The 72,089-nt window shown below is 40.4% G+C and overlaps 1 protein-coding gene across 1 annotated transcript; it reads right to left on the minus strand.

The window, feature by feature from the left end:
• Nucleotides 1-3,788: 3,788 nt before the first annotated feature.
• On the minus strand, nucleotides 3,789-40,519 carry LOC126249746 (ras-related protein Rab-39B). The gene is made up of 3 exons (XM_049951426.1): nucleotides 40,223-40,519; nucleotides 33,068-33,177; nucleotides 3,789-5,515 (listed from the first exon to the last, which is right to left on the minus strand). Exons 1-3 carry the CDS (start codon nucleotides 40,334-40,336, stop codon nucleotides 5,077-5,079), a joined length of 663 nt encoding a protein of 220 aa, XP_049807383.1. The 5' UTR covers nucleotides 40,337-40,519; the 3' UTR covers nucleotides 3,789-5,076.
• Nucleotides 40,520-72,089: the final 31,570 nt, after the last annotated feature.

A 72,089-nucleotide genomic window follows, 5' to 3' on the forward strand; every position in this document is an offset into this window, starting at 1 on the left:
GCAAAATTATTCACAAATTGAAGTGGTGTTGGCCATTGTGTATGGTGTCAAAAATTTCAAGTTTTCATTCCAGGCCATAGCCCCCCAGTCTTTTTTGGATCACATCACATTCTAACCTTCAAGACAACACAGTGCAGCATTTGGAACATTGTGACATTCATTTTTGGTCACATGCAAACATTCATGCATTACCATGCCTCCCCATTGGCCTCAGTGTGGAATTTAGTCATACGAAAGCAGTGTGTTTTGCCCTAGATGAGAATATGTGACACATCTTGTTCTATCAGTGGGCAAAGTGGTTGGCAGGAGTCTCTCCTGAGAGGATCAGACCTGGAATTGCGAAATTATTTTGCCATAAAACATAGGCTAATGTTGTTTAAATGTTGTGTTGTCATGCCACCTCTGCTTCACAGTCACATCATTCAGTTGCTACATACATTAGGGGATGTCTGGGATGAAAGATTTAGCTCAGCGCCATGTTTACTGGCTACAGATAGAGAGCACACTCTAACATGCATTTGTGTGCATGTCAGAATTGTGATCGCAACCAAGCCTCCCCAGCCTGAGCAGCCTCGGGAGCATGTGCACGTCGACAGTGCTGCCCCTTTCCAGGGTGCAATGTAGTTACTGGTGGTGGATGCAATCTCTAATTTCCTTTGTGTGGCACACTACAGAATTTGAGGCTTCCTGCCAATGCAGTGGAATACAACACCTGATCACCACCTTATTTTCACCCCATCTTTAACTCTGGAGTGTAGCAGTTGGTCATCACCTTCAAGGCACAAATGATGAAGGCACTGGCATCAAGGTCCACTGACAAGGCTTTGATAGTGTTTCTAGCCACTTACTGATCCACCACAGTCAATGAATGAAGCCAGGCTGAGGTGCTACATGATTTCAGGCTGTGCACACTCTTTGATCTGCTGCATCCAGCCCTGTGGATTCTGAGCCCAAGTTCCACAGCTCGCTACCAGCAGGGTACTGCAGTGTGGGCTCGTGCATTCGGCTAGAAGCCATGTTGGGTACTGGGCATCTTTCTTGGCCAAAAAGACACCAAACATTCCTCTTCATGGCCAGGCAGGAGCATGTGATCTGTCACCAAAACCAGTTGTGGCTGTGGCATATATAGGAGCCCTCCCTTTGTCCTCAAGCCAGCGCATGGAATTTATGAGCCCCACCATTCTTGGCGCATATCCTTTCAAGGCGTTCCCGCCAACTCCCAGTGCCCCTAGTTTTGCACCCAGTACATAGCCACAGCACTGTTATGACCTGCAACCCTGCTATCATTACCAGTAGCAGCAGCAGCAGCAGCAGTGGGAGCGGGAACCGGGGGACCAAACCTGCACACAATTGACAACTCATGAAGGTTGAGTCACTTCCTCTAGTACTGCAATTGCTGATGGTCTCAATGCGTTAGCATAGCCTCAAGTAGACCAGACAGCAGATGAACACTATGCCACAGGGATGGAAAATGTGATGCTGTTGGAGCCACTGGCAGCACTACCTGCACAAAACTCCCCTTTGCAGCACCGGACAAAATACTAGTCTGGTCATTTTTGACCCTATGTGCTTGTTAAAGTGGCAGAAATTTAGTATTGTCATTGGATTCAGACAGCAATACCACAATGAATGAACCAGTGTTGGTCATCCAAAGTTGTTTGATATCACGGCTGCGCCCCAAATGACACGAATACTGCTTGAGGAGGTGAGACTCTCTGGTGGCATCAGCTAGAAAGAAGGAGTGCATGTTCCTCTGCCAGTTGTGTTAATGCATCTCCAGATTTCAGGTCACCCATGTGGCTATTGCAATCACAGTGACAAGCTTATTCTAGGTTATTCTCTTTGGTTTGTGACTCAGATTATATTCGTACTGTATTGATGACTCTTGACTTCACATTTGTTTTTCCCCTCTGTTTGCCTTTTCAGATCAGTATTCAGCTTGCCATCTTCCACTTTTTTTTTTTTTGTTTTCTCTAAAATGGTCTTTGGGCACTCCCGGCCTGGGTAGTGTGATATTAAATGGAACACCAAATGTGTGTGCACTAGTCACATGACCCCATAAACCTCAGGCCAGTGGTTTGCTGGTGCGGAGCTGGCATTTGATAGTGTCCCAGATGTTTTCATTGGGTTCAAATCTGACAAATTTTGATGGCCAAGACATCAATGTGTGTTCAGTGCCATGCACCTCAAGCCACTGGAGCATAATTTTGGCCTTGTGACAAGGACAGTTATCCTCCTCCAAATTGTCATCTCTGTCAGGGAAGACGTCAAAGCATGAAGAGATGCAGGTGGTCCACAATGTTCACGCAGTCCACAGCTGTCATGGTGTCTTCAGTTACTGCTACAGTTCCGGTGTGAGCCCAGGTGACTGTTCCCCATAGCATAATACCACTCTTAACAACCTGTGCCTGCAGCACAGCACTTGTTTATAGCAGCTGTTTGCCTTGTTAACCGTTTCCAGACACAGTTATTAACGTTGTGTAACTATAAATGTTCATCTGATAAGACAATATGTTTCCATTGATCACATGTCCAATCTCTATGATTGTATGTCCATTACAGAAGTAATTGATATCGCTGGGTCAACATGTGAAAATGTAGAAGTAGTCTGCTGTAGAGTCCCACATTCAACAATTTGCTCTGTAACACTTCTGCCAGCACACTATTGTACTCTGTTATCAGATCTGCCAAATATCATGCTTTACAGTGGCTCTGATCTTTATGTCCTGTGTGATGATCCATGGACACACAACATCCTAGTCACCTGCTCTTAGCTTCGCTGTCCAACCAATTTCTATTAACCCTCATGACAGTAGCACGCAATCAGCTGATCATCTTGGCCATTTCTGATATGGTTGTTCCAGGTGGTGAACTATAACAATTCTGTCCTTTTCCAAATTGCTACTCAGCTGATATATACTACAAATATCTTTGCTCAAAGATATAACATTTCTAACTTGGAACAAGTTCTTTGGTTTTTCAGTACATAATATCATTGTGCAGGCAAATTCATTCATCTCGACTGTTTTTAACATGAATATTGAGAAATACACATAAAAACAGCTGCAATTTTCAGAAGTTCAAATTAATGTATTGCTTCTTTTCAACACCCATGCTAACATTCATGATCAATGCATTTACCAGCACAGTGATGATATTTTGTACAAAAAAAAAAAAAAAAAAAAAAAAAAAAAAAAAAAAAAAAACCCTGTTTCTAAGTTAAGAATATTGTATCCTAGTTGCACATTCTGCCAAATTTATGGAGGCAATCAGTACTCACAGTGTAAAGTGTTTAATTTTGTGGTCAATAGGAAATTAAAATGGACACAATACCGCGCATACTGCAGTGGCGAGTAAAGAAATACTTGCTTCAACACAATTTGCCCTATCATCTCTCTCAGCGATACATTAAAGTGTTTTCTATCTACTTATTACAGAGCCAGTGCCCAATATTAAGCAATGTAAATAAATACTTTATGTTCACATACCCCATTTGAAGTTGAGCCTGGAAAGGAAAAACTAGTTTATGTGAATTAAACAACAGTCTCAAAAGTGAATGGCAGTAGTGATACATATGTATATTAATTTAATAATGTACATTTACATCACTGCACAGACACTACGTGCTTCAGCAGAATATTACTTTTAGTTCAACTACAGATCTCACATATGAAAAAGCAGTAGGTATTGGGGAAAGAAGCAGAATGATGTTATATTAACTTTTACTTACCAGTTCTGAGAAATGTAAGTGTCAATAGAATATAATCAAAATAATTACAGAGAAAAAATAAACACATAAATAAACACAATTTATTGCTTATTTATGATGCATCAGTTTTACACAGAATGCTATGTTAACTAAGATACCACATATGAAATGAGAGAAGTCTGTAATAGTCAAGATTCAACTCATATTTCAAATAACCATTGCATTTAGTATGTAATCCATTTCTTTGTTTCGTATCATATTGGTATATTTCACAATGCACATCATTTTCATATTCTCAAATTCTATAAAATGTTTGTAACTAAAGCTCAAACAAATAACTTGCTACGTATAGCTGAATTAGGGCGCCAGAAGCTGATAGTTCTGAGAAATCTTCCAATTCTTCTTTGCCATTGCTGGAAAATTCTCGAACATCTCTCATATTTATACACTAAATTCTACACATAAAAATTTAATCATAATTACTTTAATTGTCTTCAATCAATGACAAACTTTTGTTCTTGATCTAAGAAAGGAAACAACTGTGCACAAAACGAAGACTGTTAATGTGGAAATTCTTCCACAGCAGTAATGTTACACAAAGGAACAGAATGGGTTACAATTTCTCTACACTGACACATATTTACTAAAGGAAAAATTTTGGTATATTAATCAGTGGGAAAAGCAGTACCAAAATAGAAAATGACAGCACAAGACAATCAATAGTAGAGCAGCCTTTAAGTCCACAAGGCTGTGTTTTCCATTAATGTTGCTACACTTGCCTGCTGCCTATCCAAATTACTTTCAGGACGATAGGAAGCAATTTAGTCATAGTATTACAAATTTTTCATGTAATTTCAGTGTGTGTTTTTCATCAACAACTTAACGGACAAGTTGTGTGTTCTCTCTGAAAAACACGTAATGTGAATATTACTATCAGCCTATGACACACACTCCTTATAGTAAAACTTATTTCGAAAGCACCAATTTTTTCTGTCAGTTCCAGTTTTACCAATATCACAATGGTCTAAAAGGTGTTAGGACACTGCCCATTGCCATTGTTTCTGATTGAAGTTCGATAAATACACAATACCTCAATAAAGATCGAACATGGTTTACTGCTTAAACTTCTTGGCACATAATCATTACCATATGTACCAAATATGTAATATAGGCCTTTCCTTATGAGTATTTTTTCTGAGAAGTATACTGGTAGTCATCGCAGTTCTGCCTGTACAAAGGTAAGTCGTAAATTATGAAATACTGCAAGTATACAACATGCTATGTCAGGATTCAAAAATGCACAGAGAAACAACATTCCATAACAGTCCACACAGAATATGTACAATAGTTTATATCAGTACATCATCTCAGCAACAAGTTGATTTGGCAGGTTCTGCTTCAACTAAATTGAAGTCATACCCACTTGGGCGCTGAAATCCTGTTTTAATACCATCCCAACCATCCTCCACTTTGTATTCACCAGTTTGTATCCTGTTATAAACTTCCTGGGTTACTGCATGAAATGCCTCTTCTACATTTACACCAGTTCGCGCAGAAGTTTCAACATGATGTAAGCCGTGCTGCTCAGCAAAGGCATTTGCTTCTTCACGTGATACCTCACGTCTTCCACCAGCCAACACTAAATCCAGCTTGCAGCCAACCAGGGCAAATACAGGACGATGAGGTTCTATATGCCTACGGGCTTCCATCATCCATAGAGGAATATGTTCAAAACTTGCTCTGTTACAGATGTCGTATACAAGCAGAGCACCGACAGAATTTCTGTAATACGATTTGGTTATGGACCTGAAAACCAGGATATCCAATGTCAGAAATAACATAAAATCGCTCAGAAGTGTTCTACAAAACATAAGAAAATGTTTTAGTCACCTATGTTTTCACAGATATAAAAAATTTTTCCAAATTCATTCCTAAGATTCCAAATTTGATCACTATTAGATACAAGATGAACTTCCTTAATTTTGCTGGTCTTTCTGTAAACAGCAATTATCTTTTTCCCCACACAGTCTTTTCTAGTAACCCTACAGTAAGAGAGACAATTACAAAATTCCCTGACAAACATGCCGACTTAATCCCATTTCTGCTGATAAAGATCATGGTTTTAACAGTCCTAAGAACTAATCTTTACTTTAAGCACACAGGCAAATAATAATAGTTGTAAGTTTTAAGTATATGTCCATATTAATAATATCACTTTTTCTTGGCAGCAGTACCTTCAGTAAATTATATGATGTGAAATCTTAATACTAAACAAATAAAGATACAGACACACACTGTGTAGATTCTCTTGCAACTACGTACACTTAATACAGTAATATATAGAGAGCTAAAGAGAAATTGTGAAGAAAATGTCAGTCAGTATCAGTTTATGTAAAGACTAGTAAAAGACACTTTTATACTTAACATTATATTATGAAACAATCACTAAACAGATTAAACCTTTATGCAGTGAGACATGGCAGGGACACGCTGTTTCCCTATACAAGCTCATTTTTGAAATAATCTTATGTTATTACTCATTGCAGAATAGACCATAAGAGTGCACAGCAGTCATGTCTGGGCATTTTTACTCAAGGTAATGCGGAATGACCATGGAAGACAAGGCAGAGCACAGAAGACAGATCCTGAAGAGCAGCAAAAGAGACATGCCTTGAATGTCCTCTAAGGTTGGTTGGTGTAGGACAACTTCTGTCAAAACTAAGTAGTAAGATTCAGTTTGAGGGAGGAAAGGGGGGGGGGGGGCCTGGGGGAGACCGATGAAAAAAAAATAGAATGTACTCTTCCATGTCCTGCAGGATGGGGAAAAATAAACAGTCTGTCCATAAAAATGTGGTTTGAATAAGACAGATCAAGCCTAAAATTATTGCAAGAAGTGCTCCGATGAATGGGACAGATCAAGCCTAAAATTATTGCAAGAAGTGCTCAGAGTGAGCATGCACATAGGTCATCACTGATGATAGTGAAAGTAGTTAAATTATGAACATAACGGAAAGTGACATATCTGATGTCATAGACATAGAAAAGTTTAGAAATATGGGTAGAGCCCCATTGTTAGAGGCAGATAGTGCCAAGAGTTGGCTGAGACCAGGCCATGTGGGTGGAGGTGACCCAACCTCAGTGGAGCAATAAACTCTGTTGGTAGTTCATCTGATGATGTGAAGTAAAACCATGTACAACTGCGCAAGAAGTGACTTATTGGTGTTCAAAACTTTTCTTTAGAATGGTAACGATAACTACAGACTTAGACATGGTAAGATCAGATGAACAAAGCTTATATTTACAAACAATCAGCAAGCCACCATATGGTGCATGGCAGAAGATACTTTTACCACTAATAGTTATTTCCTTTCCAGTTACAATCACAGCTAGAGCGAGGGAAAGAGCGGCTGTCTATATGCCCCCGCACGAGGCCTAATTTCTGTTATCTTTAGGGTCCTTATGGGAAATATAGGCTGGCAGCAGTAGAATTGTTCTGCAGTCAGCTTCAAATGCCAGTTCTTTAAATTTTGACAGTGTTCCTTCCAGAGATTCCTGAACTATCTCCATAATATTTGCATGTTGCTCGAACCTACCAGTAACGTATCTAGCAGATTGCCTCTGAATTGCTTTGATGTCCTCTTTTAATCTGGTCTGGTGAGGATTTTGAACACTATCAGTACTCAAGAATGGGTTGCACTTATGTTCTATATGCAGTCTCCTCTACAGATAGACCACACTTTCTGAAACCTTTCCCAATAAATCGAAGGTAACTATCTGCCTTTCCCACAACAATCCTTACATCCTTATATCGTGCTACTATCTAGTGTCTCACACTGGTACTCATAAGAATAGGGCTGTGTTCACTATCCTGCTGCATATATTCTCAATGTTGGGGTGGATAACTGCAAAGGGTGGTCTGGTCATGAATGGGTCGGAAAATTTAATATTAGTAGGGAATCATGTAAGGCACAGTGTCAAGCCATATCTGAAATCCACAGGTATTTTGCCTATAAAGTCCTTTGTAACAGGATATTTTGTACAGGAGTCCCAAAATACGTGTGATAATCCTCACCTGTTCATTTATCTCCCACTAGAGTCACTAGTTTGCAAAGAGTACATTTGGGAGAGGATAACTCTGAATTACTGGCTTCCATAGAGGCTCCTTGAATTCTGGTGTGATGCACATCCATCTTTGATTTGAATATGATACTTATGTATACCAGCTAAACTGGAGGGCCCAGGGCCTCAACAATATAGTCTGTTTTTAAAAGACACATTGGGTACTTATTTTCTGGCTGATCAACCTCCTCCCAGGCCTATCATTTCATTCAAAGTTTGTGCATGTGCCACAAACAGGAGTTCACTGTCAAAACTTGTGCAGTGGAGGTAATGCAGGCAATTTTACAGGCTGTAGCATTGCTGATGCAGACTTACTGGCAGAAACAAACAGATGGGTTCACTTTAGCGTGAGATTGGTCTGCGCCTGGAATATACTCAGCCGCCATTGCTAAGAGTTCTTTTTCTTCGAGACACTGTGTGTGATGGGCGGATCCCCTACCCTGTTGATTTCTCTGCATAAAATCGACAGGTGAATAAGTTACAAGTACTTCTTGCATACACTGTCATTCTTCTTCTTATATGCTTGCTGCAGTAATTTTCCATATTACATTAAGGCAGTGACTGTTACAGATGTTTGATTTATGCATGATGTAATGTATCACTTATCTGTTTTCTTTAGACAAACTTCCCCGTATCCTTTTTCGCAATACTCTATTGTGTTTTAATTTGATTCTTGGAACTATTAATTTTGGACATATCATGGAAGATTTCTGATAATTTTTCTACATGTATGTCTTACAACCTGAGAGAAATTTTGTATCTGTACTTCTCCTACCATCTTATCCAAATCTATTGTATTTGTGGCACATTTCCCAATTTTCACGCACAAACACCAGTACTGTTATTCTGTAGATTCATTCTGAAGTTGCTTATTGTGAAGTCCTAAATTATTTTATTCGTTTTTGTTAGCAACAGGCTGAGTACCCATGTTGTCTATAACTAGTAATTAAACTTAACAGAGCACTTTATGTGAGGAAAAGTATCTGACAGGTACTCCATATCAGTGACCTCAGTAGTCACTGGACATTGTAAGAGCAAAATGAGGCGCTCCGTGGAACTCTCGGACTTTGAATGTGATCAGGTGATTGGGTGTCACTTGTGCCTTATATCTGCACTTGAGATTTAAACACTCCTAAACATCTCTAGGTCCACTGTTTCCTATGTGATAGTGAAGTGGAAATGTGAAGGGACACTTACAGCACAAAAGCATACAGGCCGACCTCGTATGCTGACTGGCGCAGACCACCGACTGTTGAAAAGCGTCATAATATGTAATAGGCAGACGTCTATCCAGACCATCACACAGGAGTTCCAAACTGCATCAGGATCCACTGCAAGTACTATGACAGTTAGGCGGGAAGTGAGAAAACTGATTTCATGGTCGAGCGGCTTCTCATAAACAGTACATTACACCGGTAAATGCCAAACGACAGCTCGCTTGGTGTAAAGAGCGTAAACATTGGATGATTGAACAGTGCAAAAATGTTGTGTGGAGTGACAAATCATGGTACACAATGTGGCAATCTGATGGCAGTGTGTGGGTATGGCGAATGCCTGGTGAACGTCATCTGCCAGCATGTGTAGTGCCTACAGTAAAATTTGGAGGCAGTGGTGTTATGGTGTGGTCGTGTTTTTCATGGAGGAGGCTTGCACCCCTTGTTGGTTTGTGTGACACTATCACAGCACAGGCCCACGTTGACGTTTTAAGAACCTTCTTGCTTTCAACTGTTGAAGAGCAATTCGGTGATGGTGATAGCATCTTTCAACACGATTGAGCACCTGTTCATAATACATGGCCTGTGGCGGAGTGGTTACATGACAATAACATCCCTTTAATGGACTGGCCTGCACAGAGTCTTGACCTGAATCCCGTAGAGCATCTTTGGGATGTTTTGGAACACCGACCTTGTGCCAGGCCTCACCAACTGTAATCGATATCTCTCCTCAGTACAGCACTGCCATTCCCCAAGAAACCTTTCAGCACCTGATTGAACGTATGCCTGTGAGAGTGGAAACTGTCATCAAGGCTAAGGGTGGGCCAACACCATATTGAATTCCAGCATTACTGACGGAGGAAGTCATTTTCATTTTCAACCAGGTGTCTGGATACTTTTGATTACATAGTGTATGCTCATATGCAATAGAATCCAAAAGATAATCACAGTCTACAAATGAGAGCATATTTCCTCGACATGGTTTCCAAAGGGTTAAAAAATTATATACAGCTACTAACACCACATTTGGCATATAAAGTGTCCAACACATGAAATTATGTTTCTGAATCTGAAGACACAAATTTAAGAATGTAAGAAAGATGAGAAGTGTCATTCACAACAGTTAATAGGTGATAGGGTTACCTAGCACCAACACACACTTGGCAGTGATGTGTATCTCCTCTACAAGTTGATTCAAGAGCTCTTGTCAGTTATTCCCATTCCTAAGAGCTGCAAGAGCTCCAGAAAAGTCTTTGGTACCAACTGACCACCAAAAATTCATCTTACAATGTATACAAATCATGTTCTATAGGATTCAAAAATGAAGACCTCATTATGGGTCAGTCCAACAGCACATACCTTAATAAGTACAAATTCATCCAAAATAGCACTTTGATGCAGAGGGACATTATAATCCATAATAATGAATCATGGAGCAGTTGGATTTCTCAAAATTTATACATGTAATGGCAATACATTATTTCCAATCATTATTTATATTCCTCTAACAACTAACAAATACACTAAACTTCATATGCTCCTCCAGTATACAAACTTTTAACCTCTACAATCTTAAAAATATTAAAGGAGAGTACATAACCTACAGATGACTTCTTCAAGATTATCATTCAGCAAACTGAAGCACAGTTCATCTGTGAAGAGCACACACCCTAATAGTTCATGGTCCAGAAAGTACTCTGTTGACAATAACTTGGCATACCTCTGCACTGCCCTTAGTTGAACACATTCAGCTGGACAACTGGCACGTAGACCAGTTGCTCTGATTTAATGTATACTTCATTGGGAAACAGCAACTCTGGAGGCAACTATAATCTCTGCAAACAATTATCTTGCAGACATCTATGGCTTTCATCGTACAGTCAATGTCAGAAGTTGCTCCTGTTGTGGAGTGGTCTCTTGGTCAACTTTATTGTGGCCTGCTGCAAACGTTTGCTGTGCTTCAAATTGTTGCCAAAGCCTTCACCAGACACTGGTCACAGCCTGCATCTGATCTGCTGTAAGATTTCAAGTACTTCATCTAGTGAAACAGGGCTGCAAATGACTACTGCAGTGTAATGCTGCCAATTTTACCAGAAAACTACACCATTAACAAAGTGCACGAGACTGAAATATGAGGTGCCTTATGAACTATGTGAGGTTATCTCTGAATCACATTCTTAGTGGAAGCAAAGAGAATGCCTTTTGTAACACGACAGCACAATGCCCATTTATGGGCAAATCACGGCAGTTGTATAGTTCTTTCTGATCTTTTCCCTTTCCATTCCCTCTCTATCCTTATTCTGTTTACCTTTTGGATAATAGTTTCAGTTAAAATTAACTTTACCAATAAAGTCACCATTAAAAAAAATTAAAGCACACACTATGTCCCATTATATTCTGCAATTCTGACGTGACACCCCATGTCAAACTGTGCAATATTTCTATCATTGAAATGAACTGCATTTTAATTGATCCTGTGGGATTACACGGTGTACAGCGAATGTATATGTAATATACACTGAAGCGCCAAAGAAACTGGTATAGGCATGCGTATTCAAATACAGAGATACGTAAACAGACAGAATACGGTGCTGTGGTCAGCAACGCCTATATAAGACACCAAGTGTGTGGCGCAGTCATTAGGTCAGTTACTGCTGCTACAATGGCAGGTTATCACGATTTAAGTGGGTCTGAACATGGTGTTATAGTCGGTGCACAAGCAATGGGACACAGCATTGCTGAGGTAGCAATGAAGAGCGGATTTTCCCATACGACTATTTCACGAGTGTACCATGAATATTAGGAATCCGGTAAAACATCGTGTCACCAACATCGCTGCAACCAGAAAAAGATTCTGCAAGAACGAGGCCAACGACGACTGAAGAGAATCTTTCAACGTGACAGAAGTGCAACGCTTTCGCAAATTGCTGCAGATTTCAATGCTGGTCCATCAGCAAGTGACACCATGTGAACCATTCAATGAAACATTATTGATGTGGGCTTTTGGAGCCGAAGGCCCAACCGTGTACCCTTGATGACTGCATGAGAAAGTTTTACGCCTCGCCTGGGCCTGTTAACACCAACATTGTATTCTTCATGACTGGAAACATGTTGCCTGGTTGAATGAGTCTCATTTCAAATTGTATTGAATGGGTGTTCACGTACAGGTATGGGGACAACCTCATTAATCCATGGAACATGCATGTCAGCAGGGGAGTATTCAAGCTGGTGGAGGCTCTGTAATGGTGTGGGGCATATGCAGAGTGGAGTGACATGGAACCCCTGATACGTCTAGATACAACTGACAGGAGACACGAATGTAAGCATCCCGTCTGATCATCTGCATCCATTCATTCATGTCCATTGTGCATTCATACAGACTTGGGCAATTTCAGCAGGACAATGCGACACCCCACACAACCAGAATTGCTACAGAGTGGCTCCAGGAACATTCCTCAGAGTTTAAACACCTCTGCTGGCCACCAGACTCCCCAGACAAGAGCATTATTGAGCATATCTGGGTTGCCTTGCAACATGCTGTTAAGTAGAGATCTCCACTCCCTTGTACTCTTATGGATTTATCGACAGCCCTGCAGGGTTCATGGTGTCAGGTCCCTCCAACACTACTTCAGACACTAATCGACTCCATGCCACATCCTGTTGTGGCACTCCAAAGTGCTCATGGGGGCCCTACATTATATTAGGCAGGTGTACCATCTCCTTTGGCTCTTCAGTGTAGAACGTCAAAAACAGGAAACATTCACAATCAAGTATTTCTTAACCATTCTGATTACATGATAACATCACTGATTATAAATTATAATACATAAAACTGAACGTGACAAGTACTATTCAACGGTGTAAAATACTTTTCCCACCAGACAGTCCAAGTTTCTTTGAAAAGTTGGTGTGATGTACACTGTCCTGCAGGTTTTTAGGAAAGCTTCTGAGTAATTTGGTACCTGGGCACTGAAGTGTTTTTTCAGGCATTTTCAGACAGTGGGGTATGTTTTGCCTGCCTTCCTTCTTCACTGTAGTGGGTGTGTACACTAGTGTTTGTAATCTCTATGCACTATCTTTTGTGATGTATATTATCATTTTATATATGAAAAAAATGTGTAAAAGTTAAGATGCACAGTTTGATTTTTTTGTAACGTGAACACACTGTTTCTTGAATGTTCGAGTTTCCCCACACTATCACTCCCTACTGCAGGTGTGGTTCAGAGTCCATGAAATAATGTCCACAGAAGCTGTTAGTCTGCATACTGTGATAGGTGCTTCATTATGAATGATGCCGAGTTTCTTACTGAGAAAATAAATTTTTTTCCACCTCAGCTCATTACTGACAGTATTACCTAAGAATCTAATGGATTTTGTTTCTTCCACCCTTGCTTCATCCACCTCTGAACTCGTGCACATACGGTTCTCTGTTTCTGGTCACAGCATACATAATCTCTCTTCGGTTTAGATTCAGGCCATTTCCCAAGAGCTGTGATAGAAGAGCATACATTTCTGCAAATATCAAACAGTTTCACATTTGTCACATCATCTGCATCATCATACAATATTCTCTCTCTCCCCCTCCCCCCCCCCACACACACTCTCCCCCTCCCCCCCCCCACACACACTCTCCCCCTCCCCCCCCACACACACTCTCCCCCTCCCCCCCCACACACACTCTCCCCCTCCCCCCACACACACTCTCCCCCTCCCCCCCCCACACACACACACACACTCTCCCCCTCCCCCCCCCACACACACACACTCTCCCCCTCCCCCCCCCCCCACACACACACACACTCTCCCCCACCCACACACACACACACACACACACACACACACACACACACACACTTCCTGCTTCCTGTTGCATAAGTATGATTGTATCCACTCCCCTTGCTTGCCTTTTAATACCGTAGTCAAATTTTTTTTATCAGCATTTCATGGTTAATGGTGTCTAATGCCTTTGAGAGATCTAGAAACATTGCAGATACTTTTAAAAATCTAAGGACTGTACAATGTATTCTGTCCAATTGGCAATTCTTTCCGAAACCATCTTGTGATGGAACAAGAGGTTGTCCATGTAATCAAATAATCTGTTAGATATTATCATTTCCAGGATTTGAGGAACCTGGTAACAGTGAAATCCATTTGCAGTCATTTTTATCCCCTTTCTTTTACACTGGTGCTACCCTGCTTATCTTCAGTTTTTCTGGAAACATTCAGTCTCTGAAAGAGCTCTTCATTTTGCCCAGCAATGGAACAAGTATTTGATCTCTACCTTTATTATGTAATTTGATTTTTCATCAACACCAGCTGATTTATTGGGCTTCACTTTCTGGACAATTTCCCTCAGTTAATTTTCTGTGACTGGTTTCAAGAATATGGTTCTGATCGATTTTTTTGATGCCTTAGTAACCTTTTTTTGGACTTCCTTCCCAATTTTAAGTTCTTTACCACATGTATATAGTTATCACTGAGTATGCCAGCTATTTCTCTGCCATCTTTAATCACTGTTTATTCTCATTTAATTTCTGTTTCTTTCTTTGAACCATCTTTTACCTTCCTTTTTGCATTAATTTCATTCCAAGCTGCCTTTATCTTGCTTTTCATGTTCAGTAGGTTGGTGTTAAGTGCTCTTACTTTCATGTTGTCTTATTTTTGTGCACTTCTTTTGTAATACTTCATAGTTTTCAGCTTCACACAACTGTCTCAGAACCTGTAGGTTCCTTCACTTATTTCATTGGTAATCCACTTGTTTGATCCTGAAGCTTTTCTTGTCTCTACATTGAGGAATGCTACATTGTAATAAATGAATCCTACTTTTGATTTCCATTCCACACCTGTAGGATTTCATTCCACGTTTCCTTATTTAATATTGTTTTAAGGATGTTAATGTTTTGCTCACTGATTATCTTCATTTCTTTGGTTGTTCATTTCTATTCTGATACTATTTCATTACTTCTGCACAAGCAGATTAACTGTCCATGATGGTCAGATATGTATGTCTGAATTACATGTGATCCATAGTTACACCTACTAGTATTATTAATGAAGTTGTCACAAATTGTCTGAAATTTATAAGTCCCTCTCGCTGGTGCAGATACTGTTGCCTTCGTGTTATACTGTATTAACAATTCTTTAAAACTGTGTCTTGTTTTTTTTATTCTTTTCCTATGTCAGTACTGTAATCTTCACATATAACTATTTTTTTCCTTCATACTTAGTAAGTTAGCAATCTTTCTCAGAAAGACGCCAATCTTGTCACCTACTGATCTGTACACACAAAACACACAAGTCCTCTGCCACTACACCCGTAATTTCTAAGTCTTTTTAGAGCTATGGGTCCCTGATACCTTCACTGTTTACAGTCTTTATGGGGTTTCCTGTTTTAATATATACAGAAACTTCACCACCTTTATGTTTAGATCTACAGAAGTAACTGGTTAAGATATGGTCCTTTACTGTCAGCTTTACTATCTGACTCTCAGTTAGCCCATGTTCACTAATGCGTATGTTTGTTTGTATTTCACTTAGGAATACTTCTGCTTCTAGTTTCTTGTTACCAATGTATTGCATATTCTGATGTTTTACTTTTATGTAATTTTTCTTTTGTTGACTTACATATGTGATGTATTCTGAAGGCACATTATGTAGTCCCTACTTTTTTATGTGGCAGATATATTTTGCTTTTTCAACTGGAGCATCCGATTCTTCACCCCTATCAGGCTATATTAGTTTCCCTTGCTTTTTAATGATTTTGCAGACATCTAAACATTCTGCTGAGCGTTACTGACACCACTATTTAACTGGAAACTGCCCCAAGATGATCACATTGTTCTTTGATGGCACACTTTATTTTGGAGATATATTTGTCACTCACTGACCACTTTTTTAGGATTCCACTAAGTATCAGCCAGAATCCTGCACAGACACTTCCTGCAAAACTAATCATGTTTCTTGTTTCATTAAGGATTTTTTCTTCATTGCTTATTCTTAACAAATTTGTTCCAACATGTATATTATTATTATTATTATTATTATTATTATGTGGGGTGCTCAACTGTGCAGTCATCAGCACCCATACAACGTCCCAATATTTACACAGTCCAATTTAGCCATTTTCCTGAATGATGATGATGATGATGATGATGATTATGATGATGATGACAACACAAACACCCAGTGCCCAGGCAGAGAAAATCCCCAACCCGGCCAGGAATCTAACCTGGGACCCCGTGATCCAGAGACAGCAACGTTAGCTACAAAGAAGGGCACCTCGTTTTGTATTATTGTGAAAGAGGGTAGATAATGTCACAGACGTAATACGTGAATTGGCATGGCAATCATTAAAACAAAGGCATTTTTCGTTGCGACGGGATCTTCTCATGAAATTTCAATCACCAGTTTTCTCCTCCGATTGTGAAAACATTGTGTTGGCACCCACCTACATATGGAGAAATGATCATCACAATAAAATAAGATAAATCAGGGCTCGCATGGAAAAATTTAAGTGCTCGTTTTTCCCACGTGCCGTTCGAGAGTGGAACGGTAGAGAGACAGCTTGAAGGTGGTTCATTGAACCCTCTGCCGGGCACTTTATTGTGCACAGCAGAGTAATCACGTATATGTAGACTGCGAGCTGCGGACTCCAACATGTATAAATACGTCTCTGTAGTAATTTTTTGTTTCGCTCTCCAGTTCTGTAGTCATTTGTTTTGTATTTAACATTTTGAAAATGTTTGTTGAGCTGTTGCCTTCTAATTCCTGGTTGCATGTTGATTTTGCAGTTGAAGACAGTGATGTTTTTCAGCAGCAAATTGCCAGTTACTGAACTTACTTTTCCCTTGCATAGCAGTGGTTTTGTCTGTTCTTTTACTGTATGTCCTACATTCCATTTACTGTATATTTAACACAGATTTTTGGCTCAATGAGTTTATCTTGAGATAAGACACACTGGATGTATTTTTTTTTTTAATTTCACACATGCATATTTATTTTTGCAGTCTTCTTGTTTTTTCCATTTCATGGATTTCTACACACACACACACACACACACACAGAGGACTGCTTTTCTCATATTACATATCATTTTCTTTCTTTATAGTCAATATTTCAGTTTTTAATGCCTGTTTTTTGTAGTGACTTAATAATTTTTGGGTTTCTTTTTGAGTTGACTATACTTAAAAGAGTGGTGGTTTTCTCATTAACAGCCATGGTTTATCCACGGAAAATCATCACTGATGTATTTTAGGTTTACTTTTGTGCACTTTTTGTACAACCAGTAGTTGCACTTGACACACAAATCATCTTTCATGACTCGCTTTTCACATTCTCTACACAAAGAATGGTTTTCTTTTTTTGTTTTTTAACAAGAGCTAAGTGCCACTATACTTCCCTGTCAGCCATCTTTTATTCTCAACTGGCTCCTTCACAAAATTATTACTGAAATCACTAAACATCACTGATGTCTAGCAATGTGCAGCATTTTATTTATGCAGTTTAATGGTGTCCATAAAGGAAAGAAATCAACTGGTTTTCCTCTTCCTGATTTACCTACAATAAGATGAGGGGGGGGGGGGGGGTGTTGGTTTTTTGACCCTAATACATTGATGAACCAGAACTATTATGACCATTGGCCTATCAATATAAACCTGTTGAAGCGATAGCAGCATCACCTAGCAAGGAACGGCTGCTAGTCGGACACATGCATGTTGCATGTAGTATCAGTAAGCCTGTTGTCCGTGTGTAGAATGCGGGAGCCTCGCGATCCGTGTTTCCCTGAGGGCAGACTATGATGGCCCAGAGGCTCAGCAGATGCGTTTTGGGAACTTCACAACTTTTCAAGTGTTTGACGAGTGCTGTGGTGTGGTGTGGTCTCTCTCTTCAACCCATTGTGAAACCAAGGTGAAATCGTGTGTAGATGTCATGGTGTTGGGTAGCCATCCCTTGCTACACATGTCAAACATTGTAGGCTAGGCAGTCTGGTTAAACAGGACAGGCAGTAAACTGTTGCAGAACTAACATCAGACTTTAATGCTGGGCAGAGTACAAGTTTGCAAGCACACAGTGCACTGAACACTCCTGACAATGAACCTCCACAGCTGACAACCGAAGAATGTGCCAATATTAACACCACAACACTGGCAACTACAACTTAAATGAGCATGTGACCATTGGCACTAGATGTTGGTGCAGTAGTGGAGTGTTGCATGGTCTGACGAATCCCAATACCTACATCATGCTGATGGGAGGGCACGAATCTGTCACCTTCCAGGGGAATTGCTGCTCAACACCTGTACTGCAGGATGGATACAAGCTGGCAGCGGCTCCATTATGCTCTGGAGAACATTCACGTGGGCATCCACGAGTCCAGTGGAACTCGTGCAAGTAACAATGATGGCCAAAGAGTATCATACACTGGTTGCAGATCACATACATCCCTTCTTGACGATCACGTTTTGTGACAGCATCGGCATTTTTCAGTAAGATAATGTGCCATGTCACGAGGTCAGTAGTGTGATGGATCGGTTCGAGGAACACAGTGGCAAGTTCCAATTTATGTGCTGGCTCATCCCCCCCCCCCCCCCCAAATTCACCAGATCTGAACCCGACTGAACACACCTGGGATGTGATTGAACATGGTGTCAGAGCTCACCACCGCCGCCTCTCCTTTTCCCTGTAATTTACTGGAATTAGGTGATGGGTGCATGTGTGTGCGCAGGAGCGTGCACATGCTCAGATGTGGTCCAAACTCCCTCCAGTGCCCTACCAGACCCTCATTGTTTCCATGCCGCAATGCATCGCTGTTGTTACCTGTGCCAAAAGTGGACATACAAGCTATGAGGTAGGTGGTCATAACGTTCTGGCTGATCTGTGTATTTTTGTACATTATACTTAATTGTTTCTCCTATTTTTGCTTCTTTAGTGTGTTTGCTATTTCGGTTATTTTATTTCCCTCATTACTGCTGGTCTGAATAATGTAAAAGACATAGCCCCAACATTAGGATCAACAGAAACTGTTTGCTACAATGGAGTTCTCTCTATAGTAATTCTCATGTTCCCAGGTCCTCATCAAAACATAACATCCTGCTGTAAGAAATACTTCTCTCTTACTCAAAATGAGCTGAAAGGACATCAATTCAATATATACAGTGTATCAGGAGGAAAGTTACATACTTTGAAGGGCAACAACATTAGTGATTCTGGGGGGGAATTGTCCTTTTCTTAAGCATATCAAACATACAGCCATTTGAAAACAACAGGGAACAGAGTCTTATGTTGTCCTTCACCAGCACTCACATGCTAGTACAGCCAATGCAACATTAGGCTACGCTGTCTTGTCTTTACCAATAATTTCAACGTGTGTGTCACATCTGTGGTACTATTGATGACCTACTAGTCAGTCCAGATGTTTTAGGTAACTGTCTTGATTGAGTACGGTATCTTATTTCCTTCAAAATATGTTACCGGAATACTTTGAGAATATCCTTTTGACAACACAATGACTTATGTACTTTCAGCATGACAGAATTCGTGCACATTCTGTAATGTTCAGTGACACAGTATTTAACAGGTACAGGTCCTGGGCACTGGATCAGCTGCAGTGGAGTCATTTCTTGGCCTCCGACGTCACCTGCTCTTACTCATATTACTCGTTGTGGGACGGGCATAAGAGCAAATTCTGTAAGTGCACAGTGGACACAAAGGAGGAACTTCTTGCTCTTATTTTACATGCATGTGCTAAAGTAAAGGACTGTACGAATGAGCTCAGACCAGCAACACAACAGTTACAAAATCTGCAAAATGCACTGCAGCTGACTGAGGACTTTTGAACATCTTTTGTGAGGCAATTAACACAAACTAAACATTAGATCACAATGTTTCATTTACTAACACCTAAATTTGTCATGTTCTCCATTGTTTCCATTACTTTCCTCAGAAACTTAGCAACAAGACATATGTTCACGTGGCTTTTCTTCAGAATTACTAATACTATCATTCCTCAAAGCACGCACCTTTCCTCTTGACCCAACCTTGATAAGAAAGGTGTAAGAAGAGAGAGGGCATTCCAAAAATTGCCCATGCATGGAATGCTGTCTGAAAATGCTATGCCTTGTTGTTGTATTTTAGGCCAGTTAAGGATGGATGAATACTCATTCAAGTTTATTCCCAACGGGCTATTGCTTGAAACAACAGTGAAATTTTAGTAACTGCCACAAAAGTTGCATACCACTTAAAAGACAACAGGTTATGGCCTATGTGACTGCATGGACTATCATGTCATTTTATCATTTATTTGCAGTTCTGAAAGTAAATGAACTTATTAAGTACAAATGGTTGCTGCCCCTCTGGATAATGTGTCCCCCCTTCATTCTATATTTAAAGTGGCTGCGGAACTGTGCGAGTTGTTAAAATCAGAGAAACACTCTTCTCTTGTAGGTGTGAGGTATGCAAACTGTAGCTATTTAATCATTGTAATATGACCAGTACTACCTACATATATTAGTGATACTGTAATGTTGAGGTGTGTGTGTGTGTGTGTTTGGCTTGTTGGATTCTGAACTTTGACACCAACTTTGCTGTTCTATTTTTTTCTGAATCAGATGACACCCACCACCGATTAAGCCAATAATCACAATTTTGAATAATTTGCCATTATGTAATATAATTTTTAATATGGTGTAGTACCTGGGACCTATTTTTTTTTTTAGTGTGGGTACATGAAGTGATTCCATTAACTTTTCTAAATGCCTAAATTACCTCATTTTTGGTAACCCAATATTTTCGCACAACAAAAATTTTCCTAGCCATTTTTCAAGTCATTCTATAACTTCTGAACTAACAACTTGTTCATACACTAGTCTTTAAATAGTCTCACATCACCAAAAATGAGTTTGCTATCAGTCTGTGCCCAATCCCAGCTGAGCCATCAAACATGTAACACCTACATTCCTGCTATTTGCTTACACTACTATTACGAGCAGTTTGTTCATGGAAATATTAGGTTGGTGCATAAGTTCATAGGCTTATTGTTTTGCATGTTGGTATTCCATTGCTAAGGGTTTGTTTGTCTTTTTTATTTGTAGTTCACTGTTGCTATTTGAGTTGACATTTTGTCATTTAGAGATAGCAAGTGAAGCTGTGGATGATAGAAAACAGAGTACCAAGTGGAGAAATCTTAACATTTCTGACACACCAGGTACGTCCACACAGTAAGTTCCATTTGGTTACATAAAAGAAACGAGTACAGATACAGAAAAATATATTTATTGTACAAAAAATCTACAACTGTTAAACAACTTTTCTACACAGCTTCCAAAATTTTGTAGGCACTTGTCATAGTGTGGCACAAGTTTTTGTATGCCTTCTTCATAGAAGGTTGCCGCCTGTGTATTCTTCTTTCAGCTAGTCATCATCATTGAAATGTTGACCAACAAGGACAGATTTTAGGTGAAAGAAGATATGAACATCACTAAGAGCGAGGTCCAGTCTGTACGGAGTATGATCAAATGTGTCCCAGTGAAATTCCCATAAGAGTTGTTTGGTCACATTAGCCGTGTGAGGTCGGCATTATCGTGGAGAAACAACACCACCTTTTGACAATAATCCTCAGCACTTTTTCTGTATTGCGCGGCACAATCTCTTAATGGTCTCGCAGTAACCATGTGCATTGATTGTTAGGCCTCGTGGTAAGAAATCAATCAGCAAAATGCTTTTTCTGTCCCAAAACACAGTCCACATGACTTTTCGAGGTGTCAAGATTTGCTTAGGCTTAACCTGCATTGGGGATAAAGTATGCCTCCATTCCATTGACTACAGTTTTGTTTCAGGGGTGTCGTACGATACCCAAGATTCATCCCGCATGACTATCTGAGAATGAAAACCATTGCCTTCTTCATTGTAGTGTGTCAAAAACTGAAGTGCACTGCCCATTTTTTTTCTTTTCTTCTGTTCAGTAAGAATTTTGGGTACCCAAGTGAGCAAAGTTGAAATTTCCTGGCAGATTAAAACTGTGTGCCAGACCGAGACTCAAACTTGAGACCTTTGCCTTTCGCGGGCAAATGCTCTACCAACTGAGCTACCCAAGCACGACTCACAACCTGTCCTCACAGCTTCAATTCCGCCAGTACCTCATCTCCTACCTTCCAAACTTCACAGAAGCTCTTCTGCATACCTTGCAGAACTAGCACTCCTGGAAGAAAGGATATTGCGGAGACATGGCTTAGCCACAGCCTCGAGGATGTTTCCAGAATGAGATTTTCACTCTGCAGCAGAGCCTTTCGCGGGCAAGTCTCTTTCTGGAAACATCCTCCAGGCTGTGGCTAAGCCATGTCTCCGCAATATCCTTTCTTCCAGGAGTGCTAGTTCAACAAGGTTTGCAGAAGAGCTTCTGTGAAGTTTGGAAGGTAGAAGACGAGGTACTGGCAGAACTGAAGCTGTGAGGACGGGTTGTGAGTCATGCTTGGGTAGTTCAGTTGGTAGAGCACTTGCATGAACGCAAAGGTCCCAAAGGTCCCGAGTTCGAGTCTCAGTCTAGCACAAAGTTTTGATCTGCCAGGAAGTTTCATATCAGTGCACATTCCACTGCAGAGTTAAAATCTCATTCTGTGAGCAAAGTTTTCAAAATTTTAGTTTATCAGTAACAATTTCACGAATTAGTGATCGTGAGATTTGCGGAACTTCCATAGCAAGGGCACTAAGTGTAAACTTACGGTTTTGCGTAATCTTCTATTCAATTGTGTGAACCAGTTCATCAGTAACCACAGACGGGTGTCCACTTCGTTGTTCTTCATGCACTTTATCACGTCCTCCATTGAACAGTCTGACCAATCTTTTAACCATTGAATCACTCATAGCATTTTGTCTGTAAACCTCACATATTTGCCAATTAATTTCTTTTGGTTTAACTTTCTTTGCATTTAGACAACGAATCACAGATCTGATTTCACACGCTGCGGCATTTTCAATTATGGCTAACCGCATAAAGAAGCACTACGAAGCACATGTTGGCAGCAGCGATTTGGAAATGGTGTACATGTCTTCTACTTGAGTCAGAGTAACTGTCGCACATGCTCTGAACTGCAATCTTAGTACTGCCGCAGATAGAAATAGAAATGAAACTAACTTTGTGGACGACCCTCATATTTTCCTGTTTGAGTTCAATAGAGGGAAGACAGCAGCAGAGGCAGCCAGAAACATTTGTGCTGTGTATGGGAAAAATGTCATTTGACAGAGCACAGTAAGAAAATGGGTTTTCCTCATTCACAAATGCCTTTGGGATTTGACGAAGATCGTTTAACTGTCTTAATCCACAATGAAGTACATCAGTGTACTCGAGAACTGGCACATGTGATGAACTGTGATCTTTCCACTACTGTGGGATAAAGAAGATCCCAAATGTAGGATGTGTGGTGTGGGTGAGGAAACTGTATCACACTTGATCTTCAAATGTGAGGCATTGGAAATTATAACACACAAAATATTCGGATCAACCAGACTTGAAGAAATTGTGTCTAGCAAAGCACTGGAAAAGGATCTCCTTGCACTGTTCAAGGGCATTGGTTGGCTTTAATAGAGAGACAGGGAATGGTACCGCACAATAAACTCTGTTTCGGTGTGGGCAGCAGTGGGTTTGACAAAGGTTGTTTTTGCTTCCCTGATAAAATCAAATCAAATCAAATCAAAATCATCAAATCAATCCTGAAATGGGCACAGTTCAAAAATCGGGTGTACGGGTACTGCATGCTCTAAACCACAATCATAAAAATCAGTGAGTGACCATATGTACATCTCTGCTTGCTCACCAACTGACTCGTGGAAACCAACGATTCCTATGCTTACTGTTACTGGGGATGAGAAATGGTGTCTTTATACTAACCCAAGGAAAAGAAAGGAATGGCTGAGCCCAAACAAAGTGGCAATGCCCTGTACAAAGCCCTGCACGCATCCAAAAATGATAATGCTATGCATCTGGTGGAACAGCGACAGGGTGAGATACTACAAATTGCTTCCCTGAAGTGTAACCATAAGCACAGACATTTACTGTCAATGAATGAGATGTTTGCAGATGCAGTCCAAAAACAGAGACCAGGAAGACAACATGAAGCAATGCTACTCCTCGATAATGCCTGCCTGCATTCAGCTAGACTGACGAAACACTATTCAGGAACTGGGTTGGAAAGTCAGTCCACACCCACCTTATTCACCTGATGATCCACCTCATATTTTCACCTTTTACACCCTCAAACTTCAAGGAACTTCCTTTCTGGATGAAACGCTCTCCAAACACGAGTTGATGAATTCTTCACCTCAAAACCATGCGATTTCTACAGTCGCAAAATTTTAAAGATACCTCAGCATTGGCAGACTGTTGTAAATAGTAAAGAAGAATATGTAATTGATGACTGAAGTCGCTGTCATGTGTATCTGTTGTGTTTATTAAAATTATGGAAAAATTGCTATGAACTTATGCACCAACCTAATACATGTTCCTACATCCGCAGAAACTAAGTAACATCAATGTCCAGTAACTTTCAAATGGGTTCATAATTCAAGTTATTGAATATCTGACAGAACTGAGTTGGAGTTGGTAGGAAGCACAGACACAGACATGCTAAAGAGCTATTGCTGAACATTGTGACTGCAGTTAATGAGTGAACTGTGCGAGCTCTTTTAGTGAACTTTCATCTGATATATTTCTGCAAACAAATACTGCATATAACTTACAATGTCTTGTATAAACGACAGTGTTTTGCGTCACATTTAATTGTTTTATTCTGTGACTCAGATGGACTATCTTTTATTATTGGAAAGTGTTTCATTAATAGGCGTTTCAACAACTTTGTAATTAGTATGAATATTTCTGCCACAGTACTCTTAGTTATTTCTGAGTGCCAACCTGATAGAGCACTACTTCTGAGAAGTGGGAAAACTTATCATTGACACAAGTCAAAAAGTGCAATGTACATTGTGGTGTTTAGCAGATTTCTTCTAAGCAACCAGCATGAACTATTTAATGAGGATTTTAGCTTCAAGATGACAAACAGATGAGCTACCGAGCTGGCAAATGACTACGAAAAATGAGGTGTGTGTATTACAAGTGTGTGAGCCTCATGAGGTTTGCACAATAGGAAGGAAGGTTATAGTGTCACTGATCATTGATGGTGAAATCAGATGAAAGGGAGAGAAAGGAAATAGCTGTGAGTTGTTTAGAGAACCGTGCCAGCATTTGCCTGCCACAATTAATGCAAGCCATGGGAACCTCAAATAGTGAAGGCTGGGTAGGGACTTACCGACCATTAATAGAAAACCACTGTCTAGCTGCATGCTATGTCACTTGGTCCTGGTGCATTTCTCTTTATTTATGATCATGCCATTTACATTACAAACTTTGAGTATGCTCATCTCTCCAAAAAATGCTGGACAGTCAACTCTAGACTGAGAGACTGGCAGAATAGCTGCAAAACGTGAACAGTATCTTTGCTTCATGCACTTCTTGTCTAGGCCCCTAATGACAAAGTTGCATATCCATAGTGTTGGTATGTGAACCAGTACATTGAATTATGCAAGAAAAACTACAGGTTAAGACAAAGTAAGCACTGTGACATTTAAGAGTTTCCCACCGCTTCCAAACTTGGTAAAAGACAACATAATGTTACACAAAGAAAGAGTTTATGAGTTTTCTTGTGGATGTGACACATCTTTCAGTTCCATTAGGGACAAAATCATGCCAAACAACTTGCATTATACAGGAGTGTGCTTTGGAACACCAATGACACACTTGCCACCTTTAAGCTAGCAAATCTATTGTTGTTGTGTATTTCACTTTTTACAGGTAATTCATTGTACTATAATAAAATTAAATTATGCTCGATACATTCAACATTTGGGACTTCACCACTTGAGTCTTAAGAAATTCAGCTGTTTGAAGACTTCACAAATTGTGATCACAGTTTCCGGTTAGATATCACCTGGAATCTTGTCATTACGGAACTCAGTTCTCTTTGTAAGTATCAGTTTTCTGTGACTTCATCAAACAAGAACAGTAGATCTGATCTTGAAAATGTGAGCCCCACTGTGGAAGACACTGATTAAGCAACCTAACAACACAGGCACTCAAGTGCTGCCTACCAGCAGGTGTTTCAATAAATGAGATCAGGATACTTTTGCAAGTTCATAGCTGAAGATAGCCAGTTGACTAGGCCAAAACAGTGTCTTATGGACATGTGGCAGTTTTCCCTAAATTTTATGGAATGAAATTAGGCACTGTCACTTTAATTACCAATGTAAATGTAATAACTTTCTCCAGAGCACCGGGGAACCTTCTCGTTATATTTTTTCAACTGCAAGCATTCACTTCACACAGTTCCTTTGCGTATCTATTATTGACATACAGGGTGTTCCAAAAAGATTCATCCAAATTTGCAAGACTATATCTTCTACAAAAATGAAGACAGAAACTTTGAGCAAATATTAATTAGAGGGTTACAGAGTTTTTATTTTCCACGAACCACCTGATTTCACTATGGTGCATCTTTTATACATTTGCACATACAAACTTATGATAAAAGTTTTCATTTACCTTTAACAAATGGTCAATTGTGCCCTCCATTAGATGTACAACAAATAACAAGATGAATGGTTGGTTGAAGTGACTGAAAAGTGAGGTTATCAGTCCCTTAGTCAAGAGATGCATTGCCTGAAGTTAGTGATATCACCTAGAAATATGATCAAATTGTGATAGCATATAGGAATGTTAAAATCGAGGCACTGAAATCAATATTGACGCCAGAGATAAGAAATAAATTGAAGATAGAGAAAGGTATATGGACCGGGAGGTATGCAGGTAGAGGAGACAGGGCTGCCCCAGGGCTCATCTGTGGCAAAAAACTTCAACCACATCTGACCCCCACAAAGATTATGAATGAGCTAAGACAGTAACAGAACAAATTATGCCTTCTGGGTGGCAAATCGTCAACATTAAAATTCATAAGGCTAAAAGCTTAATGAACATCAATTGGACTGACTAAAGTTATATCAGGTAAGAAAAATAATCACGTCAGCAGGTGGGTAGGGGGCAGGTGAGTTTCCCCAAGGCCTCAACACACACACACACACACACACACACACACACACACACACACACACACACACACACACACACACACACAGAGAGAGAGAGAGAGAGAGAGAGAGATATTAAGGCAACCTTTGATACTGATGTGAGATCCATACGCCCCTTATGGCCAACCCATCATTCAGGTGATACATTGTTTAAAAATGCTCTTACAAGGAAATGCCAGGGCAGCGGTGTCCATCCAATGGAAAAATCTAATGTTTGGAATGTTCTCACAATTGTGGAAAAAGGCAGGTCTTCAGCATATCCAGGTGCGTGATTTCTGCAAGTGTTTTTTTGTGAAAAGAAACAGGCTGTACGTCATATTGTGAAATGGGGGGAAAAGCGTGACGCTTTGGAGATCCTCACTCTTGCTCATTCTCAAATTGGTGTGGTTCACTTTACCACTTAAATGGAGCATAACATCATTATGCACTATGTGTGTAATGAAATTGCCATCTCCCTTATCCACATCCAGAAGGAATTCACATATTTCTACATAATGCTCTCTCCATGATAAAAGGCTTTTAGCAACTTAAGTCTGTATGGTTTGAAACACACCAGACATATGAGGAATGGCCAATTCTTGGCTGAACATGACTGTAGGTGTCTGGACAACAAGCACAACCCTGTTGAATATACTCTACATCTTGTCTGAGCACATGGTAGTAACCCATGGATTTCTCTTCCCATAAAGGTTTAACATTGCAAAGTAATATGAAATGGAACGAGCCCATAAGGTCAGTGGTACGGAAGGTAAATGGGTGACTTCTCTTTATTGAGAGAATTATGTAAGTGTAGCTCATCTATAAAGGAGACTGTATAGAACACTAGTGCAAACCATTATTGAGTTACGTTCAAATATTTGGGATCCCCATCAGGTCAGATTAAAGGAAGACATCAAAGCAATTCAGACATGTGCTGCTAGATTTGTAATTGGCACGTTCAGTCAACATCTGAGAATTATAGGGATGCTACATGAGAAATTGAAATCCCTGGAGGGAATATTACATTCTTTTTGCAAGACTACATTCTTTTCGCAAATTGGGACCCCCATCAGCCCAGATTAAAGGAAGACATCAAAGCTATTCAGAGACATGCTGCTAGATTTGTTATTGGCATGTTCAATAAACATATGAGTATTATGGGGATGCTACATGAGAAATTGGAATCCCTGGAGGAAAGACTACATTCTTTTTGTAAACCACTATTCAGAATATTTAGAGAACCAACATTTAAAGCTGACTTCAGGACAATACTGCCGCTGAAGTGCATTTTGCATTAAAACAAAGGCAAGATAAGGGAAATTAGAGCTTGTATGGAGCCATATAGACAATCCTTCCACCATGCCTGCAGATATCATTGTTTAATGCTTCAAACTGTAGGAGTGCATTGCCACAATCTCAATGTAAACTGCACCGAACAATTTTAACAGAACTGCACCTGTTGGTTGCTATGTTATCACCATCTATACATTACACACAATGTTCACTTTGTGTTCAAAACTTCAGGATGAAAGTAACTTTCATGTGACGTGTCACTGCCAAGTGACATAGCTCGATGAAACTTTGACCATACATAGAAAGAACTGCTACATTATAGTACAGAAGTTAACGGAAATGTACACAATGAGACTAAATGACACTTTTAGTGAAAGACAGTAATTATATTGAAGTCACTGTGATTCACGGTGGTACCTTGGGCATTACAAAAGGTGGGGTGTGGTTCTTTATAGTGTGTGCGATCCCAAGACAGCAATGCTTGCTCTGAAATGCTGGTTGTGGCCAGGAGTAGTTGGTCGCTGGTAAGGAGTTCTTGTGCTAGAGCATTCCATTCTTCCACCAACACAACTGACAACTTCTGGATGATCATTTGAGCATATGGATGTGGTGCAATGTGCCTCCCCAACCCATGGCACACACTTGACAGGTTTTAGGTCAAGGGAACAGGCAGGTCAGTCCATTTATCAAAAATCCTCTGATTCCAAGAGCTTTTCAATCCACTCAGTTGAATGCAGTTGTGCACTTCCATACATAAAAATTAACTGTGGAATTAATGCATCCCTGGAAATAGAGACATGGGGAAGGAGTAAACTGTCACAATAATATTGATGGATGAGTGTACTGTGTTCAAAGATTTGGAGGTCTGTATGCCCATGTAACACTGCCTTCTCACACCATAGCACACAGACGACTAAAATGATAATTTTCAATCATGTTTCAGGTGCATTGTGTGGTCCCACCTCTTGCCATATTTGAGTATGTCCAGCACTGCCTAACATGATCATTTTGGTGCTCCAGGTGTCATGATGTGGTAGGTATAATGTTGCATTGGCATAATGACCTCTAAATCTTTGAACATGGTACACTTCCTGGTCAGGGTTACTGGGACACTGTACTATTTCCCAATGTGTGTATTTTCAGGGGTGTGTTTGCCCCCGACTTCATTTTTATGAATGACAAAGTGTGACTGCATTTAACTGCCTAGCTGGAGCAGCTCTATGAATGAGAGGACATTTGGCCAATGGACTAGCTCCCCTCCCCTCAACCTGACTTGAATCCCACTGAGCACATGTGGGATGTGTTGGGCAGACGTACTGCAGGCACCAAATACCATCCAGCAGCTGTCAGTCACGCTGGTGGAGTGACAGAATGCCCTACTGCAAGAACTCCTTACCAAACTTGTGGCCAGCATAGGAGCATGTTGCAGAGCGTTAATTGCCATCCATGGCAATCGCACACCCTATTAAGAGCCATGTCCTATCTTTTGTATTGTTCAGGGTTCCACCATAAATCATGGTGCCTTCAGTGTAATTATTGTCTTTGAATGTAAGTGTTATTTTTGTTCATATCATTACATATTTATAAAAAGTAGCAGGTCTTTCTATGTTTGGTTCAGATTTCATCGAGGTATGTTACTTGGCTGAGACACATCATGCAAAAATTCCTTTTGTCATTTTGTTTTGCACACCAGCTTATAGTGAAATACAGACAAACCTTGCCAGCAACTATATGAATCATTAATTTACAACTGCCACCAAGGTAAAGTCTTAGTTTCGATGTGTGTTGAAAATCTACATCAAGTTTCTATCTTCATTCATATACAAGATATATCCTCATGAAATCAGATGGATGTTTTTGAAACACCCTCTATATCTAATCTGTGTATAAGACAATCACATTGATAAAAATGAACTGATTAACTTCTGTGACTAGTGATAAACTACTCAGCAATCTTACATCCTAAATTAGCATCTGGGAAGGTTCTGTCTTCACTACGCGTATCACTCTCTGAAAATCTATACAGCTAGGTAATTGTGCCCTTTTCACCTTCATATTCTTTCTACTGTTTTCACAATCACAGCGACTTTTTGGAAACAGTGATAGCGATATGCACACACATAGACGGCAGTAGTATCATGTACACAAGGTGTAAAAAAGCAGTGGATTGGAGTAGCTTTCATGTGTACTGAAGTGATTCTTATGAAAAGGTTTGTGATGTGATTATGGCTGCACCACAGGAATTAACAGACTTACTGTGAAATGGTGGTTGGGACTAGACATATGGGACATTGCATTTCCGAAATTGTTAGAGAATTCAAAATTCCATGATCCACAGGGTCAAGAGTGGGCTGAGAAAAACACATTTCAGGCATTACTTCTTACCACAGGCAAAGCAGTAGCTGACAGCTTTAACTTAATGACAGAGCAATGGTGTTTATGAACAGTTGTAAATGCTAACAGACAAGCAACACTGCATGAAATAACCACAGAAATCAATGTGGGATGTATGATGAACGTATCCATTAAGACAGTGTGGTGAAATTCAGGCTATGGCAGCAGATAAGTGACGCGAATGCCTTTACTAACAGCACGACATTGCCTGGAGTGACCCTCCTGGGCCCACGACTGTACTAGTTGGTCCCTACGCAATTGGAAAACCATGGCCTGGTCAGACGAGTCCTGATTTCAGTTGGTAAGAGCTGATGGTAGCATTCAAGTGTGGTGCAGACCCCATGAAGCCATGGACCGAGTTGTGAACAAGACACTGTGCAAGCTAGTGGTGACTCCATAATGGTGTGGGCTCTGTTTACATGGAATTAATGGCATCCTCTGTATGTTCGACTACTTGCAGTCATTCATGACTGTCTTGTTTGCAAACAATGAGGGAATTTTTATGGATGACAATGTGCCATGTAATCGGGCCGCAACTGTTCGAGTATGGTTTGAAGAACATTCTGGATAGTTCAAGCAAATGGTTTGGCCACCCAGAACAACAAAAATCACATAAAACATTTATGGGACATAATCGAGAGATCAGTTCATGCACAAAATCCTGCACCGCTAACATTTTCATTATTATGGGCAGATATAGAGGCAACATGGCTCAATATTTCTACAGGGGACTGAACGGCTAGTTGGGTCCATGCCACATCGAAGTGCAGCACTGTGCTGAGCAAAAGGAGGTCCATCACCATATTAGGAAGTATCCCATGACTTGTGGCCTTAGTGTCAAGCTTCCAGTAAAAGGAGGGGGGTTATGGTCATACAGCCTGTTGACAGAGTGAGTGCTGTGTATCTGAACACTGGTAATTATCAGTTTTTGGCTTAGGAACCACATATTTGCCATAAGGGGCAGGTGATTGTGCTTAAGCCACCATGCTGTAAGCTATTTTTGACAACAATAAATAGTCACAAAAATTTGTCTGAATATTCTAAATTGAAGTGGCAGTGTTAATTGTGCCTTTAGAATGCAGTACAATGGCATGATACCACTGGTGAAGAACACAGCTTATGCTAAAGTCAGTGATATCACATCACATGTTTCATCCCTGCCTCTGGAATCTGTTTCTAGGGCATTTATTCATATGCACAGCCACTGACTAACTGATATGGTAATCTGAAAATTGTAAGATTGTAGTATGGAAGTCTACACAGCACATCTGTGGATAAATTACTTGAGAGAAACAAGTGTAAGGCCTTCTACTGTCATGCTTAACATATTCAGTCACTATCAGAAATGGAGCTGAAATGGAGAAATTTCTGTATTATGATTTTTACAATTTCAGAAAGAGTTTGGATGAGAATCAGACAACTGAATATTTGTATTTGGTCATCTGTGTTGTTCTGCATTCATGGCCACAGACTCATGACAAAGGCACGTGCAAAGACTGGCAGTTAACCCTTGACATAATCAAATACAATGTCATGTAAATAAACAAGTAGAATGATTTGATGATGTTGCGTAACAACATTCCCTGTACAAACACTGGACTGAAATATAACTAACAAATAATTAAGTATTCAGTCGCAGTAATTTAATATGGTATGGCCCGTAAACCTAGTTGTGGAAAAAGTAGACAAATTTTCAGCAGCAAAATAATGAAATGTAATTCACCCACAAAGTCATTCTTGCCTGGAGTTATCAGGCATCAACCTGGAAACCTTAGCAAGTTGGCTTAACAATAGATGATGATTCAAAGAAGAGCTGCATGGTCTGTTTCATCAACAAGATGGTATCACAGAAATGCTCACTCTCTAATGAAAGATGCTAAGAAAATAGCCTTTGGATCATTAAAAAGCTTACACTTCAAATTCTCAGTATGCACAATGAAAGACCAGTCAAGAAATGGTATCTCCCACATACATCTTAACTTGTCACCCACAGGATATATTAAGTGCAGCTGATGATATGGTTGTCTGGCTGTATGCTGTGTGGTGCAGCTAAAGAGTCTGCTTACAAATATTGTAAATTTGCACTTTCATGGAATTAAAGGAAAAAAAATAAAGTTGTCCTCAACTCAAAGATCATTTGAACACATCAACACCTAACATTTTTCCACACACAAAAATCCAAGTGAATTGTAATAATACTGGTTATTTAGGCAAGGGGCATTTCAAATCATACCTGAATCTCTCCTGTCCAGCTGTGTCCCAGAGTTGAAGTTTTATTCTGGTGCCATCTTTCACTTCTATGAGACGAGCAAAAAAGTCAACACCCACAGTCGGATCTGAAAGCTGAAATGTCAATACAAACAAGTTAATTTCTGTAAGTGCATTAAGTAATGTTTCAAACAATTGAAAAATCACTATCTCCAGGTTAGCTGAAAATAATGGTAAATGGAAGAAAACAGGTACACTTCACAGCACAAAGTAATGGCAGAAGCTGAAATTTGAATTGCCTAGTAAGTTACACAAGAGCCTATCACATTCTACACAGTAACATTCATAAAGGTAAAGAATGTGTGTAACTGAATCTGAGGGAATTATGGTTTATTAACATTCATATGTGGATATTGCAGACTAATCCTGTTGGAAATAGATGACTGACTCAGGATAATGGTTTCAATGATGGAACAACATTACCTATAATATGAGCATTCTGGGCAGCATCCCAAATCAATGGGAAAGAATTCAGCTCCAAACTCTGATATATTTGGCATTAATACACACCACGGAAATTATACACTCTTATGGGACTGTTACTCTCTGCAGAAAAAAGATTGATTGGAAAATATTACAAAAGATATTTTCTGAAACAAACACTTAGTTGGTCATGTAAATGATAATCGCCTGAATTTCCACTAATTGGCTGCACATTTGCTTTGCAGACCAACCTGCCAAAGCCAATGCCAAACTGTATCAACTGATCTTGGAAGAGCAGTAGTATATTTCAACCAGACTGTGTTTAAAAACAATTTGCTGTTATGTGCACACAGTTTCAGGATAATGAACTGGTGGTGTTCACATCAAATTCTAGTTTCTACATATCTGCTGGATTTTTTTCCAGTATTGTGATATGGTTTTATCCATCATTCTACAGTGTGCTCAGCGATGCCATCAAATTCTCTTCCTCCACAAGAGCAGTTTTACAGACACTGACAGCCTCATGACATAGCTCATGAATAAAGCAGGTGGACTCAAAGCATGGTGGTTCAGGTATCTGACCTAGAATTGTGTACTGCCATTAGCTATTACAAAACAGAAAGTGTAATGACAGAAGTAAATTGCCATGTCTGGCCACATGTCAGTGCAGCAGAATACTGCACCACACATACAGAATGTTTAAGATGATAAATTACACAAAAATGGCATTCCCTATGGGTGAGCTGATCCTACAAGGAAGTTCAACAGTTTAATCTCTGCATGTCTCCCTACATGGTTTAGCCAACTAGGCCTTATAGGACTTAATTTTTTAAACAACTAAGGTCAACAGTCATCACACTGGACCACTTTACTACTTTCAATGAGGGAGTGGTTGCAGTCATCAGAGCAATTACTTACAAACCAGGACATCGTGGGTTCAAGTCGCTGCTCTTATGTCTTTTTTTTAAATTATTTTTCACGTCGGTACTTAGAAGTACATTTGTACCCCAGTTTTCCTATTGAGAAAGGGCACCTACAGTTTAACACAGAGTCTGAAACATGTCATTCCTAGTGTATCTTCACATCATTTAATGGATATTTAGAAGTCTCTGATAAAACTGAAGGCTAACTTTACTTTGTGCAATAATAAATAATATAGGTAAAAATAGTACAATACACGAGTCTAGATAACCATAATGCTTATTGTCCTGTATGATCATTAAAGTAGTCTCCAAGCATTAATAAATTAATTACACAGAGACTTGTTTTCATGAATATAATTAAGATTCATTTCCTGGCAACTATTAGCAAAAGTGAATGAGCCAAAGTGTTTTTATTCAATTTAAATGGTGCAGAAGATAGTGTTTTGAATGCTATGACTTTTAGGCCTATCACCCATTACACTGTTAAGATTAAATTCAGGAAGACACTCCATAAATGATAAAAAAGATAAGTAGTAGATGTATTATCTCTGGAACAGAAAGCCTAATGACTTAAGCATTTGTGCAAGCGTTTTGAGTGGCCCCTAACTGGTGGATTGTAAGGTGTAGCCTGCCCTAGTTAGAATTCAGTAATATAATCATAAAAAAGCCTTACTGGTGGTGGTGGCGGCAGTGCTGCGTAGACTGAATAAACAGCTTTTAATAATCCCCCCCCCCTTTCTGCTAGACTGCAACTGACTTAATTTCTGTATTACTCTTTTTCTTCTTCTTTTTGTAGAAGTCAGAGTCAACCCATACAAGTAGATTAACAACAAGTGTTGGCAATAGTTTTGTTATACTTGCCACAACAAGTGACCCTCACTGCTATTAATTTTCAACAGTAGTTGAGACCTTTTTTTTTAACTTTTTTATTTTAGACTGTAGAATGTCATGTTAAGTTTCAACGTTATCTTCTTTTCTACAAGAGACGCATAATACATGGGAAAAAAATTCCCTGTATTTCAATGGCATGCTGTTAATTTTAACAGTGTGTGTGAAAGCTTCTAGGCTGTGGTCCAAAACCTGTTGCAACTAATGTTGAAAATGAACAGCATATCATTGTAACACAGGGATTCCCCTCCCCCCCCCCCCACCCATATATATGGAATGTAAGAGAAAGGAGATACTTTTGAAACTTAACATGGACATTCTTGGCAAGGTTGTTAGGGTCCATATTAATGGTCTGGAAGGGTACCTATGGCTACTAACAGCTTATTGTATTTGCAGGAAAGCTTGTGTGGCTTCTTGGAATAGGTCTATAAAACAAATAGGCCACTTTTTTTAATAACATTTCAAGTAATGACTGCTCTCAAGTGTTTTAAAAATGGCATATTGCATTTAATTTGCACCATTGCTGTATTGGAGTGACTGTGTAATTTTCTGCCAGATTTTTGTGCTTTAAAGTGTACATTACAGTGGCAGTATTCCATGGAGTACAAGACACTCCCATCCATTCACAATCACAGAAATCCACCTACACAGTAGAAACCACTTAACACTAAAATCAAAGTCTTAGCCACTACCATCTGCACAGGACAACTGCATCTAACCATTCCATTAATTCTAACTGCTAAATTTCTTATACAAACCAGTTCATTAATAAAACATTCCTCATGTTAAAAGCACTGAAAATACGATTTTATTTCATATTTACCGACAGCATTAGGCAGGAAGGTTTTGTAGCAAACCAACTACTATCCAAAGGTAAAATAACACACTGTTCTCTGTAAATCTATGAGCACATTTGTGGGTCGTAAGACCTGCAACTGCCTTAAGCTCTTCACGGCCATTGCAGGTAAATTATATTTGACCGCTCTCATGTACTTAGCAGGGTGGTGGTGCAAGACCACGTGATATTTCACCAAGTTGACTTCTTGCCACTCAGAGTCCTGTGTAATGAGCAGATAAAAAGTGCAATGATTATACAAAGATATCCTGTCATGAGGACTACATTAGGATGGGAACAAGTTAGCTTGAGAAAATACCACACAATCTGTGTGATGCCACCCAGCTGGATGTCACAAAGCTGCAAGCACTAGAATACCAACACAAACTGACATGTAGCATGTAATTATTTTTGTCCATTTTAGCCCTGAATTGCTACAGTATACAATACACTATAAGTATTTATGGCCCCATCTCTTATCCATTTAGAACAATTTTAAACTTTCAACACTTAGTTTGTAACTAATAAAGGTCTGAAAATCTTTTTGTGTCAGTACATATTCATCTATACCGTGCAAACGACCATGATACGCACGGCACTGTACCAGTTATTAGGATTTCTTCTTGTTTCATTCACATATAGAGTGCGGAAAGAATGATTGATTGAATGGCTCCGTGCGTGCAGTAATTATTCTAATCTTATCCTCATGAGCCTTATGTGGGCGATACGTACAGGGTTTTAGCATATCCCTAGAGTGATCATGTTCCTGAAACTTTGTTAACAGACTTTCTGGGGATAGTTTACGTCTGTCTTGAAGAGTCTACCAGATCAGTTCCTTCAGTGTCTCTCGGACATTTTCCCCACAGATTAAACAAACCTGTGATCATTTGCACTGTCCCCCTCTGTATGTGTTCAATACCATCTGTTAATTCTATTTGGTATGTGTCCCACACACTCAAGCAATATTCTAGAACCAGTTGCAAGACTGATTTTTAAGCAGTCTTGTCAATTGATTGCACTTCCCCAGCATTGTACCAATAAACTGAAATCTACCACCTGCTTTACCCAAGACTGAACCTATGTGGTCATTCCATTTCAATATCTCTACAAAGTATTAAACCCAGGTATTTTGTATGAGTTTGCTGATTCCAACAGTGACTCACTGATATTATATTCATAGAATATTATGTTTTTTTCATTTTGTGAAGAGGAAAATTTTATGTTTCTGAACATTTACAACACATTGCCAATCTTTGCACCACTCTGAAAACTTATCAAAATATTTATGCAGCTTCACTCAGTATTTCATTATAGATACCTGCGTCAACTGCAAAAAAACCCAATTTTACTGTTAATATTGTCTACAAGGTCGTTAGTATACAACATGAACGGCAAGGGTCCCATCAGACTTCCTGGGGCACACCTAATGTTACTTCCACATATGACGATAACTCTCCATCCAAGGTTGATGGCGTGTCCTCCCTACCAAAAAGTCCTCAATCCAGTCACAGATTTCACTTCATATGATCATTCTTTTGACAATAAGCATAGGCGTGGTACTGAGTCAAATGCTTTTCAGAAATCAAGAAACAGAGTATCTACCTGGTTTCCTTGATCCAGTGATATTCACTAACATTCCTATTACCTGTTTAGTCCACAACTCCACCACGTGCACTGCAGCACATTTACATTAATGACTCTGCACAACCCATTAACTCCCATTTAATAAACTATGCAGTTGACACCTCAATTTTAGGGTTGAGTAGGAATAGTAGCAACCTCCTTGCACACACACACACACACACACACACACACACACACACACACACACACACACACACACACACACACAGAGAGGACTCTAACCTCCGGCGGTAGAGGCCGCGCCATCCTTGACATGACTCCTCAAACCGCTCGCCCACTCTGTGCGGCAGGCAGTTGTCACCACACTAACAAATAATGCACATAACATCCAGGCAACAAGCTGTAAATGTCTGGGTTTGTACACTGATGAAAATCTGGTGGATAAACCACATTAATTTCATACACACAAAAGTCAGCTGGTGCTTAAATCTCCTTTGCCAGCTCACAAAGATGTTCCTACCAAAACATTAAAAATAGTATGCTATGAAATGTATCACTACATGACTGAATTATTTGCACTGTACTGTTGATACAGATACTGAGAAAATATACATGGGATAATGAGATAGGCCACAGAGAATCCCATTGCGGAAAGAAAGAAAGAAAGAAAGAAAGAAAGAGAGAGAGAGAGAGAGAGAGAGAGAGAAATATTATCTTCACATCACTTACATTTTTTATGGACCAAAAAATAAATTATGAAGTGCAGTGATGTAAATGATCACAACACCAGGATAAATATGACTAACTCTAGCAAAGTACAAAATTGAAAGTGACAGATCAAAACCTATGCATCAATGTTTGTTAATGAACTGCCAAACTAAGAACATGTATGGGGAATTATTTTAACACAAAATTCAAATCTGTTCTGATGGAAAAATGTTTATATAAAGTCAATGAATATTAAGACGCAGCTTGTGATATGAACCAGTGGCACATCAGCTGTAAACTAAGAAATTATGAAAGATATAAGCTGCAACAATTTCAAAGTAGCATTTGCAAATTCTACCCTTTTGACACCTACATGCAAAGAAAAGGCAAATAAATAAATGTTTATGATGTCACATTTTAAACAGTTTGCATATCTGGCTGTTGCTGTTATTGCTCTTAAATCATTTGCTATTAAGCCCATTTAAGCAATTCATTTAAGAACACACTTTTGTGTTCCAATTACATTAAACTAGACATTGCACACTTTTCTCCACTGTTACGGTAAGATTCTAAAATGTAACATATTCCAAGCAGCACTGTTTAATGTGAATCAGAACTGCAAGGATTGACAATTTTCGAAGTATTTGAAAAACTGAACAGAAATATTGTATTTTACAGTTTTGAAGTAAAGGTCATTAACAGATAGTTGGAGAATCATTGGAAGCAATCTGTTACGGCCTGTTAAAGGAAAAATGGCAGTATACAACAAATGTGATTTTAGGAAACTACAATAAAACAAAATTAGGACAGCTGGATCTTGACTTGTATCCATAGCTTTGCCACATAAATGTCTTGTCTTAATAGCAACACCATCCACAATGAGAAAATTTAATACGTTAACTGACTCATGTCTGCTATGTGTACTTGATAAAACTAGCCTTCATGAAATAGTGAAATGACTACAGTTAAGTCAAATTTATTAAATCTAAAAAAACAGGTGTAACATAACTTTAATAAAATGCACAACTCAAATCATCGAAAGACAACTTGTGGAGTGGACAGCTCATGATATACGTATAATACATGCTGCTGAAGTAAAAGACATTTTTAACATCCTCCTGCAAATTTACTGTTATACCAAATGTGTACAAAGACAAAAGTTTGTTGGCATTGACAGTTCTCATTTTGTTAACCAGGTAGGAAAATACAGAAAAAAATAATATTTGTTATGTTTAACTCGCCTTTTCACGTAACTACCTGCAGAAAATATAAAAATGTCGTTGCATTCAATAAGTATGATCTGAATAGAGCATCTGACATGGCAATGAAAGAAAGTGCACACCCCACCACAAAAATAAACGTGTTAGATATTCGTATAAATGTCTCCCACAAGTAAACACCGACACCGATGAAAAATATTAAAAGGTTTAAACAATCCAGCAGGGAAATGACAAAGAAGAATATGGAACAATTACTTCAGACAACTACTTTCCGAGTGAACCATATTTCAACAGCATAATAAAAACGCAACAATGTCATTTCTATGGATAAAGTACACACACAATTTGGTGATATAAAATCTTTTACGCTTCAGATCAACAAACAATTACAGTACATGGAGGTTTAGAAAAGAGCTGTATCCTGCCTCTTCCGATCTTACGCCAAACAATCTAGCTACTCCCACGCGCGTACGCCATACGTTTAAAACATTCGAAACGTTCCACAACACTTCTTAAAATGTAATGAAAAGTTCACTTACCTCAGCGAATTTTCCGTCCGTGAAATACTTCAACAATGAACTTTTACCAACTGTACTGTCGCCGATTAATATCAAACGAAACTGGTAGTCGAAAATTGGTTCAACCATTTTCATATGTTTTAATCTGTTAGTGTGGTAGTAACTCTTATTATACACATCGTCAACACACTCAGAACTACTCTCTCGACACAACCTTTAACCCTAAACACAGATAGATTTGTTTTCTTTTACTATCATTACTACATCCTTGGTATATCAGCTGAGTGTGACACAATACGCCACCTTTGACTGGACTTTAATTGCCAACCTAACGTCCTACCACAACAATATTTCGGAAAATCCGTAATGAGTGTAGTAAAGCATAGCGAAATTTCATATATTCCTGAATCTCATAGATATCATAATATCATATTGTTTTACGTGTGTGTCTGGTCTTCGGTGCAAATGCATCGAAGTGACGGAGGTAAGAAGATTAGAATATTTGCGTGTGTGAGACAATACCTCAGTAGAAATTTTTTCCTCTTGACAACAATGGATAATTTTGTAAGCGTATATATGATTGATTGATTGCATTTCCCACTGACCATGCAAGTAATGACCCTTAAAGTAATTCTTTTAAGAGTTTTTTGTTGGACAAATTAGTGCACGGTGGTGTTTGAAATTTGCTTTACACGTTACTTTTATGGTTTTATTAACAATTTCTTTACCACAAAACCCAACAGATACAATCTAGAATCAGACAGATCTGTGTAAGAACAAAGTAAGAAATTATTTGGATTGGAATTTGTCTTGCTCTCGGTTGAAATGTATAAAAAAGCGATCGTTTATATCCGTCTGTCTTTACATTACTTTGAATTTTTAGAATTCCTTCCGTTTATAAACAGTAGAAACAAAATTAATCATTTATTACAGAATGCTACCACTTCTCAGTTCTTACAATCTTACCTCAGTTTTCACACACGTCTGAAAGACTTTCAGTCACATTTTCTGCAAGCCACTATTCATTTCTCTTTTAAAGATCTTCCTCGCGCTTCAGTCTTCTCTCGTTTGAGTCCTTATTTGAGGTAGTTTATTCACTTAAACTTATCAGCAGACTGGAGAAAATTCTTGGAATCACACCTTCATGCAGATTTAGTCAAGCTGCTGGTTATCTGTTCTCAATTTCTTTCAAATATTTAAATGTATCGTGTCTGCTTCAAAAGACGGTACTTCACACAGACATCACAAGAACCGCTGGCTACGAGGTTGTCAGTCGTTTCGCGTATTTAGTTCTCTCGTCACTGATACTGGTGATTGCGAGCCTGAGATCCTTAGGCGCATTTTGATTGGGAGGAAATCTGCAGCAGAACTTGCTTGCATCTGGAAGGAAGCGAGAGTATCATTGCCAAGACAGTTCACCATCATCCGATCTCTTATCTTCCATATCGCGACGTATGAAGCAGAGACGTGAACGATGAAGACAGCAGACTGTAGCAGGATTGATGCTCTGGAAATGTGGTGCTCTAGAAGATCGCTCCGAATATCATGGACAGCACATTGAACTAAGGAATCTGTCCTGAAATAGCTCAGCATCAGAACATGACTGTCTTCTCTGTCAACCAGCAGTAGTTGAAATATTTTTTTCCACATTGCAAGAAGTCTAGAGACAATGGAAAGAACAATCTTAGAGGGAAAAGTCGGCAGCTGAAGACCTAGATATCTGTACCATTGAAGTGGACAGACCACATTAAGTCTCAGTCAATCCATTATGGCCTGGGGGACATCGGCTGGTACATATTTCTCGATTCAAAAAACTGTACCAACAGCCGTATGTCTTGGTTTATTTTATTTTATATCTCAAATGCATACAGTGATAAAATAAACCAAAACATACAGCTGTTGGTAAAGTTTTTTTGAATCAAGAAAAAGACCAGATTAAGAGCTTGACCAGGCTGGGCTTGCAACAAGCAGTCTGAGGCATGAAGGTATTGGGGGGGGGGGGGATCATGGGTCACACAAGGTCAAACACACTTTGTCACAGGTAGGAGAAGTAGGTATTTCTCAAGAACAAATCCAGACAACACTTTCTCCTGCCTAAAGAGTATTTTCTTAAGAAAATTCTGAAACAATCACTCAAGATAGATTGTAAGACACCAAATAACATGCATACTATATGTCAAGGGAACAGAGGACAAAGCAACAGGAGACATTTCACAGACCTAACAATCCCTCAAAACATGTGATCAATAAAAAAAATAAAACACTTTGAAGTTGGGCTCCAATTTTTGAACTGCAGAGTACTGTGTGTCCATGAGCACTAGTGTAGATGCACAGGAGTCCAACATGTAATATTGCCACTGTGTAAAACGACGGACTCTTATTGTAGGACTACATGAAAGGACAGAGGATCATGCATTTATATCAGAAAAGGAACAATTCAAATCAAGAATTACAATTCAAATGAGGACTGATCTTAATATAATAAGTGAAGACAAACACTTTGAAATATCAGCTATAATTAACAGAGCCTGATAACACCAGGAAATCAATCATTTTGTGTATCGATATCGCAGTGCTTGAGTGAACACATTTGTCAATAAATTAATGGAAGTTCTAGATAAAACATAAGTACAAAAGTCAACATAATTTTGTGGAGAGACAGAAACAAATATCATAAATGAAACTAGTAGCATCCTCAGAAATAGCCGTTAGTGTTTCGTCGTATATATGGCATTTGCTGAGGAACTTTGGCAGCTGTCGAAAATATATTGGAAATATACAAAGTAGATCCTAAATTGATACAGTTCCTAAACATAGTAATGAAAAATTGGAAAACCACACTTAATATCCAAACAAATTCAAATAATATCACATCACAGCCAATACAGATTAAGTGTGGAATATACCAAGGAGACTCATTAAGTCCTTTCTGGTTCTGCCTTGCTCTGAACCCACTATCCCACATACTAAAAAATAAAAAATTATGGATACAATATTACTTGAACGTACCAACACAAAATCACACATTTGCTATACATGGATGATCTAAAACTACTGGCAGCAACAAATCAACAACTCAACCAATTACTAAAGATAACAGAAGTATTCAGCAATGATATAAATATGGCGTTTGGAACAGACAAATGTAAGAAAAATAGCATTGTCAAGGGAAAACACACTAAACAAGAAGATTACATATTGGATAACCACAGCGACTGCATTGAAGCGATGGAAAAAACAGATGCCTATAAATATCTAGGATACAGACAAAAAATAGGAATAGATAATACAAATATTGAAGAAGAACTAAAAGAAAAATATAGACAAAGACTAACAAAAATACTGAAAACAGAATTGACAGCAAGAAACAAGACAAAAGCTATAAATACTTAGCTATACCAATATTGACCTACTCATTTGGAGTAGTGAAATGGAGTAACACAGACCTAGAAGCACTCAATACACTTACACGATCACAATGCCATAAATATAGAATACATCACATACATTCAGCAACAGAAAGATTCACATTAAGCAGAAACGAAGGAGGAAGAGGATTTATCGATATCAAAAACCTACATTATGGACAGGTAGACAATTTAAGAAAATTCTTTCTAGAACGAACAGAAACTAGCAAAATACACAAAGCAATCACTCATATAAATACATCGGCTGCATCTCTGCAATTTCATAACCACTTCTACAACCCTTTAGATCACATAACATCAACAGATACGAAGAAAGTAAATTGGAAAAATAAAACACTACATGGCAAGCACCCATATCATCTAACACAGCCACACATCGATCAAGATGCATCCAACACATGGCTAAGAAAAGGCAATATATACAGTGAGACGAAAGGATTCGTGATTGCAATACAGGATCAAACAATAAACACCAGATATTACAGCAAGCGTATTATTAAAGATCCCAATACCACAACAGATAAATGCACACATTGCAAACAACAAATAGAAACAGTAGATCACAAGCTGATGTACAATACTAGCAAATACAGAATACCCCAGAAGACATGACAATGTAGCAAAAATAATACAACAACTTGCCATATAACATAAACTAATAAAACAACATGTTTCCAGATACAAGTATGCACGACAAAATGTACTGGAGAATGATGAATACAAATTATACTGGAACAGAACCATTATAACAGATAAAACACCACCACATAACAAACCTGACATCATACTCACCAATAAAAAGAAGAAATCAACACAACTAATCGAAATATCCATACCCAATACAACAAATATACAGAAGATAACAGAAGAAAAAACTGAAAAATACATCCAACTGGCTGAGGAAGTCAAAGACATGTGGCATCAGTATAAAGTTGACATTATACCAATTATACTATCAACTACAGGAGTCAAAAGGCTCTGAGCACTATGGGACTTAACATCTGTGGTCATCAGTCCCCTAGAACTTAGAACTACTTAAACCTAACTAACCTAAGGACATCACACACATCCATGCTCGAGGCAGGATTCGAACCTGCGACCGTAGCAGTCGCGCGGTTTGACTGAGTGCCTAGAACCGCGAGACCACTGCGGCCGGCAACTACAGGAGTCATACCACACAATATCCACCAGTATATCAACGCAATACAGCTACATCCAAACGTATATATACAACTACAGAAATCCGTAATTAATGATACATGTTCAATTACCCGAAAGTTCCTAAATGCAATGTAACATATACCGTACGGTTAAAAGGAAGTCACGCTTGATCAAGGTCCGCGTCACTTTCCATTTTTAACCAGACATAACGTCCGAGACAGGAAAGAGAAATAATAATAATATTTCATATATTGAAATTCATGCTTTGTCAGAAAACTGAAGCAGCTCTGGAAAAAAGGGTCAAATGTTTTGTGAAATGATTTTTTCTAAATGTACGGAATAAAACGTTAGATAAAGATCTGACACACCTTTGAATGGTGCTGGAGATGATGTACAGCTTATGTGTCGATTAAGAATTTTAAGTTCAAAGTTTAGCTTAGAATCAGGGAAATTCTAGAATCTTGGAATTTTGAAGAGTACTAGAAGATATTTGTACTGTGGAATTTCAGTCAGCGGTCTCCTCGCGTCAATAACGTGTATTTCAAGTGCTGTACGTGATTTCGAGTCTAACTCAAGGGTGCTTCAAATGTTTCTCTAATGTGTTTTATTTCTTACTTTTAGGCAAATCGTTGTACAAAATATTTGACCGTATTTTTTCAAATTTTTTTCCTCAGCATACTTCAAAGATTTTATTCATTGAGACACCGAAGTTTGCCATTTGCAGAATACGTAAGCCTTCAGTGTAACTCATCAACTAAGCTTTTTCCTTCTCCTCCCCACTTGTCTGGTAGAGACGCATGGCAAGCGTTCATCAGCAGTTGCCCTCTCAGTATCTTTCCAAAGTCGCTAGCGAACAGTTGTGTACTTAAAGTAGTCCGGGAGTCAAAGCACACAACATCTTTATTCCATTTCGTGACGTCCAAAAGACACCAAGTCAAATTAGTACCGATATGTTGATGTTAACTGTGATTTGGTCGTTTTGCCATTGAAATATACTTTTATCACTATGATATACTTTTTACTGCTATTCCTCGACGGTAATGTAACTTTTTGGCTATCATTTTTTACTAGGTTCCGGGGGCTGGTTCACAGAGAGAAATCGATTAAATGAAGTCCCACTGTGCACTTTGAAGCCATAGAACTATCGGAGAAGACAAAGATATCTAATCGAGTTCCAGCTGCTGATCAGTTGTAATTTGTCACGAAGAGTATCTCACAGATACTCCACCGATGAGTAGAACCTTCCATGAGAAATTTGCCACTCATTTTTTTTAAAACTAGTTCTTTCACTGCTGCACGTTACAGATTTGCCCAATATTCTATAAATTTTCCGAATACTAAAGCGATAACCATGTAGTTTCATTTGATGAAAATGTTTTGTTCGCGAAATCGTTACTCTTACTGTTCTTTATCTGTGAAAAGAAATCGTCTCCACGCTTCTGTTACTGCAATTCAGTTTTCCTCTGTTGCCCTTTACCACAGTTTCCTGTATTTCGGCTTTCCTTCAAACTGTTATGGAGGAAATGCTGGTTACTGATACATTTGCAACTTAATTCCAGTTAAATGGTGGTGTTCCTTAGTACTTAAGAGCTGCACTGTGTACTATCCTTCTCGCGGCTTTTATTGCTATTTCGCAGGAGATCGTTTGCGTTATTTTTCGATAATCATGTTGTAATATGGAACACCGCGAATCCGTTTAGGCAATTCTGATTTACCCCTGAGGCGCCAATTTATTGACATTAACAGCTCTCTACCCATGGAGATATTTCCTCATTTGTTTCTTAACCGGGTGATCCACATTTTCTTTAATATTCAACAGCCCTAACTTTCGCACCAGTGACAATGGCTCATTATCATAGCCGTGAGAGTTGGTCTGTGAAGTGTCATTCTCTTGCTGCTTGTGTAACTTTAACCACTACCCACGCCTTAAGGCAGCTGTAATATACGGAATGGATATACAGGGTGTAAAGAGGACTACGTATGCAAAATTTTATAGTGTTTATCTCCTCGGAACACTTTGACAGATGCCACAGGTCCACGGTTCCCGCGCTAGAAGTCACTAGTGATGTTCGGGAACGGTGTTGAAGTTGCCGTGTCATGAATTTTGTTTTAGAGATGTTACTGAATATATACGTTAACATTAATGTTAACTTGCGTGCTAATTATTACCTAACACGACCTGATTGGGCTGTATCTCCTGCCTAGCATGTTCGGCGGGGTAAATTACCGCATCTTTCTACGTGAAGTACTACCGGAATGTTTGATAACGTGCCGCTATTAATCAGACAATTACGATTTCACCATGGCGGGGCTCCACCACCCTTACCGTTGATATCAGAACATTACGACAATGTCTTCCCCAAATGTTTCATTTGGGAGGACTGAGCCATTACCGTGGCCAACATGTTCTGCCAAAATCAATCCTATGGATTTCTTTATGTGGAGGACATTAAGTGTGTGCACGAGAGACAGATAGCCACTCCAGAAGAGCTGATAGCCAGTGTGGCTGAAGCTGCAGCCATTGTTCGTGAAATACCTGTTTGAGTGTGTGAGAGGACATTCATCAAGCAGATTCGTCTGCAATGAGTAGCTGCAGTGTTACTTTGTGGTGATGTATTAGACACGTCCCGCCTCTGGGGCAATGCCAGGTGAAGATTTGATTACAGAATTTGTAAGTAGGCTGTTTAGGTTCTTATATTGGTAACGCCACGTAGCGCTCTGTATGAAAATCACTGGCTGTGCTGTGTGCAGTCTGTGGCTAGTTTGCATTGTTGTCTGCCATTGTAGTGTTGGGCAGCGGCAGCTGGATGTTAACAGCGCGTAGCGTTGCGCAGTTAGAGGTGAGCCGCCAGCAGTGGTGGATGTGGGGAGAGAAATGGAGTTTTGAAATTTGTAAGACTGGATGTCATGAACTGCTATGTATATTATGATTTTTCAACACTATTAAGGTAAATACATTGTTTGTTCTCTATTAAAATCTTTCATTTGCTAACTATGCCTATCAGTAGTTAGTGCCTTCCGTAGTTTGAATCTTTTATTTAGCTGGCAGTAGTGGCGCTCGCTGTATTGCAGTAGTTCGAGTAACGAAGATTTTTGTGAGGTAAGTGATTTGTGAAAGGTATAGGTTAATATTAGTCAGGGACATTCTTTTGTAGGGATTTTTGAAAGTCAGATTGCGTTGCGCTAAAAATATTGTGTCAGTAATTTTTCAAATGGGACGTCTCAAATTAAGTCAACTACATATTGTATTCTGTTAAACTAATAACGTGTCTACAGCATTAGAAATGCCCAAGTTTAAAAAGTAACATTTTTCCTTTTTGTTCCTTTCACCTCACTAACATGCTAAGGCAGCTGCAATTGCGACGGAATCCTGAAACACTGTATTGTTAAATAAACAACGGAAACAAGACAGATGATTAACTTATTTTAAAAAAGCCCGTCAACAATATGAAAATATCTGTGCAATTTCTTCATTTATGTTGTTCTAAACCCACACCAATTCTCATGTCACCAGATATTGATGCCCTTAAAAATTACATTATTACACTGAAACAACTATAGTTGTTTGTAAATAACGTTGGATAAAGTTTAGCATATTAACCACAGGTGTGAAATGAAGGTACAAAACTAACCAAGCTTATGATAATCTTATGTGGACCTTGTTTTACAAGACACAATCCTCTGACGTAGTGAAGCACACGATTCACACTTCGAAGTCTCAACAGCGTGATGTGTGCGATTAAGCGCCAGTCCAAGGCTTTGGCGGAGATTCTAGGACGTGAGACATGTTAGTTACATGCCAGTACATGGTCGACTAATAGTACCCACTTCACATGACCGATAACAGACCTTAGCTGTAGGATGAAATACAACGATGTCTGCAACACAGTTGTCTGCGGAGCTTACACACGCTTCCAGACTGTTTCCCGACATACAGGTTTAAGAGGCAATTGGCCCGTATGCCAGCCGTCCGTGAATGTGTATCCTAGTCATGCTAATATAGAAACCGGCCCGTTTGTTGAACATTGAGACTGGGTCATGAATATACTCTTTCCAGAATAATCCCTCTACAGCTAGCAGAATGATGTTTGTGGCACATTCCTCCTGAATGAAAGTTTTAATTCTTACAATCACAGCATTGTCTTTGAGAGATACCAGTGGATGGGGAGGCGGCATATGAGATGGACGTATAGAACTTCAGACCACTTTCAATGGTCAGAAGAACACTTAACAGCCAGAGATACAGACAGGCACTGCAGTCACGTATGTGTGGTCTTAGAGACGAAGTTGGCCCACAGTTCGTATTCAGGAACACTAATATTCGTTAAGACAATAACAGCAGTGGCTCCATACAGCAGCCACAGTATACAGCTAGTGCGAAGATTTTAATTTTCTGAGTTCTTTGCCTGCTTCTATGAGAAAGCAAACAGTTGATCTAAGTTCTTTAGTGCTTCTTAATGGCTTATTTCCGTCATGTGTGTATTCAGTACATCTAGGCCGATTATTCTCTGGGGTCAGTTGTAGTGAGAGTACTTGCTCGTTACTTTTCATATTTCGACTGATTTACTTGCATGTGCTTACGGCACCTAAGGCCGCCTGTAAAGATTACGCTGGATCTCAACAATCTTGGGCCGTAAGCCACTTTTAATGCCCAACAAACGCAAGCGTCAGATCTTCCGTCAGTTTAGATTATCTGAACAGATTAGTAAGGTTTATATCTTAATTCTCTCGCATGCTTTGTTTTATCTGATCGCGAAAAATGTCTAAGGATTGTGTTTGCATGTGGGTGCAGAAATAATTGGTAGTTGTCGATACAAATGTAAGATGCGTCCGCGACATTCGACATGCTTCAAACTGCTGCTACAGATTGTGACGTCGGGGAGGTGCTTGGTATTATGGCCGCGACTCCTCTGTAGGCCCGCTAAGCAATTCGTTTAGATGTAGTTCACCATAGGTTAACTTTTAGCTATGCAAAGGTTGCCTTTCCCTGCCGATTATAAAATGAAAATGTATAACTTAACGTAAGTGCAGAAGTGTTCAGGGCAAGATTTTTGATTTACTCGAATTTATTAATAGCAGAAACACGGTAGAAGTATTTAGAACAGAAATTTGTCAGAACCAGAAATAAGCAGCAGAAAAATCTTTAATTTCCAATGGAGTAACTATCAGAAAGGAACATGTGAAATAATATTGCTGAGGGTCTGCGTTAAAAATAAAAATAAGGACACGAAAATTTGTAGTCAACAACTCGCTGGCGATATCAGAGAGTGAATGGTTCAAATGGCTCTACGCACTATAGGACTTAACATCTGAGGTCATCAGTCCCCTACACGTAGAACTACTTAAACATAAGGACATCACACACATCCATGCCCGAGGCATAATTTGAACCTGTGACCGTAGCAGCAGCGCGGTTCCGAGCTGAAGCGCCTACATCTGCATCTACGTGATTACTCTGCTATTCACAATAAAGTGCCTGGCAGAGGGTTCAATGAACCACCTTCAAGCTGTCTCTCTACCGTTCCACTCTCGAACGGCGCGCGGGAAAAACGAGCACCTAAATTTTTCTGTGTGAGCCCTGATTTCTCTTATTTTATCGTGATAATCATTTCTCCCTATGTAGGTGGGTGCCAATAGAATGTTTTCGCAATCGGAGGACAAAACTGGTGATTGAAATTTCATGAGAAGATTCCGTCGCAACGATAAACCCCTTTGTTTTAATGATTGCTACTCCAATTCACGTATCATGTCTGTGACACTATCTCCCCTATTTCACGATAATACAAAACAGGCTGCCCTTCTTTGTACTTTTTCGATGTCATCCGTCAGTCCCACCTGTTGCGGATCCCACACCGCATAGCAATACTCCAGAATAGGGCGGACAAGCGTGGTGTAAGCAGTCTCTTTAGTAGACTTGTTGCACCTTCCAAGTGTTCTGCCAATGAATCGCAGTCTTTGGTTTGCACTACCCACAATATTATCTGTGTGATCGTTCCAATTTAGATTATCACAGCGGCCGGCTCAGAGAGTGAACAGAAGCTCCACGTGAAGAACGATATAATAAGAAATCCGTCATATACTTTTCCGTAAGTGATTTAGGAAAATTACAGGTAATCAAAATCTGAATGGCCTGATGGGACTTTGAACACCCCAAATGAGAATCTAAAGCTTTAATTACTGCACAACTTCGTTTGGTGATTCACGTGAACTGGCTGCTTCTATGCGACGTCTAAATCAGTAATAACTGATAGAACACCTCAGAACAATGTATTGGGGACAAAGTGCCCAATACATTGTATACACGGTCACACTATGATAGAGGGACTTCAATTTGCCAGCTGTAGACTAGGAAATACACTCCTGGAAATTGAAATAAGAACACCGTGAATTCATTGTCCCAGGAAGGGGAAACTTTTTTGACACATTCCTGGGGTCAGATACATCACATGATCACACTGACAGAACCACAGGCACATAGACACAGGCAACAGAGCATGCACAATGTCGGCACTAGTACAGTGTATATCCACCTTTCGCAGCAATGCAGGCTGCTATTCTCACATGGAGACGATCGTAGAGATGCTGGATGTAGTCCTGTGGAACGGCTTGCCATGCCATTTCCACCTGGCGCCTCAGTTGGACCAGCGTTCGTGCTGGACGTGCAGACCGCGTGAGACGACGCTTCATCCAGTCCCAAACATGCTCAATGGGGGACAGATCCGGAGATCTTGCTGGCCAGGGTAGTTGACTTACACCTTCTAGAGCACGTTGGGTGGCACGGGATACATGCGGACGTGCATTGTCCTGTTGGAACAGCAAGTTCCCTTGCCGGTCTAGGAATGGTAGAACGATGGGTTCGATGACGGTTTGGATGTACCGTGCACTATTCAGTGTCCCCTCGACGATCACCAGTGGTGTACGGCCAGTGTAGGAGATCGCTCCCCACACCATGATGCCGGGTGTTGGCCCTGTGTGCCTCGGTCGTATGCAGTCCTGATTGTGGCGCTCACCTGCACGGCGCCAAACACGCATACGACCATCATTGGCACCAAGGCAGAAGAGACTCTCATCGCTGAAGACGACACGTCTCCATTCGTCCCTCCATTCACGCCTGTCGCGACACCACTGGAGGCGGGCTGCACGATGTTGGGGCGTGAGCGGAAGACGGCCTAACGGTGTGCGGGACCGTAGCCCAGCTTCATGGAGACGGTTGCGAATGGTCCTCGCCGATACCCCAGGAGCAACAGTGTCCCTAATTTGCTGGGAAGTGGCGGTGCGGTCCCCTACGGCACTGCGTAGGATCCTACGGTCTTGGCGTGCATCCGTGCGTCGCTGCGGTCCGGTCCCAGGTCGACGGGCACGTGCACCTTCCGCCGACCACTGGCGACAACATCGATGTACTGTGGAGACCTCACGCCCCACGTGTTGAGCAATTCGGCGGTACGTCCACCCGGCCTCCCGCATGCCCACTATACGCCCTCGCTCAAAGTCCGTCAACTGCACATACGGTTCACGTCCACGCTGTCGCGGCATGCTACCAGTGTTAAAGACTGCGATGGAGCTCCGTATGCCACGGCAAACTGGCTGACACTGACGGCGGCGGTGCACAAATGCTGCGCAGCTAGCGCCATTCGACGGCCAACACCGCGGTTCCTGGTGTGTCCGCTGTGCCGTGCGTGTGATCATTGCTTGTACAGCCCTCTCGCAGTGTCCGGAGCAAGTATGGTGGGTCTGACACACCGGTGTCAAAGTGTTCTTTTTTCCATTTCCAGGAGTGTATTTGCTTCAGTAGTTACGAGAGATGATATCCGAGACGCTTTCATTTGATAGCGAAAAATATTAGATTTGAAGGTACCAAACATACTGGAATTTTTTACTGAGTCAACACAGCGAGGAAACAGAACACAAGGATCTTCAGCTCTAACGATCACTATAGTTGAAAGGGAAGTCAATAAATTAAGTATATATTTCAGCTGAACCAGTGCGACAAGAAAATGATTAGTCAACCCCAACAACAGGCAGCAAACATCTGAAAGTATCATATGCCACGTGATGTATAAGTTTGTGGCGTGGAAAATGAGATAAGGTGAAGTTCAACCATGGCTCAGTAACTATGTTAGACTGTTACTACGAAGGCTCAGAGAGCTTCGTGACATATTGTAAGGCAAATCGTTTATAACAAAAGACGAACGCAGCCAAAACCAGTTCAAAAAAAGCCACAAAATGTTTCATTCAGTTCGGAAATAAGATGCAGAGTTCTCAAAATGCCAGGTAAATTTTGGGTCTCTGTTAAATCAGTCAATTTATTAACGTTATCTAACATATTTTCTTTCATTATGATAGCGTCGAAATAAAAGACGATATATGAAGACTGAAGTACTAAATTCTCTCTGTACAAATTGTTTTACTGATAAAGGTTGCAACACAGTTTCTACTTTCCATCGTGGAACGGATGTGAACATGACAGATATAACAATTTCTCGTCCAGCATGTGGATCATCATAGTGACAATTCCCCAACTTTTGTAATAGCTTAGAAGAAAATCTCCGCACCAGCTGCACTTTTCTTTTTATTTAAAACCACGACCGGTTTCGTTCCCCAGTGACCCAGTGGTGTGTGTCAGGCGTGCTGAGAGGGCATACGACGACGGTTGATTGTCTCACTGTACCCTTTCGGCTCGATAAAAATAACAGTGCGGACATATTCTTTTAAACATAGTGTTAATACGGCACTGTACACAGTACGTTAGCTGTAAACAGCAATGACTATATGGCGTTACAAAACTGTCAGTCTTATCAACATCCCTGTTAAGTAATTTTGTCATTACCAGTTTTTTATTTAACGGTAGAAAAAGAGTGCGGACCTGCGAATATAAAATGTGACAGTGGTAAGAAGAAATCAAATCTTCATAAATTTACTTCTCTGGGAAAGAGCTAGAAATAATATGTTAAGTTGGCAGGTATATGTAAGGACTTCAGAATGTAGTCACATCTCGTCCCAAGCTAAGAGCATTGTGCAACAAGAGTGATGCATTTTCAGACGAGAACACACATTCCAGGTGTCCTATAGACACAGTTCCGTTGCAGTACGGTTAACAAATTGTATCCTAGTGTGGGACAAACGGCGCGACAGCTGGAGACGTGCTACTAAGGACGCAGGACAGTATAATTCTTGGCGGTGAAATTTCTAAATTGCACGCCCATTCACGGCGAATTCTGGTGTTGTATGAACTAAAAGCAATGTAGCGTCCATCCTTAGTGAAATTGAGTCAAGAATTTGACCAAGGCTGCACAGACCTGGGTGGTCATGATACGCCATACTGTCCAGATCTTCCATCACGTACTTTCCATCTTTTCGGCAAGCTGAAGGAACATCTGGGGAAAGATTTTCAAATGATAAGAACGTTCAGAAAACGGTTCTAGAAAGGCTCTGTGACCAAAGAGCAGATTTCTGTTGTCGAGGAAGTGGACGATTCGTAGAACGTTCCGACAGTTACTTACAGAGACTACGTACCCTGTCATATAATATGTAAATAACGTTTTGAAGTCCTCTTGTAAAAGAAAAAGATCAGTAAATAGGGATACGGAAAGGCGAGGTAGTGCTGCTAATGTGATACTAACACTAGTCCGCTGTTGCACTGAAGGTAACTGATAAAACTTATTTTCTTCTGAATCCAGTGTGGTTTGGAACACACACAGGTTAGTGGGTAGCTCGTTCTAGAGTCGTATGACTGAAGTGCAGGAGCAGGTGGAGAATTATTTAAGGTAGTGGTTAGGTACAGCCAAATTGCTCATTTCCTAAAATTTTAATTTTCATTTTGGCAAGGCTGTTCTTCCCCTTAAGATCCTAATTGAAGATTAGACCGAAATCTCTTAATTTTCGATGGGATATCTCCTTGGTATCATGGAGCATAAGAGAACCTCACCCTCAAAAATAATTCCTGACCAACTTTCAGTGTTCTATGTGGATGCTGTGACTTCTTTTTGTGCCAATCTTGATACTCAACGAGCGCCATCATTCACACACTATACAGTAGGAGCAATTTATCATAGATTAAGTGTAGTAAGATAGGTGCATGAAAACGTCTTCATGATTATGAGTTCAGAAATACAAACGAAAGAGTCAGCTGACTCATAGAATAGAGATAAAAACCACCGACGATGCTCAAAGTAACAAGGTGAAACAAGACTAGTTAAAAACAGTAATTCGTTTGGAAAAGGCAAATAATAGTTATTGTTGTCAACAAGACGAACAGCATTTAATGGTATTTCATTCGCCTTAGTCATTTCAGATTATATCAGTCCAATGTCTTACATTTCATACATTCCAATGTGAGGAAACCCGGCTCTGTAGGACAGCCTGTGCAACGGAGCATCACCATTGACCGACGAAGGGGTAGCACATGTGCAGCCATCTGCAAATCATCGCTCATGTCAACACGAGAGACTGCTGCTGCCCAGGATCAGAGGCCATTCTCGGTTTCTTTAGACGGATGATTTGATGAAGACAGCCAGCATCACACTGTAGATGAAAGCACAACTCGTGATTTAGAGTATCGTATGCAGAATTACTCAGGGTCCTATTTTTTGGAGCCCAGTGGGCGACTGAAACCAGTAGCTCAGAAAATTATTCGACCATCTCTGGTGATGATAGATTAGAAGACCCGGTTCATGGGTTCAGTTAGTTGCATGCCGTACTCAGAGATTAAGAGATGTTGTTGTTGTCTTCAGTCCTGAGACTGGTTTGATGCAGCTCTCCATGCTACTCTATCCTGTGCAAGCTTCATCTCCCAATACGTACTGCAGCCTACGTCCTTCTGAATCTGTTCAGTGTATTCATCTCTTGGTCTCCCTCTACGATTTTTACCCTCCACGCTGCCCTCCAATACTAAATTGGTGATCCATTGATGCCTCAGAACATGTCCTACCAACCGATCCTTTCTTCTTGTCAAGTTGTGCCACAAACTCCTCTTCTCCCCAATCCTATTCAATACTTCCTCATTAGTTACGTGATCTACCCATCTAATCTTCAGCATTCTTCTGTAGCACCACATTTCAAAGGCTTCTATTCTCTTCTTGTCCAAACTATTTATCGACCATATTTCACTTCCATACATGGATGGCTACACTCCATACAAATACTTTCAGAAACGACTTCCTGACATTTAAATCTATACTCGATGTTAAATTTCTCTTCAGAAACGATCAGTTACTTTGCTCCCCAAATAGCAAAACTCCTTTACTACTTTAAGCGCTCATTTCCTAATTTAATTCCCTCAGCATCACCCGACTTAATTCGACTACATTCCATTATCCTCGTTTTGCTTTTGTTGATGTTCGTCTTATATCCTCCCTTCAAGACATTGTCCATTCCGTTCAACTGCTCTTCCAAGTCCTTTGCTGTCTGACAGAATTACAATATCATCGGCGAACCTTAAAGTTTTTATTTCTTCTCCATGGATTCTAATACCTACTCCGAATTTATCTTTTGTTTCCTTTACTGCTTGCTCAATATACAGATTGAATAACATCGGGGAGAGTCTACAACCCTGTCTCACTCCCTTCCCAACCACTGCTTCCCTTTCATGTCCCTCGACTCTAATAACTGCGGTTAAGAGATAATCCACATTAAAGCAGAGGGGAATAGTCCATTTTTTCAGGTAGAGAGAGAGAAAATGTTAATACGCATAAGTTAATGGGGGCACCCATCTTAAGGTCCCACAAGCAGTTTTACTTATTACAGGTAATTATGACGAAATAGTACTAGGAACGTAATGACAAATTAGAGCAAAATCATAAAATGCTCAAGACATAGCACTCATTCAGGAAGAGTGAATGCCAGACCACTCTAATGTGGGTTTGCCATGGTTTCCTTAATTCAGGTTAGCGCATGGATGGTTCTTCTGAAGTGGCCTGTCTTTGTTTACCTGAGATAAATCTCCATCTCTAAATTTATCTCTACGTGGCATGTCGTTCGTTCTTTCGTACATTATTAAGATGACACTGTTATTTGAGAGCTTTGACTTTTCGCAGATGGCGCAATTACCTCTGACAAATCGTTATTTTAAAAAATGCAGATATCGAATCAGATCTTGACAAGCTCTTGATCTCGTGCAAGGATTCTTAACATGTTCTTAATTTAGATAAATGTACCACAGTGTACTTATTAAACGTAAAAGGTAAAAATGTGAGCCGTCGACTCTTGTTCAAGTACAACCTTGTAAGCGTAGGCTTCCGCGGCCGTTGTCTTCTTCAATAAAATTCTTCAGGGTATCAGACCGCATCGTCATAATTTAAAATGCGCCAACGTTTCGGCCAGCGTTGCAGCTAGCCTTCATCAGGGCCTTACGTTAACGTAAGGCTGGCCGAAACGTTGGCCCATTTTAAATTATGACGATGCGGTCTGATACCCTGAAGAATTTTATTGAAGAAGTACAACCTTATTTCTGCTCTGAGTGCAGGGAGAGAGGAAGGGGGGGGGGGTGTAATGATGGTGGATGGTGGGAGGAGAGAGGGGTGTGGTGGCACGGCGTGAAGGAGGGGGGGGGGGCGATGGCGGGGAAGATTAATGTTTAGTACCTTGACGATGACGAGGGCATCTGAGACTAGCTTAGGTCGGAAGTGTGAGAATAAGCATATCAGCCGTGTCTTTTTCGAAGGAATTATCCCGAAATGTGCCTTTAACGATTCTGATAATTTAGTTTGTTAGTTGCATGTTCCATAGATCAACTGAACGATTCTCTTATTGAATTGATGTGGAACAAGTCAGTTTATAGGACATGTACAAAGATTTAGTGTTGACATTAATGAACACATTTTCTGTTCTTATTTATATAATCACAATTAAAAGATAGCTAGCTTTTTTTATACAGGCTACCAGTTTTGAATGTTCAGGTAAAATGATTTTAGCTTAGATTTAAAACTTGCTTTGCTACTTAAACGTTTATTACTATTGAGCAAAAGATTAAAAATGTTTACTTCCTCTCTGAGTCACTAACAGCTTTAATAATGGTTTATAAAGGTCATTTTATCTCTAGTGTTTTGTTTGCTGACATCATTAAAAAAAGGCAGTATAGTGATTAGGTGAGCCTATTTTATACGTAAGTTCGTTACTTTATATCTCCGCCATTCTGGCAGTTGACTTCGTGACCCGAGGTTTTGCATTTAAATGAAACGTAAAATCGCATTACGTGGGGCAGTAGTAGGCCATATTCCGTCGTAGTAAACACTGCTTGATATTTAACAGCACTCATGGTAGGTAGTGATTAAAAGTTACATTTTACTGTAAGTTAGTTAAACTGTAGTTAAGTGAGTGCTGAGTTCTTATTTTAAGCGGAAATAATTAACTTTTTACGTTACATTATACACCTGAAGCACTAACCTGTAGGCACAATTTTTGCGGATCGTAAATAACAAAAATTTGTTTAGTGAAAGTGTTAGCCCTTGGCCTGGACACTATCTCCAGATTTCTCGGGACATAGTAGGCAAGAAGGAGGGCTGTGCGTCAAGCCATTTACCTGTTTAGCCGTGTGTTTGGACCAGTGAAAAATGCGTCTTATGACACGGACATGTCGGTGCAAAGTAAGGAACTGAGAATTATTAAACAACGTTTGGGCACAACCAATAATTCTGAAACGTCTGGGAAGAAAATGATCATTATTCACCGGTGAACGAAAATGATTATTTGTAAGTGGACAATGTATCAGTAAATATTTGTAAATTAATGCGTAGTTTAAATTAATTCTGTTTGAGGACACACTTCGACAGTTAGTAATCAATTGTGATTTTTTTGAACAATGAGGCACATGTAACGCAGCTCGACAGTTTTTACATTCCCTTGTTGCATCCAGTTTCTTTTTTGTTGTACATACTTTTGCAATGGCGTGGGATCTGTGTGTTTCTGAAAGTGACCCAAATGTTGCCCATGTAGTTTCATTGGTACATGTCCGGTCGATAATTGTACCGTACCCTTTTGTACATCTGAAGGCACGTTTTGTAATAATGGTTCTGCTGTTTGAAGTCTATGCTCTGTTTAATTCTGTTTCCTTGTCATATTGTTTTTGTTGTACAGAATATATGAGTTATAAAGTGCCATATCAAATACGTAAAAAAAGTTTTTTCGCTTCCATATTCAAGTATTACCTCCTAACAGGGAAACTTGCTAATATCGTACCTGGACGGTCAATACGATTCTTCGTGTTGTAATCAACAATAAATTTTAGTTTCAAAGTAGGGTTCCGTTGACTACCGTTTTGTTAAGTCATTTCTATAGTTTCGTGCTTTGTAAAAATAATATGGAAGTCCCGTTTATCCCTCGCCATCGCTGAAATGTCATTGGAGCTTCTCATTATGTACTCTTATTTTAATTTTGATTTAACAAAATCAACCGTCTTTGTTTTTCTATTAGAAATTATTGTCCCAACATTTGTTCCATTTTATACTGAAGTCACAAACAGTATCGGTGAAGAAACCAATTATCCATAGACAAAGTGAGTCAGATATTCAGTACCGACTGATAACTACATCGCATCAGTTTCAGAAGCATTGTAATCAACATTTTATTAGTTTCCTGAATAAACTTTAAGATCCTAGTACTAGCCCGAAACTGACTTGCATAGTTTATAAAATGTCATCCCACATCTCACGCTCTTAGAGGGATGAACTTGTTTCTATGAAATGTGATCTTTATATTTCAGTAATGATTCATCAATCGCGATGTCCTTTTCTACTACACATACTACTTTGAACTTTATAATAAAATAGTTTACCTCAGGTGTTACTTCACACAGTTTATCCATCTTGCCAGATATATCGTTAATTGCAAAGTGTAAAAACCTAGTGATTTGCAAAAGTCTTCAGCGGCATAGTTTTGTTGAATATCGGTGTTTCGACGATGGTTCCTTTAGACCAGTACATCTGACTTTTTCGTTTTTATTTTAACCATTATTAGGCGTAATGAAAAGTATATTTGAATTTTGTTACAATTGTCATGGAGTCATGTCTCATCAGTTTTCTTCCTTGTATTTTCATTGACCATTCTTTCTTCTTCGTACTAATTCGTTCCGTGACTATATTATGCCAAAACACTTTAATATTGTATAAAATGAGTCTTTTCCACTAAATTGATCTAAAAGTGATACTCTTATGCCATGAGTCTGCGTATACTCCCAATTTTTGGCTTCTTATTTTATATTTTTCAAATCCATTCCTTCGATGACCAATACTGTCTTTATCATTGGTGTCCTCTTCAATGATTAATCTTCTCGGATATTTTCATACAGGAAACGATACAGGTACCGACACTACCATTATCGGCAGGATTTACCGAAACGCTGTCCGCAATAACACACCTGTCACTACTGTCATCAATATTAGACGTTCTTTATACTGAAACGATAGTTACAATTCCCAAAAAGAATAAAAAACCGACTGACATGTAAACGCAACAGACAAGTACACAACCGAAGATACTACCGAGAACTGTACCACGAGTCCGACTCACGTTGTCGTTTGTCCAACATGACGTACCACGAGCCAGGCTCGTTTTGTTTGTGAGAAGTTCGCAGTACGAAGCATGGTCGTGGTTATTGTTTATCACCCAACTTCCTTACCATGAGCCTCACTCGTGGTCTTAGGCCAAGGGTTATGTAATTTACTTAAGCTTTTAATCTGTATTGCAATATGTGATGAGTTTGCATGTGCTTTAGGGTAGTCAAACTGAGTGGTACGTGTAGATGTGGGTTGGACTTCCATTAGAGCGACTGTGGTGGGGAACTGAATAGGTAACTTCCATAGAGCTATAGGCACTGAAAAAACAATCGCTAAACAGGAGGCAATCCTTCAGGTTGAGTTCTATTGCGTGAAATGTGAGCTAGATAGGTTGAAGGGGGAAAAGATCATGGGAACTTGATAAAGATGACAAGTAATGGGAGAAAGGGGAACAGTTCTCTAACTATGACGTTTTAGTTTATAGTATCTAATACGTTTGGCTTGTTAACTGGAGCAGGAGGGGAGCCTCATCCAGCTGTAGGTTACATTAAGGTGCATCAGAATTCTAACAAAGAAACTACGTTTAGGTTGGTATCAGAAGAGGAAGAAGACGAGGGTCTTGCTGCTACGTAGTAGGCCATGGCAGAAGTGTAGGCCAGATTGTACGGGAAAAATTAGGAACAGTGTTCAAGATCAAATGTATTCTGAAGCCAATACCCAGCCTTATGAAAGACGGGATTCGTGTAAATATTTTGACAAGGAGGATCAGGTTTCCATAGTAGCTGCAGCAGGGAAGAGCCTAACTGAAGACAGTAATTACTGTATTAGGGGTGACCTGGTTGAAACAAGAGTAGTAACTACATAAGTGCGAGTTTTCTGGAGGACCTGCGGCACTATAACCAGCCATGGGTTAAAACTGCTGTGGGCCACATGAACACTGTTGAGCACGCTGCCGACAAATGAAATCTCTTGAGTACCGTGACAGCTGCTACAACTGGCAGATAGAGGATGTTCTAGACATGGTCTACATCTGAATAAGAGAAGGGAATATGGGTTGGCAAAATTATTTGCAGAAAACGTACCGAGTGGAGGGGAGGGGGCGGCACCGTCACACAAAGCAAGATGCCTATAGCTATTGGTATCAGTTGGGCATAGTTTTTAGGTTAGAATCACGATTCAGCTACCCTATTATGAAAGAAGTAACAGAAGAGCCCCGAAATATGCTTAAAAATGAACAGAAAAGTAAGGTCAACTTATTTCATCAGAATATTATAGGACAGAGTAATAAAGTAGAAGAGCTTCTTGTCTAGAATGAAATTTTCACTCTGCAGCAGAGTGTGCGCCGATACGAAACTTTCTGGCACATTGATCCTGTATTCTGGACGGAGACTAACTCAGAATTTTTGCCTTTTGTGTGGAATTGCTCTAGCAACTTAACTACTCAAGCTCATGTAGAGCTAACGTTGAGAAAGGATTTGTTACACGCATTAAAACAGAAAACAAGTTCAGAAACATTGGGGCAAGTAGATTTTCTAGTGACCAGCACATAGAAGTGTGCACTTGTGAATTAATACTGAAAAATATTTCGCTCTTCATTCTTCATTTTTATTATTTATTTGTCCATATAAATCTGTTCCAATATATACATGTACACAAAATATTGGACAGAAAAAATATATTTAGCTGTGGGTTTCAGAACCATATAACACGTTTCTTCCCCCATGAACCATGGACCTTGCCGTTGGTGGGGAGGCTTGCGTGCCTCAGCGATACAGATGGCCGTACCGCAGGTGCAACCACAACGGAGGGGTATCTGTTGAGAGGCCAGACAAACATGTGGTTCCTGAAGAGGGGCAGCAGCCTTTTCAGTAGTTGCAGGGGCAGCAGTCTGGATGATTGACTGATCTGGCCTTGTAACATTAACCAAAATGGCCTTGCTGTGCTGGTACTGCGAACGGCTGAAAGCAAGGGGAAACTACAGCCATAATTTTTCCCGAGGACATGCAGCTTTACTGTATGATTAAATGATGATGGCGTCCTCTTGGGTAAAATATTCCGGAGGTAAAATAGTCCCCCATTCGGATCTCCGGGCGGGGACTACTCAAGAGGACGTCGTTATCAGGAGAAAGAAAACTGGCATTCTACGGATCGGAGCGTGGAATGTCAGATCCCTTAATCGAGCAGGTAGGTTAGAAAATTTAAAAAGGGAAATGGAGAGGTTGAAGTTAGATATAGTGGGAATTAGTGAAGTTCGGTGGCAGGAGGAACAAGACTTTTGGTCAGGTGATTACAGGGTTATAAATACAAAATCAAATAGGGGTAATGCAGGAGTAGGTTTAATAATGAATAAAAAAATAGGAGTGCGGGTTAGCTACTACAAACAGCATAGTGAACGCATTATTGTGGCCAAGATAGACACAAAGCCCATGCCTACTACAGTAGTACAAGTTTATATGCCAACTAGCTCTGCAGATGAAGAAATTGATGAAATGTATGACGAGATAAAAGAAATTATTCAGGTAGTGAAGGGAGACGAAAATTTAATAGTCATGGGTGACTGGAATTCGTCAGTAGGAAAAGGGAGAGAAGGAAACATAGTAGGTGAATATGGATTGGGGGGAAGAAATGAAAGAGGAAGCCGCCTTGTAGAATTTTGCACAGAGCATAACTTAATCATAGCTAACACTTGGTTCAAGAATCATAAAAGAAGGTTGTATACCTGGAAGAATCCTGGAGATACTAATAGGTATCAAATAGATTATATAATGGTAAGACAGAGATTTAGGAACCAGGTTTTAAATTGTAAGACATTTCCAGGGGCAGATGTGGATTCTGACCACAATCTATTGGTTATGAACTGCAGATTGAAACTGAAGAAACTGCAAAAAGGTGGGAATTTAAGGAGATGGGACCTGGATAAACTGAAAGAACCAGAGGTTGTAGAGAGTTTCAGGGAGAGCATAAGGGAACAATTGACAGGAATGGGGGAAAGAAATACAGTAGAAGAAGAATGGGTAGCTCTGAGGGATGAAGTAGTGAAGGCAGCAGAGGATCAAGTAGGTAAAAAGACGAGAGCTAATAGAAATCCTTGGGTAACAGAAGAAATATTGAATTTAATTGATGAAAGGAGAAAATATAAAAATGCAGTAAATGAAGCAGGCCAAAGGGAATACAAACGTCTCAAAAATGAGATCGACAGAAAGTGCAAAGTGGCTAAGCAGGGATGGCTAGAGGACAAATGTAAGGATGTAGAGGCTTGTCTCACTAGGGGTAAGATAGATACTGCCTACAGGAAAATTAAAGAGACCTTAGGAGAGAAGAGAACCACTTGTATGAATATCAAGAGCTCAGATGGCAACCCAGTTCTAAGCAAAGAAGGGAAGGCAGAAAGGTGGAAGGAGTATATAGAGGCTTTATACAAGGGCGATGTACTTGAGGACAGTATTATGGAAGTGGAAGAGGATGTAGATGAAGATGAAATGGGAGATAAGATACTGCGTGAAGAGTTTGACAGAGCACTGAAAGACCTGAGTCGAAACAAGGCCCCGGGAGTAGACAACATTCCATTAGAACTACTGATGGCCTTGGGAGAGCCAGTCATGACAAAACTCTACCATCTGGTGAGCAAGATGTATCAGACAGGCGAAATACCCACAGACTTCAAGAAGAATATAATAATTCCAATCCCAAAGAAAGCAGGTGTTGACAGATGTGAAAATTGCCAAACTATCAGTTTAATAAGTCACAGCTGCAAAATACTAACGCGAATTCTTTACAGACGAATGGAAAAACTGGAAGAAGCGGACCTTGGGGAAGATCAGTTTGGATTCCGTAGAAATGTTGGAACACGTGAGGCAATACTAACCTTACGACTTATCTTAGAAGAAAGATTAAGAAAAGGCAAACCTACGTTTCTAGCATTTGTAGACTTAGAGAAAGCTTTTGACAACGTTAACTGGAATACTCTCTTTCAAATTCTGAAGGTAGCAGGCGTAAAATACAGGGAGCGAAAGGCTATTTACAATTTGTACAGAAACCAGATGGCAGTTATAAGAGTCGAGGGGCATGAAAGGGAAGCAGTGGTTGGGAAAGGAGTGAGACAGGGTTGTAGCCTCTCCCCGATGTTATTCAATCTGTATATTGAGCAAGCAGTAAAGGAAACAAAAGAAAAATTCGGAGTAGGTATTAAAATTCATGGAGAAGAAGTAAAAACTTTGAGGTTCGCCGATGACATTATAATTCTGTCAGAGACAGCAAAGGACTTGGAAGAGCAGTTGAACGGAATGGACAGTGTCTTGAAAGGAGGATATAAGGTGAACATCAACAAAAGCAAAACGAGGATAATGGAATGTAGTCGAATTAAATCGGGTGATGCTGAGGGGACTAGATTAGGAAATGAGACACTTAAAGTAGTAAAGGAGTTTTGCTATTTAGGGAGTAAAATAACTGATGATGGTCGAAGTAGAGAGGATATAAAATGTAGACTGGCAATGTCAAGGAAATCGTTTCTGAAGAAGAGAAATTTGTTAACATCGAGTATAGATTTAAGTGGCAGGAAGTCGTTTCTGAAAGCATTTGTATGGAGTGTAGCCATGTATGGAAGTGAAACATGGACGATAACCAGTTTGGACAAGAAGAGAATAGAAGCTTTCGAAATGTGGTGTTACAGAAGAATGCTCAAGATAAGGTGGGTAGATCACGTAACTAATGAGGAGGTATTGAATAGGATTGGGGAGAAGAGAAGTTTGTGGCATAACTTGACTAGAAGAAGGGATCGGTTGGTAGGACATGTTTTGAGGCATCAAGGGATCACAAATTTAGCATTGGAGGGCAGCGTGGAGGGTAAAAATCGTAGAGGGAGACCAAGAGATCAATACACTAAGCAGATTCAGAAGGATGTAGGTTGCAGTAGGTACTGGGAGATGAAGAAGCTTGCACAGGATAGAGTAGCACGGAGAGCTGCATCAAACCAGTCTCAGGACTGAAGACCACAACAACAACAACAACAATAACACGTTTCATTTTAAATTATGTATCAAATTTGATGCATATAGTGAAGAATTATAAATTTGAATATGTGCTTCACATTTACAACTTATTTAAAGGTCCCCACTGGAAAAATTTGAACTGTTTATGAGGAATATGCAGTCCTTAATATGTTACTTTAGACAGCAGTAGAAAGTTGTGTGATTTTATTGTAGATTTTCTAAATGATTTTGATAGGAAAAATAATCTGAAAACCAAATTTGACTTCAGTAATTAACTTGTAATATGGGCAGATAAACATGCAGGGCCCTAACTGATGTTTTCTCTGATGAAACTCAAAGCAAGAAAATAACTTTATCCCCTGTGACAAATTATCACGCTGATCATGATGGACAGCTAGGATAAATAAGATAGTCCCTTGCAGCTCAGATACTCCTCAGTACAAATCAAAATAATTAATGACTCCAGAACAAAAGTTTTAAAATGGTTTACAAGAGATGACCTGGGACGGAATTTACAATGAACGGAATGCCGATATAAAATATAATTTGTTCCATGATAAATTCGTATCGTTGTTTGAAAAGAGCTTTCTGCTTAAGCTAATCAGAAAGAAGATTAAACGGCCATATAAAAAACCAAGGATCACTAGAGGGATCAAGTATCACATGAGAAGAATAGGGAAATGTATCTGTTGGCAAGAACAAAGATGCTGCAGTAGTTTGACATTACAAAAACTACTCACTGTTACTAAAAAGTTATTAAAAAGTCAAGGAACGTGCAGATTTCAGGTTCAATTCTTCGCATCTAGAAGTGCTGCACCACTGAGAAGCGAAACACATTGTGAAGAAATAATAACTTGGATGGAAACTTAAAAAATTTTATCTGTCCACGTTGATAAACTAGAAATAAACACATTTTAACCCCCAGAACAGTTTAGTTTAGCCATATTTGCACACTCAGTCTTTGCAAATCTTGGGGAGAAACAAATCAGTAAGATGACATTTTGTGTACTTTATTTCAATGTCATACGGAATAATGTTCCAGGGTAACCCATTTTTAAGAAAATGAAGTCTCATTGCTCAAAAAACGCTACAAGAATAATATGTGGCGTTCACCCATCATCATCTTTTAGGCATCTGTTCAAGGAGAGAGTTACTGACTGTTGCTTCACAGCATATTTATTCCCATGTGAAGTTAGTTATAAATAATCCACTGCAGTTCAGAAAGAACAACGATGTGCGTAACAAAAATACCAGAAGTATGACATGTATTACTCCACATGAACGTTGTCTTCAGCACAAAGAGGGGTCACAATGTTGCCACCAAACTTTTCGAACAGTTATCCAATGAATCCGCCAGCCTTCGCTGATGAAACACCAGGACACTAGCAGGTCACAGATTTAGTTTTCTGTTTGTTTTCATAGTTTAATTCGTAAGTTAGTACGATGGATAGGTTATGAAACTTCTGTGTGCAGATTTAGCAGCAGTTCATGACCAGCTGAAGATTTATGGTCACGGTCGGCCGTCTGCTGCCTCAGAGTGTGGTGACAGTGGAGAAACTGGCACAATGCATGGGGCGCCTCAGGTGTAGCTTGTTTCGTGCATGGGCTCTGCTGTTGGGGCACCTTCCAGTGTACACTCCGGAGGAGATTTGTTCTCACTGCAGAGTGAATGGCGGTTGTTACGTGGTAGCTTCGGTCGAGGTGGAGAGTCAATGTGGAGGTTGGCGATCTGGCCTTGTTCATTCACTCTGAGTGGACAGGTGCTCACTAACAGGCTCAAGCAGACACACTTGTGGTTGGGTTTACTAGTTATTGGGAGCTCCAATGTTGGGCATGGCATGGAGCCCTTTAAGGAAACCGTGTCCAGCGCTGGAAGGATTTCCAATGTGAACTCCATGTAACTGCCAGGGAGCCTTATCCCACATGTGGAGGAGGTCCTACCTGTGGCTATTGAGGGTGTAGGGTGCAGTAGTCGCAGTTGTTGCTCATGTCGGTGCCAAAAACGCCTGTCGCTTGGGTTCTGAGGCCATCCACAGTTCTTGCAGGCAGCTGGCGGAAGTGGTGAAGAACACAGGGTGCAAGCAGAGCTCACAATTTGCAGCATGGTGCCCAGACTCGATAGAGATCCATTGGTTTCGAGCCAAGTAGAGGATCTCTGCCAGACATTCCGTTGATTCTGTGATTGCCATGACTGCAGATGTCTGAATCTGCGCTATAGTGTTAGGTAAGGGGTGCACTTCACAACTTAAGCAGCTACTCAAGTGAAGAGTACCTGTTGTGTGCACATGGCTTTTTTTTAGGCTAGGCGGTAGTTTAAGGCACTCTGATGAATACTCGCTAGTTGATACGCAGAGAGCAGAATCAGATAACGCACAAATTAGAACTTCGCCTGCCTAAATTTTAACAGTAAATTGTCCTGAACTTACTGCCCTCCAGGATAGTTGTCACACACAAATTATTCTTAGAACCGAGAGCTGGCTGAAACCGAAAGTAGGAAGCTTTGAAATTTTTATCGAACTGTGGAACGCATATCGTACAGAAATTCAACGCCATGGGAGGGGAGTGTTTATTGCTGTCGACAAATGACTTTAGTGTATCGAGGTCGAAACTGAGTGGCAGAAGTTACACTCCTGGAAATGGAAAAAAGAACACATTGACACCGGTGTGTCAGACCCACCATACTTGCTCCGGACACTGCGAGAGGGCTGTACAAGCAATGATCACACGCACGGCACAGCGGACACACCAGGAACCGCGGTGTTGGCCGTCGAATGGCGCTAGCTGCGCAGCATTTGTGCACCGCCGCCGTCAGTGTCAGCCAGTTTGCCGTGGCATACGGAGCTCCATCGCAGTCTTTAACACTGGTAGCATGCCGCGACAGCGTGGACGTGAACCGTATGTGCAGCTGACGGACTTTGAGCGAGGGCGTATAGTGGGCATGCGGGAGGCCGGGTGGACGTACCGCCGAATTGCTCAACACGTGGGGCGTGAGGTCTCCACAGTACATCGATGTTGTCGCCAGTGGTCGGCGGAAGGTGCACGTGCCCGTCGACCTGGGACCGGACCGCAGCGACGCACGGATGCACGCCAAGACCGTAGGATCCTACACAGTGCCGTAGGGGACCGCACCGCCACTTCCCAGCAAATTAGGGACACTGTTGCTCCTGTGGTATCGGCGAGGACCATTCGCAACCGTCTCCATGAAGCTGGGCTACGGTCCCGCACACCGTTAGGCCGTCTTCCGCTCACGCCCCAACATCGTGCAGCCCGCCTCCGGTGGTGTCGCGACAGGCGTGAATGGAGGGACGAATGGAGACGTGTCGTCTTCAGCGATGAGAGTCGCTTCTGCCTTGGTGCCAATGATGGTCGTATGCGTGTTTGGCGCCGTGCAGGTGAGCGCCACAATCAGGACTGCATACGACTGAGGCACACAGGGCCAACACCCGGCATCATGGTGTGGGGAGCGATCTCCTACACTGGCCGTACACCACTGGTGATCGTCGAGGGGACACTGAATAGTGCATGGTACATCCAAACCGTCATCGAACCCATCGTTCTACCATTCCTAGACCGGCAAGGGAACTTGCTGTTCCAACAGGACAATGCACGTCCGCATGTATCCCGTGCCACCCAACGTGCTCTAGAAGGTGTAAGTCAACTACCCTGGCCAGCAAGATCTCCGGATCTGTCCCCCATTGAGCATGTTTGGGACTGGATGAAGCGTCGTCTCACGCGGTCTGCACGTCCAGCACGAACGCTGGTCCAACTGAGGCGCCAGGTGGAAATGGCATGGCAAGCCGTTCCACAGGACTACATCCAGCATCTCTACGATCGTCTCCATGTGAGAATAGCAGCCTGCATTGCTGCGAAAGGTGGATATACACTGTACTAGTGCCGACATTGTGCATGCTCTGTTGCCTGTGTCTATGTGCCTGTGGTTCTGTCAGTGTGATCATGTGATGTATCTGACCCCAGGAATGTGTCAATAAAGTTTCCCCTTCCTGGGACAATGAATTCACGGTGTTCTTATTTCAATTTCCAGGAGTGTATTTGGACGTGAGTAACATGCCTAGGTAGACTCAAATATTGGATGTTTTTATCGGCCAACTGGTTCCGCCGTAACAGTTGTAGGTCATTCAGTGAAAGTCTACGCCCAGTAGCGCGAAAATACCCAGATCATGCGGCGTCAGTTAGATGCAACTTTACCAAGTCTAGACAGGAACAACTATGGAGAATACTGCAAGTGGTGCAGACAGATAGTCTTGTGAAATACTTTTGAACACGTTTTCTGAATACTGCCTTAAACAACTAGTTAGACAGTTCACACTCTATAGAAATCTTATATTTTAGACCTTGACGCTATAAACATGCCTGGCCTTATCGACAGTGTCAGTATAGAGAGTGATTAGTGACCATGATGATATAGCGAAGATGGTTACTAAAGTTAATACATCCATTGAAAATGGTAGGAGAGTACTTGGGCCAGGAAAAACATATCATCAGTTATTAGGACTCCACTAAGAAAGTGAATGGGTATCACTTCGTTCAAGTATGACGGACCTAGACGAATTATGGGCAAGGTTAAAAGGTGCTGAAAATCACGACCTGGAGGAGTATGCGCTGAGTAAGTGGATTAAAGATGGAAAAGGTCCCTATTAGTTTAGAAACAAAATTGTTCAATTACCGAAGGAGGAGAGTGTTGCACTTCCGGTTGAAAAAAGAACGCGCAAATGTGGTCAGACAGAAGTATTTAGTAGAAATTCGTGCGCTCGTAAGTTGATCAATACGCGAAGCATCAACAATTTCCAGTGTCATGCCTTTGCATAAGATGTTGCAAAGATCCCGAGAAAATTTTGGTCATACGTAAAATCACTAAGCAGGCTGAAGTCCTGTATCCAGTCTCTGTGGCAATGGAAGACAGCAGAGCCGGCCAGTGTGGCCGAGCGGTTCTAGGCGCTTCAGTCTGGAATCGCGCGACCGCTACGGTCGCAGGTTCGAATCCTGCCTTGGGCATGGGTGTGTGTGATGTCCTTAGGTTAGTTAGGTTTAAGTAGTTCTAAGTTTTAGGGGACTGATGACCTCAGAAGTTAAGTCCCATAGTGCTCAGAGCCATTTGAACCATTTTTGTAGACAGCAGAAGGAAAACTGAAGTTTTATATTTCACGTTTAAGAAACCATTCACGCACGAGGATCGTACCAACATACTGTTTGACTGCCGTACATATTCCCACATGGAGGACGTAAGGAATTGGCATCCTTGGCGTTGAGAAGCAACTGAAGGAGTTTAAAACAAGTCACAAGAGCCAGATGGTACCCCAATTCTGTTTTAGAACACTCTGACATTGATCCCTTACTTAGCTTGTATTTACCGTTAACCTCTGACTTAGCGCCAAGTCTCAAGCAACGGAGAAAAAACCCACAGATGACTCCTGTAGATACGGAAGGTACAAGAACAGACCCACATAATTACAGACCAATATCCTTAACAGCGATCTGCAGCAGAATTCTTGAACACATTCAAATTAGAATATGATAAATCTCCTTGAGACAGAAAAACTTCCATCCATATATGAGCATAGATTTAGAAAGCATTGCTCGTGCTAAACTCAGCTTGTCTATTTCACATGATATTCTACAAACCATGAATGGAGGGCAGCAAGCAGAGTCCATATTCCTAGATTTCTGGAAAGTGTTTTATACGGTGCCCACTACGTACTTAACAAAGGCATAAGCATATTGAGTAAGTTCCGAGATGTGTGAGTGAATCAAAGACTTAAGTAATGGAACACAGTACGTTGTCTTCAACGGAAAGCATTCATCAGAGAAAGGTGGGTGGGCTGGATGGATGATTAAACGGACCAAACTACTAGGTAATTGGTCCCTTTTCCCTCGAACAGACAGGTCTAAATGACTGTAGACCAGAGATGGCCAACCGCGCAAAACCCAGAGGAAGAAAACCTCAAAGTCCAACAAAGGTTAACGAAGGCGAGATTAGGGACAAAAAAGAAAAAAAGGGAGGGACAGGAAGAAAGACGCGGAAGGCAATGAGGGGACATACATCCCCACCTGCCCTCCACTTACCAGAGGTACCCCACTCAAATTGCCTAGGGAAGACTAGCAACACAGACACGGCAAGAGAAAAAGACTAACACATCGAACAGATCACGCAAGAGGAGGGAGGAAGAGTAGAAGAACAGGTGGGGCGAGGACCGGGCTGTACCACCAAGCCCAGATAGTTGCAGCCCAGTCTGGCAGAGGAGGCAATAGTGTTCTGCCATCCCCCAGTGGCCCAATAAGGTTAAGTGGGTGGTAATAGCCCCCCCCCCTCCCCCTTCACGAATGAAATAAAACAAAGTCAGCCGCTGAGCAAGCCAAAGGCACCTTCAGGATTGCCCAGGGAAGTGATAGGACCGTTCTTATTCTCTATTTACGTAGGAGATCTGACGGGCAGGGTCAACAGCAATTTACAGCTGTTTGCTGATTACACTGTTGTACAGAAAGGTGTCGTAGGAGAATACAAGGTGACAATTTCTTTTAGTGTGATGAATGGCAGGTTGTTCTAAATTTAGAAACCTATAATGTGCATGAGTAGGAAAAACAAACTAGTAACGTTCGAAGACAGCATTAGTAGCATGCAGCTTCACAGAGTCACATCGATTAAATACTATGTGTAACGTCGGAAAGCTAAACGAAAATAAGAACGTCAGGTTGGTAGTAGGGAAGGCGAATGCTAGACTTCGTTTCATTGGGAGAATTTTGAGAAAGTGTAGCTCATCTATAAAGGAGACAGCGTATAGAACACTAGTGCAACGTATTCTTGAGT

This window comes from Schistocerca nitens, chromosome 3, assembly GCF_023898315.1.
Source record: "Schistocerca nitens isolate TAMUIC-IGC-003100 chromosome 3, iqSchNite1.1, whole genome shotgun sequence".
Taxonomy (NCBI): Eukaryota; Metazoa; Arthropoda; class Insecta; order Orthoptera; family Acrididae; genus Schistocerca; species Schistocerca nitens.

Bases quoted from the DNA above. Each gene is read 5' to 3' on its own strand.
- LOC126249746 (XM_049951426.1), bottom strand. From the start codon at position 40,336: ATGAAAATGGTTGAACCAATTTTCGACTACCAGTTTCGTTTGATATTA. The intron at 33,178-40,222 runs GTAAGTGAACTT...TTGACATTTCAG, and splicing joins CGGACGGAAAATTCGCTGAG to CTTTCAGATCCGACTGTGGG. The intron at 5,516-33,067 runs GTATGATTTGAA...CCTGGTTTTCAG, and splicing joins GCTGGACAGGAGAGATTCAG to GTCCATAACCAAATCGTATT.